This window comes from Dromiciops gliroides, chromosome 6 (genome assembly GCF_019393635.1).
Source record: "Dromiciops gliroides isolate mDroGli1 chromosome 6, mDroGli1.pri, whole genome shotgun sequence".
Taxonomy (NCBI): domain Eukaryota; kingdom Metazoa; phylum Chordata; class Mammalia; order Microbiotheria; family Microbiotheriidae; genus Dromiciops; species Dromiciops gliroides.
Genome location: NC_057866.1, coordinates 104,362,963 through 104,423,910, shown reverse-complemented (window position 1 = coordinate 104,423,910; position 60,948 = coordinate 104,362,963). Strand labels below are relative to the sequence as shown.

The window sequence follows — 60,948 nt, the reverse complement described above, 5'->3', positions numbered from 1 at the left end:
GGAACTGGACATGTTTAGCCTGAAGGAGAGAAAGCACTTGGAAGAATGATAGCTATTTTCAAGTACTTGAAAGGTTGTCATGTATAAGGGGGATTCAACTTGTTTAGTTTGGCTCCAGAAGGCAGAACCAGGTACAATGCATGGAAGCTGCAGAGGCAAATTAAGCTTGATGTCAGAAAAAGCACACAAAGTTCTAACAATTGGAATAGCCCAAAGTTATCCCAAAGGCAGTGTCAGGAATAGTAATGTCTTCCTCATTAGAAATCTTGAAGCTAAGGAAGAGTGATCATTTGTCATGTGTTTTGTCCTAGGGAATTCTTTTTTTTTTCTTTTGGTCATGGGTTTGACTTAATGGTTACTAAGCCTTTTTAACTCTGAAATCTGACTCTGATTCCTATTTAAAGTCTAAGAGTTGCCTGGGATTTATCCTTCTCCCTCAAATTCAAATTCCAATTCCCAAATTATATATTTCTTTTTTTACATATATTTTTCTTACAGTTTATTCAATTTTCTCACATTTCAGCCCTTTAAATTTCTACAACCCTAAGGGCAGCTAGGTGGTGCAGTGGATAGACCACCAGCCCTGGAGTTAGGAGTACCTGAGTTCAAATCCAGCCTCAGACACTTAACACTTACTAGCTGTGTGACCCTGGGCAAGTCACTTAACCCCAATTGCCTCACTAAAAAAAAAAAAATTCTACAACCCTAGAGAGTAATAGCTAATATCTATATAACACTTAGGGCTACTAGGTGGTGGAATGGATAGAGTGCCAGGCTTGGGATCAGGAATACTCATCTTGGTGAATTGTGTGACTTTTGGCAAGTCACTTAAACCTATTTGCCCCAGTTTCCTCATCTGTAAAATGAGCTGGAGAAGGAAATGGCAAAACACTCTCCTATCTTTTCCAAGAAAACCTCAAATGGGGTCATGGAGAGGCAGACACTACTGAAAATGATTGAACACCCATCTATAGCCCAGGGCAATAATACTTAACTACCTCATTGATTGGTTAAGAGGACTAGATGGGATAATTTATATGATGTAGAATGGTCAGATGGTTCCTTCTTTCCCATTCTCTCCAAAGGGAGAAGGAGATGTCAATAGCAATAGTCAGAGTGAATGGTAAATCCAAAAGGTGAGGCAGGAGCATTCTTATCCAGTTTGCCCAGCGAGATTGTTCTCTTCACAGGTATGGGGGATTTTAAATTTTCACCCTGTATTATAAAGTGCATATGAATAGCTCATTTATTTTTTAAGTTGGAGGACAACAGGCCACTCACAGCCATTTTTCACTTATGGGGATATTGGAATTTTGTGTACTATGGTATAGTTCAAGTATTTTGGAGTTAGGTTAGTTCTTGGAATGTGAATCATGTCTCTCTATTTTGTATATATGAGTGATTTATAAAAGTAAGTAAAACTCCATGTAACTGTAGTGTTATATAGTCCCTAGGAAACTACCACTCTCAGACTAAGTTATTCTAGGTTTGAGGCACTTCAAGGGTTAGAATTTACTGAAGGCCATAGCTATGGCCCATACCTATGTAATTTTTTTTTTTATCAGTCAGTGAGAAGATACATTAGTTCAAACAAAAGCTATTTTATTAAATAGCATAGTAAATAAAATGATAAAAGTCCTCCATGCACACAAGGTATATATTCTTCCATAGGTTTACTACATAACATGTGGAAAGGGCATATATGACTAGGGAAAACACGTGGAGGTAACCCATGTGACCAGAGACCATAATAGAAGGTACACTTTAGGGAACTCACTTTTCTCCCCCCAAATTTGGTGCTATATTTTGGCCAGTGAAATCTTGCTGTCTTCCTATGCAACATCATTATTATTACTTTTATTTTTACTCTAAGTTCTTTGTGGATAGGAACCATGACTAATTCATATCTATCCTCTAATGCCAGAACAGTGTTTCCTTGGTAGATGCTTAATAATTACCTCTTGAATTGAACTGAACTGAGATGAAAGTCACCATTTTTAGGAGGAGGAATACTAGGGTGTTCCAAGGCTAAGCTTTTGAAGATGAAGTAATAATGGAAGATTGGGAGTGTCCTGGATGCTAGCAGAACACAGCAATAAAGTTTATAGAAACAGTAGGTTTCCTTTGTTTGTTCCCCAATTATTTTTCATGTTTATTCCTCTTCTGATAATTTAGTGACATTTCTACCGCTCAGTCTAGAAGACTGAAAAATGTTTCAGAATTGGTTGTTTCTATTAAGTGAGGGAATTCAACTCCTGGGAGCAAGCGTTTCTTCATACCAGGGGGGCAGCTATACTAAATGAAGGTTGGAAATAAATCCTTTAGAAACTATTCTCCTTGATAGCAATGAAAATGTCAGTGAGACCAGCTGAATGGTGTGGAGCTGCTGGAGCATGAAATTTTACAATATTAGTCATTTCCTTGTCCTTGGTAGGCTGTTTCTTAGATAGTTTCCAATATGTGTTCAGTTATAATGATCTTAGCAAGAAGCCACTGTGCTTGGACAAATTTGGAAGAGCTAGATGTGCATGGCTGAGTCCTTTATCTATGGATTAATAAGTAACCTCCATTTTAATTGGCTGATTGCTGCTTTCTCCCACGGTTCTTTTCTGTCTACTCTCTCCTGAGCTTTCAGGGAGTTGTCTCAGTTTAAAAATGTCAGGAACAACGTGGAAATTGATTTTACTTCTGGGAATGGTCTGTTTTGGAGCAGGAAACTATGCATCTCAGTCTCTTCTGAGAGGTAGGATTGAGATGAGCCATGATAACAAGTATCTTCTTGTGGAGAGGGTCTTCCTGGAAATATGTGCAGGGTTCTGGGATGAGAGCTCATTATTTCTTTCCAGGAGCTCTCTGGGGGAATGCAAGGGGAAAATTTTAGGGCATGAGCATTGTTGACTTTAATTGTTTTATGTTTCATTTCATTAATTGACATTTGTACTAGGGGTGGAAGACTTGAGTTGAACTTTGTTAAGATTTCTTAGTAAACCTACAGTAGTTTCCATCATCTGTACATACTGCTCAGTTACAATTATTTTTTTTTTAATTTTTTAATTTTTTGTGAGGCAGTTGGGGTTAAGTGACTCGCCCAGGGTCACACAGCTAGTAAGTTTCAAGCGTCTGCTGAGGCCAGATTTGAACTCAGGTACTTCTGACTCCAGGGCCGGTGCTCTATCCACTGTGCCACCTACCTGCCCCAGTTACAATTATTTTTAATTATGTAATTAGGAAAATATTCAATATTTTAAAAAATTTGCTTACCTCAGACAAATGTTAGGTATCAACCTTCTGGAAAACATGAAATTTATATCCCCTCTAGCTTTTTCAAATGGTACTTCTCCCTTAAAAAATAAGCCAACAGAGGTCACTGACAAACTCCTTCCTGAGTGTGTTGGTGCCAGCCCCCAGAACCATTGTGTTTTCTGGCTTTGCTTCAGTGAGTTTGCTTCAGGAAACAGTGTATTTCACTTCTCAAGCATTACAAAAATTATCCTAAAAGTCACTGGAATGGTAGTGACAGAAAATTAACATACCTCATTGTTTAAGGCCCTTCTATTCTGAAGGAGTTTAAACATAGAAGAGTTATTTAAGGGCAGGGAGTAAAAGGGGAAGTCAGATTGTGGAACTCAGGCTTCATGGACATGGTTCAGGCTCTGAGGCAGGCTGTTTGTGATAAGTCTAGGGAATTGAGGCTGACTGTCAGTTTCTTCAAGTGAAATGCCATTTTCTATGTCTATACAGGGGAGATTGGGCAGCTAGGTGGTGCAGTGGATAGAGTGCTGGTCCTGGAGTCGGGAAGACTCTTCTTCCTGAATTCAAATCTGGCTTCAAACACTTACTAGGTGTTTGACCCTCGGCAATGCACTTACCCTGTTTGCCTCAGTTTCTTCAACTGGAAAATGAGCTGGAGAAGGAAATGACAAATCACACCAGTATCCTTGCCAAGAAAACCCCAAATGGGGTCACAAAGAGTTGAACATGACTGAAATGACTGAACAACAATATAGCAGAGACTCCCACAATGAAGCATGGTTCCTCAACTTGTATCAAATTTCAAAAGTGCTTCCTTCACCCATTTCATTGCTTGAAGATGACTTTTGTGTTTGATGCACTGCATAATGCATTGGAGAGCAAGAATTTATAAGAAAATGTGGTCCTTTCACTCTGGAGAAAGGTCAATCTTTAAGAAAAGAAGCTTAAGCGTGAAAGAGGTTTATGAGCATGAAAGGGGGAATGCCCCCTCTGCACTAGAAGTCCTAACTTTTTTCTTCTTTTTGAAACCCCCAGCCCTGTCTACCCTTATTTCTTTCTACTCTGCAGTGGAGAAGAGAAATCTATGGAAATGGACAAAATTATGTGGATAAATTAAGAATGTCTGATAATGTTGAATGACACAGGAGAGTATGCCTTTGCTGACAGTTGTGCTCCCAACCTAGTTCTTTGTTTTATTAACTGACAATGTGTTTATTAAGGGCTATTGGACAAGGATCATAGAATTAAGTGTTAAAATGATCAACTCATGGTGCCCAGAGGTCTGAAACTTGCCCATGCCCCTATAATTGTACAGAGCATTCTGGTTCTCTGACACAAATCTAGTACTCTTTTTATAACATCAAGGTACCTCTCAAAAGTACATAAAACACACAACAACCTATTAACTTGGTGGGGCTGGGGTGGGGAGGGAAAGATACAGAATTTTTCCTTTTCCCTCCATATTCAGTAATGATAATTTTGATAGATTTCAAATCTTTAATAGATGCCAGTTGGATGAAATATTTTAAGGAACACAACTGTCAAAGTAGACATTATTAAGATACATGAAAGTGCTTTTTAAACCTTAAAGTACTATATAAATGCTGGATATCTTTATTATTATTTATTGGCAAGAGAACTAATTAAGCTGGGAACCATCTCTGCTGGGTGTGATCCTGGGAAAGTCCCTTCTGACCCTCAGTTTCTTAATTTGCAAGATGAAGGGACTGGACTAAATAAATATTGCAGCTGATTTCAGCTTTGAGATGCCTATATTCCTATTGATTTGCTTGATCATTTTTGGATATAGTACATTTCTGGGCACTATCTGTAATATATAAAGACTATCATGATGCTCATGCCTTTTGAAAAGATATCTGTTAAATTGTGTTTTATGATGTGGAAAGAAGAACAGACTAAGGACTACAGTAAAGTAGATAATATGGATTCCTTAGGGCATGACCAAGTCTTTGACATGGTGATTTTGATTGTTTCAAGATATAAACTCTGCTCAGACTTAGTTCTGTTTGACTGATTCACTCTGGAACAAAGGTAATTACCTAAAAATAGTAATTACTATTAAGTGGGTGGAATAATTAGTGGAACCCCACTCACACTGGTCAAGTGGATTTTGTACCTTCTGGTTCAGGAGGGTTCTCTGGGAGCTCACTGCCTGTTCATATTTTCCTGGATCCTTAGGTCACATATGTGGGCGGAGTGCAATAGACAACCAGCCTTGGGATTACTTGGGCCATTTCAGTCGAATTGTTGGAGGAAGCCCAGTTGAAAAAGGAGCATATCCATGGCAGGTGAGTACTAGGCAATGACTGTCTTGGCCAGAATGAATGACCTCTCAGGAAAAAAAAAAAAAGTTTGTTGTATGGAAGGGGCTGTCAGGGAATTTGGGGCTAGTTCATTACTCTCTCTCTTTTTTTTTTTTTTTGCTGGGCAATGGGGGTTAAGTGACTTGCCCAGGGTCACACAGCTAGTAAGTGTCAAGTGTTTGAACTCAGGTCCTCCTGAATCCAGGGCCAGTTCTTTATCCACTATGCCACCTAGCAGCCCTCTCAGTTCATTACTCTTCGAGAACATGCTAAAGTATATGTTCCTTGCTGTGTATTCTAGATGGGCTTCTGAAAAGATATATGTTCAAAACAAAATGCCATCCCCTATAGATGCCTTCTGTTGTGCTTTTGTTCTTTCTGGCTCCTATAACTGGAATGCCCTCTCCAACTCTCCCACTGGCCCTTTTTCCACACATTTGCTCTGTCCATTCTTCAATAATGATCTCATATGCCTTCTCCTTTACGAAAACTTCTTCGATGTTCCTTTTCAGGAATAAGATTGTCATCTATCTTTTCCTGCTTCAGACCTCAACTAGTATTTTGTTTATACTTTTTCATTCACCTTTCATACATTATTCTGGATTTATAGGACCCTAGGATGAGAGATTTAGAGCCAAAAGGGATTGTAGAGGTTACCTAGTCCAAAATTTGATTTCACAGACGAGGAAACTGAAACCCAGAAGATTAATCACTTGCTTATGGTCACATAAGTAGCCAATGTCAGAACCAGAATTTGAACCCAGGTCCACTCACTACCAGCCTCGAACTCTTTCCCCTGTAGAATGCTATCATTTGTATCTGTGTCATATGGCTCCAACAAACTGTGAGCTCTGCTAGGGCAAGTGACTTATTTATTTATTCATCCACTCATTTATTTATCTATCCATCTACTTATTTATTTATTTTTGACTTATTTTTTTTGTATCTCCCCTAATACAGTACTTTTCACTTATTAAATGTTTGTTGACCTTGAAATATATCTGAAACTATCTCCTTGTTGGACGAAGATGGACATACCTTTCCAAAGAAGGATATTTATCCTCTAAAACACAATCAAGTCATCATCATGCAAATTTGTATGTTTAAAGTAAAATTTATAATTTTTTGATAAAATATTAGTGATACTCAGTGCAGAGACAGGATTGTAGCAAAACTTCTAAACACATATATTCTAGAAAAAGAGAAATAGCTGTATGATAGATGGTCTTATTCCTTTGATGATAATATTCATGTAGAGTAATTAAATAGTATCTCAGGAAACACAAAGCAAAAGCAAACTCCTGTGACTTAAATTCCCAAGTCTCCTGGCTGTACCTATTTAGCAGATACCATCTTGTTGGTCCATAGTTTTTTTTTTTTTTTAGTGAGGCAATTGGGGTTAAGTGACTTGCCCAGGGTCACACAGCTAGTAAGTGTTAAGTGTCTGAGGTCGGATTTGAACTCAGGTACTCCTGACTCCAGGGGTGGTGCTCTAACCACTGCGCCATCTAGCTGCCCCCGGTCCATAGTTTTAATGCATGGATCTAGTCCTTCCATTTATGCACTTTTGTGCTTCTCACCATGAATTGCTGTATTTATCCTTCTGTAAAGTTTATATTTGTACTTCTTTGTGGCATTTAATTTTTACAAAGTCAGTTTTTGCCCTTTATTTTCCTCCTCCATGAATAATCATTGGTTGATATAGAAGGCCTGTGCAGGAATGAGGTCACTTCTAGGCTAGAGAGGATTAGCTGCTCTCCCATGTAGACACATCTTATCTTTTCCACACTTTGAGTCTCTCACTGTGTCCCATTCACTTTTTCTTTCCATCTAGAAAAGAGGGACACATACCTCCACACACATCTAAATTGTTTTCTAATTTCATTTCAGAGTAAGCACAGATGTGCCTAATGGGACACCCATAAATTCATATTCTAAAACACAAATGAATGCTGGAAAGCTTAGGAATTGCTTTTCACCCAAAGGAATATTGTAGAAAGTAGGGTAATGAAAGGGATCGGATGAAAAATGGGTTTTGGGGTCATGTAACTAAGAGTTGGAGAAATAATGAATATAAAATACTTGCCTTAAAACCTGGGGTGATGTTGTAGGAGCAAGAAAAGTTTCTGTAATTTTCTCATCTATTTTTTCATAGGTCCTCCAGTATTTTCTAAATCTTTTTCTTCAAAACACAAACATGATGTTGGTAGGTGTTACAATATCGCCATCTCTAAGGGGGCTAAAATTCTTGCTAGAACGTCTAAAATCTAATGAGTGGTTGCCCCAAATTAGAAGCTTTAGCAAGAGTTTAGACTTTTAAGCATTTTATTAAGGTGCATTAGAATCTAGTGATCAGAGAGAAAGAGGCCAAGATGCCTTCATCTACCTATCTAAGGGAGCCAGCATCTCTGCTCCACTCTAAATGAGGTCAGGTGCCAGAGAGCTCTCTTCCCAGGCTTCTTCCTGGAACCTCCTGCTAAACTGGAAACAGGGCCGTCCACACACACAGCCCCAAGCTAATTGGTTGGCAGCCCTGATTGACAAGTCCCACAGGTGGTTCTACAGAAGTAACTTCTGGATGCCAGGCTGACCTTCGAAATCCCAGAAAAGGTCAGTTCCAGACGTTCATGTCACATGGCTTGTCCTTAGGTCAGAGCTCACAATGTTCCTCCCAATAGGGAGCATAATTCCAACTCTCACAGTGACTAGCATGTGTTTTTTTCCCTCAATCCAAAGTAAGCTGTATTTTGAGGACCTTAGCATTCCTTGGAAATGGTGGAAAATTCCAAACATGGCTAAAAAATTGCCTCCTGTCAGAGCCACCACAATGGTTCTTACATCCAAGAGAGTAGGTTCATAGTCACTAACTCCCTTTGAAGCCAGGAAGATATAATGTGAGATGTAGATAAGTTACAAACCAGGGGCAGGCTGAATTTCCAGAAGGTGATGAATAGGCGCAGTGGACATAATTATCTTATATGGTAATGGAAACAGCACTAAGGAAACATTAAAGTTCTGGAAACCAGCACTGATCGTTGTTATGTAAGCAGATCCCAGCTTAGGAGTGGGGTGGTGTCTGACATACTAAGGCCCATAATTCCTGGTTGTTCAATGTACTTCCTATGTGCAAGGCATTGTGCTAGCTGCTAGGAATACAAAGTATTCTTATGTTCAAGGGCCTTACATCTTACTATGAGGTTACAGACATATAATATACTTAAAATAAAAGTAAATTTTTCTTGGAGGGTAGAGAGCACTAACAGTGAAGGGAGAATCAGGAAAGGCATCATGTAAATCTTGACCCTCAAACTAAACCTTGACAGAACCTAGAGATTCCAAAAGGTAGAAGTGAAACTGAAGCTCATTTCAAGGAGACAGCCTGAACAAAATCATGAAAGCAGGAGATAGAATGTCATGTACAGTAGCAAAAGGAAGACCAATTTGGCTAGAATATAGATTACATGAGGGAGAGTAATTTGACAAAAGTCTTGGAAGGTATACATGGAGCCAGAGTGTGAAGGGCTTTAAATACCAAAGGAGTTTTATTTAAGAATGAATGGGGGGGGGCAGCTAGATGGTGCAGTGGTTAAAGCACCGGCCCTGGATTCAGGAGTACCTGAGTTCAAATCCGGCCTCAGACACCTAACACTTACTAGCTGTGTGACCCTGGGCAAGTCACTTAACCCCCATTGCCCCGCAAAAAAAAAAAAAAAAAAAAAGAATGAATGGGGGGGCAGCTAGATGGCGCAGTGGATAGAGCACCGGCCCTGGATTCAGGAGTACCTGAGTTCCAATCCGGCCTCAGACACTTAACACTTACTAGCTGTGTGACCCTGGGCAAGTCACTTAACCCCAATTGCCCCCACAAAAACAAAACAACAACAACAACAACAACAAAGAATGAATAGGGGCAGCTAGGTGGCACAGTGGATAAAGCACTGCCCCTGGATTCAGGGGGACCTGAGTTCAAATCCGGCCTCAGACATTTGATACTAGCTGTGTGACCCTGGGCAAGTCACTTAACCCTCATTGCCCTGCCAAAAAACAACAACAACAACAAAAAACAAAACAAAGAATGAATAGCTTCCTGAGCAGGGGGGTAACACGTTCAGACTCTGTTGCTACTATGAATTCTGGGTCACTATTTTGTGACCACCAGGGTGTGGTGGTGGAGAAAGTACTTAGAGACCAGGGAGACAGCATGGGAGAGTGGAAAAGAACACTTTATTGGAAATCAGAAAACCTGGCTGCCAGTCCTATGTCTGTCACTCACTACCTGTGTTATCTTGGGCAAGTCATGTAACCTCTCTAGGGCTTAGTTTTCCATGGTTTTTTTTTTTTAGTGAGGCAATTGGGGTCACACAGCTAGTAAGTGTTAAGTGTCTGAGGCTGGATTTGAACTCAGGTACTCCTGAATCCAGGGCCAGTGCTTTATCCACTGTGCCACCTAACTGCCCCTAGTTTCCTCATCTTTAAAATGGACTTGTCTGGCCTCTAAGGTCCCATGCTCTAAACTTCTGATTCTATGGTTTGAGTAATTAAAACTACTTAGGGACTGTGTGACACTGGTCAAGTCACTTTACCTTTCTGAGAATCAGGATCCTCATTTGTTTTTTTTTAGTGAGGCAATTGGGGTTAAGTGACTTGCCCAGGGTCACACAGCTAGTAAGTGTCTGAGGCTGGATTTGAACTCAGGTACTCCTGACTCCAGGGCCAGTGCTCTATTCACTGCACCACCTAGCTGCCCCCAGGATCCTCATTTGTATAATTGTGTTAGGGACCCCTCCCCTGTCCAGTTTATAGGACTATTAATCAAATGAGATTATGGAGGAAACAAAAGGATTTTGTAGCCTGCAATGTATTCTGGTGTTTTTTTTTTCTTTTTTTTCTTTTTGGGGTAATGTATGCCCAGAGTCACACAGCTAGTAAGTGTCAAGTTTCTGAGGTAAGATTTGAACCCAGGTCCTTCTGAATCCAGGGCCGGTGCTTTATTCACTTTGCCACCTAGCTGCCCCTGCAATGTATTCTAAAATGAAAAACATTGTTCTTATTTTAAGATTTTTGTTCCTTAGGTTTCTCTGAAACGAAGAGAAAAGCATTTCTGTGGAGGAACTATCATCTCTGCCCAATGGGTGATCACAGCCGCTCACTGTGTCATGCATAAGTAAGAATGGACAGTCACATCGTTGGAGGTCAACTAGTCTTTCCCCCTTTGTCATGTAATTCATGGTCAGAAACTGACTACTCACGTTCAAAGTTGTAGGCAGCTATATTGTACTAATGGGACTCTAGAATTGGTTATAGGGAATGTTATAATCTCAGCATTGGGACAGGGGAGTAGTTTCCTCTGGGACTAGTCCATATCCCTGTACACATAATTAATAATGATAACTATTCACTACCTGTGGCCTGTTGGATCTCTGGGGTTGCCTGTTTGCTTGTTTTCCTTAAACTACGTTTCTTCTCTATAGGGATATGAAAACTTTTCTGAATGTTACTGCAGGAGAACATGATATGAATTTGGTAGAACAAGGAGAGCAGACTCTTTCTGTGGATACCATCATCAGACACCCATATTTCACACTCAGAAAACCAATGAATTACGACATAGCCCTTTTGAAGATGAATGGCACATTCAAGTTTGGTAACCGAGGCTAGAGGAAATTTCGGCTGCCATGCCCTTAGCTGCCCTGGGCCTGGTCAGTTTGTGCTCTTATAGTCAGGTTCATGAGTACCATCTAAAGCTACTGCTTTTGGTCTGTGAAGCCTGGTCTAATTTTAGGTCTGTGTATGACCTGAAGGTTGGGTTAAAGCATTCTGGGCAGTGGTCATACTTGCTGATAATTCTTCTCTGTTGCAGTACCATGTTTGTAGAAAGTAAAAGAGAAGAGAGTCAAGGCTTCTTTTTTTTTTTTTTTTTTTTTTTTTTTTTAGTGAGGCAATTGGGGTTAAGTGACTTGCCCAGGGTCACACAGCTAGTTAAGTGTTAAGTGTCTGAGGCCGGATTTGAACTCAGGTACTCCTGATTCCAGGGCCGGTGCTCTATCCACTGCGCCATCTAGCTGCCCCTCAAGGCTTCTTTTGACACTATTGTTGACTTTACTGTCACTCTGATGATAATTAAAGGCTTGGGAAGGATGCTTGCCAAAGGGAGTATCAGAACACACAGAGCTTAGGGGTAAAAGCAAAGCTACTTGGTCTGGCTGAGCTGCATTTGTGTGTACTGTTGAGGAGGTTGAGGCCTGGGTGTCCTCTCCAGCCTTGGACGAGTCCCTCTTGTCATTTCCTGCAGGCCAATTTGTCGGGCCAGTATGCCTTCCCAAACAGGGGGAAACTTTTGAACCAGGATTCATCTGCACCACTGCAGGCTGGGGTCGTCTGGAAGAGAGTAAGCAACCCCCATCCCATCCCAATGGATCCACCAACAACTCAATACAAGTACTTGAACCTGAGCCTTGGGAACCTGGGTCTGGCAATCTCTATGTGAAAGAGACTATGGAACTCCATTCTATTTCCCTATCGGTTTGTTTTCCTAGGTGGTCGCCTCCCTCAGGTCTTGCATCAAGTGGACTTGCCCATTCTGACCAAAAGGAAGTGTGCAGCAATGCTGTTAACTTTAAAGAGGCCTGTCAAGGGCAATACACTTCTCTGTGCTGGCTTCCCAGATGGGGGAAAGGATGCATGCCAGGTTGGTAGGGAAAATCAGAGCCTGACTTGATAATAGCCAGGTTGAATTCTCATTCTGGTTTATTTTCCTTTGGGAGAGATGGATGCACTAATTCTTTTTGATGATCCTGGAAAGCAGAAGGGTTGGAGTTGGAGGCTGGTACAATCAGAGCTGGAAAAGATCAGTCAAAAGCATGTTTAGACTGTTGAGTTGATCTCTTTCCCTCAGGTGCTGGGAACTAAGAGGGAATACTCAGCCCTTGGCATAACATTTAATAGCTATAGGATAAGAGTTAATAGCCAGAGGATGCTTATTTCTCTTCCCATACACAAAGAATGACCAACTTTCTTATTTGATGATTGACTTATTCAGTTTGTTGATTATCCTGGCCATTCCCGGCTACTTCCCCTATCTCCTGTTGAGAAGTCAATAAACATTTATTAAGTACCTGCTCAGGCTAAGTCCAGTCCTGAACTCTGAGCCAGTAACCTAAGTGTGGTTTGTTTTTTGCTTCTTGAGCCTCAGTCATGGGATCTGGGAAGGGAGAAATAGAGAAACTTTACTTGCGATTTATTCCTTCTTGGTGGGTCTGAAGAAACAACTGGAGGGAAAAGAAAGAGGGTGAAAGTGTTGACTATAATAAGTTTCGATGATTATCTGGGTGTTTCGTGTAACTAGGCTATCCCCATTCCCCGAATTTAAGGAAGCTTCCTAGTTACTCAGATATAAGTTCCAAGGCAAGGAATGGAAGAAGTTCCTCTCAGTACTGATGCTGACATTGATGACAGCAGAATTTCTCTTCTTATAGGGTGACTCAGGGGGCTCCCTGATGTGCAGGAATAAGCATGGGGCCTGGACTCTAGCTGGTGTGACTTCCTGGGGGATGGGATGTGCTCGCAGCTGGAGGCACAACTGTCAGAAAATTGCCAGTTACAGAGGAACTCCAGGGGTCTTTACAGACCTGACCAAGGTGCTTCCCTGGATTCACAACACTATTGAAATGGGTAATAAAGCCAATGTCCTGTAGAGACTCAAGTTGTAGTGATTCTTTTGATAGGGGCAAAAAGTTTGTGGGGTTAGAAGTTGAGATGTGAAGAAATTGGAGGGAAGGGAGGCTCCAAATTATGCTTTTGTGTCTCTCAGAGCACATAGGAATTATTTATTCTCAATATATCCATCCAGAATAAAATTTATTTTATTTAGAGGTTTGGTGGAAAATAATTATGATAATTTTTTTTCTTTTTTGGTGAGGCAATTGGGGTTAAGTGACTTTCCCAAGGTCACACAGATAGTGTTAAGTGTCTGAGGCTGGATTTGAACTCAGGTTCTCTTGAATCCAGGGCCAGTGCTCTATTCACTGTGCCACCTAGCTGCCCCATAATTATGATAATTTAACAATTAATTAAAAAAATTTACAGTCCTATGGTATTAGAATACATTGATGTTATACTTTGCCTTTCTCTTTTATCAAGTTAGCGAGACCCCTTGCAATAAAATGAGATGGTTGGACTAAAAATTTCTAAGGTCTCATCTATTCTAACATTCTGTAACTATATCTTTATGCTATAACTGAAGTCTGTGAATTAGCTAAATTATCTGTTGATGACACCTTAATCTGCCTTTTCCTCTTTTGGTTCCATAGACACTACGGTTTCCTGATTTTCCTGTTACTTCTCTAGTCACTCTTGCTTGGGTTCCTTTACTGGATCCTCACCCTTTAATTTGGGTGTTTTACCCTTCTATCTTCTATCTTTATACTCTAATGATATATATTGAAGATCTCATCTACTCCTATTATTTCAAATAGTATATCTGTACAGATGACTATCAAATCTACATAAATAGTTCTGATCTTTATTCTGAATTTCATTGAGCATTGCATCTCCAACTGCCACAAGACATTTCCACCTAGATCTCACCGCCAAATAAAACTGAAAATATTTCAAACCTAGTTCACTATTTTGCTCCTTCAAACCTGATTTTCTTGATTATTTCTGCCTATGGTAGCATCTCCCATTCTTCTAACCTAGTTGTTGCCTTAACTCTTCCCTTTCCCTTGCTTACCACATTTTATTAGCTACTAGACTCTATCTATTCTATCTCTCAGAGTCATAACTAGAGTAGGGTGAGTAAATAGCAGAGAACTTTACTCCTAGGTAATTAATTTAGAGGGTGTCAAAATCACAGTCCTTCAATCATATAGAAACAATAGAACTGTGCACTTTGCAGGATTAAGTAAAATAGAATTTACTGGATGGTAGGCTGGTGTAAGATCCTCCCTTTCTATTTTCCCTGCTCACCTGGGCAGCTACTCAAGCAGCAGTACCATCATGATGTGTTGGGGTCTCTACCTTTTCCCTCATGAGACTTGTTCTTTCTTCCCTAAACATAGGACATCCTATATGTTGCTTGTCCTTGGTATGGCTTAGAGTACTCATTCTATTATGCATTCTTAGTTATGGCTTTGCCATCAATTCAATATCCCTTGTATTCATTCTCTCTTTTGATTGCCACCATCTTAGTTTTAGAATCTACAATTCCTCATTACTTCTCATTTGGAATTTGAACATAACTATCTTAAAGTTGTCCATCTCTACTTTCCTGCCTTCCTCCCCCATCCTTTACACTACTTCCAGAATAATATTTTTAAAATTCTTAGGTCTGATCATGTTTCTTGCTCAAAATGCTTCAATGACTCCCCGTTTCTTTGTGAGTAAAGTCTAGACTCCTTTGCCTGTCATTCAAGGGCATCCACAACTCAATATCACCCTATATTTCCTACCTTATTTCCTAAAACTCCTGCCAAATAATATACTCTCATTCAACTGGATTAGAGGCAACATGGCAGGGTAGATAGGGTATTGAACTTGAATTCAGGATGGAATAGGCTTATATCTCATCACACATACTAGTTGTGTGAGCCTGAGTGTGTTACTTAACCCACTCTCCTTCAGTTTCCTTATATTAAAAACAAGGGGGTTGGACTCCATGATACCTATGGTTCCTACTAACTTTAGATCTCTGATTAAGCCTTCCCCTTTCTGACACAGAATTTATCTTAATATCTTTGTGTCTTTATTCAGACTGTTCTTTGTTCCAAGAATGCTCCCACCTTTGCCCATTTAACTTTTACCTATTTTTTTAACAGCCCAACTCAAATACTGCTTCATCTAGGAAGCTTTCTGAGGGAACTAAAATAATTCTTTAGAAGAGAAACAGCAAGCAGGGTGTTAGATATGATGAATGTTTTGATCTTTCTGTGCTGGTCAAATAATAATGAAACCATTTATGTAGCTTTTCCACTTTGGAACAAAGCTTCTTAAACTGTGGGTCACGACACCCTGTGGGGTTGTATAACTGAATGTGGGGGTTGCAAAAAATTTGGCAACAGTACAAGGTTATATATATCTATTTTATATACCTACATACTCTGGTTGTATACAAATTTTTCTGGCAAAGAAGGGTTGCTAGTGGAAAAAATTGAAGAAATCCTGCTTTAGAAAGTGCCTGACATTCATTATATCATTTTAACCTCATAATGGCTTTGTGAAGTTGGCACAGAGATGTTAGGTAGCTTGTTCAAGGTCACAGAGTAAACAAGAGATCTGAAATTAGAACTTATTTCTTGAAATACATATTTAGCCTCTTCTTTATGTGCTTCTGTCAACTGGACATTTGAAAAACATATATTAAAAGGTCAATTTTTGCACCACAATTTTTGGAAAGGTATACCTTGGATACCTATGGCAAGAGGTTGGGTGGGTCAAAAGATATAACATGGTGTGGTAGAAATAGTACTGGACTTAGAATTGGCCAATGGATTAAAATCCCACTTTTGCTACCTGTGGGACCTTGGGCAAGTCACTTGCCCTTACCGAGTCTCACAAAATGGGACCCCTTCAAGCTTGAAATCTATGCTTTTATGATCCAGTGACAATTCTCTATGTGTAGTATCCATTTCACAGGGCTGTTGTGATGTTCAAATGAGATAATACACATAGATCTCTTTGTAAATATTAAAATACTTTATAAATATCATTTATGATTATAAACATGCATTATTATTATTTATAAGTTATATTAATAAATTCAAGTTATGATTCTTATTTCTGAAGTTATTGGATGGATTGGGGTAGGAGTTTCAGAAATATGGTTGTGTTAAAAGGCTTTCTCTTTTTTTACCCAGGGCAGAGGATGAAAAGCTCTGTGGGTAAGCAACAGCTCACTGATGAAGTAGAAAGAATGCTGGATTTTGAGCCTGAAGACCTGAATTCAGATCTCTGCTCAGACGCTTAATACCTGTGTAACTGTTGGCTTTTCATTCAACCTGTCTGGGTTTTGGTTTTGTCATCTATAAAATGAGCAGGGTTGTATTAGATAATCTCTGAGGTGCCTTGCAGTTCTAAATCTATGACCCCTTTGAAACAATAAGCTCATTTATATTTCTGAATATTGGAGGAGAGTCCTTTTGTAACTGAAGAGATGTCTGTTTCTAGTCCCAGTAAGTATCAGGTCTGGATGAGGGGATGACCTCCTTTATCACATCTGAAAGATGAAATGAGTTAACAGGTAGCCTGTAAGGATTTATTATGAAGGCATCCTCTATAGTCATTTTCATGTTCATCTTGGTCTCTACCAGGTGGCCCCTGCAGGACTTGGCATACCTGCATCCAGCAGGAACTAAGCTTCACTGCTCTTGTTTCTCTCACTTGGCATCAGGCCCTAGTCAGATGCACAGACTCCCCATGCAGTCTTACCTAGGACACACAATGTCACTAGCAACACAAAGCCAGAGTACATAGTCAGAGTGGTTTGTTCATTTTTGTTGTTGTTATTGTTGTTGTTGAAGTAGTGCTACTTATCACTGATCAATGCTGCTCTTCCTTGACTTCCTTTCCAAGCCCTGTGCAGTGACCAAGATGGCCAGCTCTCAGGGCCTGAGGGACAGCTCCACTTCCCAAGACATCCCCACCAGTTTTATGGAAGTGATGAGTGAGTAAACACTATTCAGTTGTTCCCCTTTCCCAAGTCCAGCTGCACCTGTTTGATCATCATCACCTGCATTTGCCATTTAGAAACCAAAAACTTTTTTTTTTTCCACTCTGTGTGTCTATAGGTTGTGTGTCTGGACGGTGCATGTCACAGGGCAGATGCACATCTGGCTCAATTTTTCCCACTTGGATGTGGAATTTGAGGAGTTTTGTCGCCAGGATTCCCTGTCTGTATATTCATTAGAAGACAGGCTCATTGGTGAGTAGGTTTCCATTGTACTACCATGAAGAAATCAGTGCCTCTAATGAGCATTTGTGGTGAAGGGAAAGGCTTGGACTCACTGGTGCTCAAAAGACTCTAATGGCTTATGGTTAACAATGGATTGGCTTATGAGCACTGCATTTATGCATATTTTCACCATACCTTTAAGTTTTTTTTCTTGCAGGCTGAAAAGTGGTGATGGGGTGGCCTGAGGAAACTGGAGAGAGTAGGAAGGCTGAAGCTTTCTGAATTTAAAAATTCAAATTTTCAGATTCCAAAATCTAGGCTTAGCAAGGATGCTACCAGAATGATTATGAAAGTAAAATGTGGGATGTTCTTTGATTTCTTAAGGACTGGTATTCATGCTGGCTGTCATATGAAGTTTCTTACAGGCCTACCAGCTGAGGGTCATTATGACTCCAGCCTGTTTTGGGAATTTTGAGCCAAGAACTCAGTTTTCTAGTTTTCTTATTGGTTGTATTGCTCTGGCTGTGGTTTCAGGGGACCTGGATTTGAATCATGATTGTATCCTTAATTGCTTTTATGACCTTTTAAGCTTGTCAGGGCCTTAGTTTCCTTATTTGCAAAATAAAGGGATAGAACTAGATGGCACTTTCCATCTCTAATTCTCTGGTCCAATAACCTGTTGTGACTGATTGATCCAGTCTTGGTGACTCACCTGCCTTATTTGAGTATGAAGAGAAATACTGACTAGCCATTATAAAGTGCCTAATTATTGAAAAGGATTGGGGTGTTAGAGGTAGGAATGAATCCAGGAAATGAGATGGAATACTAGATTGTTGAGGTACTGCAATATAAATAATTCTTCTTCAGATCGTCAATGAACTGAAGAAGTACCTTTGTTTTTTCTCACTAAGAATCTTTGATGATATGTTGCAGGGAAGTTTTGTGGTGTGGTTGTCCCTTCACCAATCTTCATTAGCTCCAGCTCAGTAAGGCTGAAGTTTGTCTCCGATGCTACAGAGTATGGCACTGGATTTGCACTCACCTACAAAGCTCTTAAACCAAATCATTCTCCTGGTAAAGTAATTTACTTCACTTTACTATTTTGTAGGTCAGGTAAAAAATTGGTGCCACAAGATCCTGGGTGTAGAGCTATCCTAAACATTGAGCTCTGCAGCTAGGTGGTATAGTGGATAGAGTGTTGGGTATGGAGTCAGGAAGACATGAGTTCAAATCCAGCCTCAGCCACTTACTAGCTGTGTGACCCTGGGCAAGTCACTTAAGCCTGTTTGTCTCAGTTTTCTCATTGGTAAAATGAGCTGGAGAAAGAAATGGCAAACCACTCCAGTATCTTTGCCAAGAAAACTCCAAAATTGGGTCATGAAGAGTTGGGCATGACTGAAATGGCTGAACAATAGTGAGCACAGTGGTGAAGGCAAATAGGATATCTTTATCTTCCCAGTCTTGATTGTTAAACAGAACATGGAAATTTAATTTAATTTTATGGAGGATAGAGGGTTACATTGGACAGTGAATACATCTCTGTTTCTTTGTCCTGGTGACCATTCTGATAAGAAATTATGCATACTGAAATGCTGGCAGCCCTTGCAAATAGTGATAGGATGTTAAACATTTAATGTGATCTCATTTGCTCTGAAATGGAACTTCATATGTGATTAGATGGAAATAAAACTTTTACTTATGGTTTTTACTTTAGATTCTGGTTGTGTTGCCTTAACTGTCCTTTTTGAAGAAGGGAAAATACAAAGTTTGCACTATCCAGATGTCTATACGAATCTGGTCAGTTGTCGCTGGATCATTCATGCTCCAGAAGACCACATTATTAAGGTAATGCCTTATTTTTATTTTTTGTTTTGTTTTTTGTTTTTTTGCAGGGCAATTAGGGTTAAGTGACTTGCCCAGGGTCACACAGCTAGTAAGTGTGTCAAGTGTCTGAGGCCTGATTTGAACTCAGGTCCTCCTGAATCCAGGGCCGGTGCTTTATCCACTGCGCCACCTAGCTGCCCTAGGTAATGCCTTATTAATGGGCTCATAAGTATTGCCTAGAACAGTTAATGTTAAAAGTTACCAATTTCCTACACAAGATGGTAAAAATGTTGCTATTTCTTTCAAGGTAAGGATCATTATTCCATCTACTAACTGGTACAACAGGATTACTGGGCACATGTTCAGCAGTTTAGTCCCTTCTTCTATGGGAGTCACTGAAAAACTCAGTGACTCAACCACAAATGCATGTCTTGACCCATCAGTATATAAGATGGCCATAGGTTTTACTAAAGTTCTAGTTTCCATGAAGCCTGAAACACACCATTTTACACTTGTTTGGCATGGCCAGTTAGCATGGATACCATGAAGTCAGTTCACTCTGAGTGGGACCACCATACCCTTATCTCAGCCACTTCAGCAATTTTATTTTTTATTTTTTAATTTTAATTTTTTTCTACTTCAGCAATTTTAGAGTAAAGGAAAAGTTTCATGGCTAAATGAAGTATAAAGTAGTGTTAGGATTTGACCCTTTTGAGTGTGTGTATGGAAGGCAGGGCTGCAATAACTGTGTTTGCTATTTAAAAAGTGGCTTCTGCCTCCCATACAGAGTCTTCAATTTGCACTGGGTTCTTCACTGCAGAGCTACTCTGACTGCCTCAGCTCGTATTGGTCTCAGTTCTTTTCCCCCTGTAGCTTGAGCTCCCTGAGCGGTAGCAGGGCATAGTGGATAGAGAGCTGGCTCAGAGACAGGAAGAGCTCTGATCAAGTCCTACTTCTGACATCTACTGGCTTTGTTACTCTGGGAAAATCATTGAACCTCTTGGGACTCTAGGCCACTCTCTATAGTTTAACACTATAAATTGAAGAAAATGTGCTAGTAGAAGAGATTCCCTTATTCAGGAGTTCCCTATATAAAAGAAAGCATGGGTTTAATCCTGAGCACTTGGTACCCACGGTTTTAGGGAGTCAATCAGTCAGTCTACAAGTGCCAGAAGATTCCCAAGAATTTGGTTCATCTTAGTTTTTGACTAGATCTGGTAATTAGCCCTCCATCTGATTTGGGATGCCACACAAGATAAAGACCCTTTATTGAGCTATCCCACTGACTGTTACCACATCCAGAATTTAATGGGTGGATTTCTAGTTAATCCTTGACATTCTGAGCACCTTTGGGAGGATCTTCCTATTCCTATTTTTGGAGTTTCCTTCTTGGTTCACCCAGACTTACCTTGACAAGGTAGAGATTGTGATCGGAGAGGGGCCATGGTGAGTAGTTTGTGTCTGAAAATCTAATTTCATCTATTTGACTCATTGACCAGGAAGTGCAGGGGCTCAACAGGGATAATCTCCTTTTTCACATTTTTGTGTGTGTGTGTGTGTGTGTGTGAAAATATTCTACCAATCAATTGGGCTAGTGAGTTCCTTTTCTAAAATGAAGACAGTGCCATGGAAGGTTAAGACTTATTCACATTTGATAGGATCTTAAATTTGGAAGGGCCTTAGGGATTACCCAATATAGTTCCTTTGCTTTCCAGATAAAGGAATTGAAACTAAGAGAGATTAAATGGTTTTTTCCCAAAGATCACACAGATAGTAAGTATCAAAGTAGAGATTGGAACTTAAGGTTTTTTACTTCAAAACCTCTGCTCATTACACTATGACATGCTCCCAAGTGGTTTAAGTATATTCCAAACTTCTTCCATCAAATCTGGCTTTTAGAAAACTTACATATTTTTATTTTTCAAAGAGAATTTTTTATGAGTGTCTATTTAAGACTAATACCTTATTTCATTCTGAAAATTTTACACCCAAATGAGTTCTCATCCATTTTGACCTATATTCCAAATGAGCTTGCTTACTTAGAAGGACTAGGTATACCGGGACGGACGCTGGATTTAGAGATAGTGGACTCAGTTCAAATTCTGTTTCAATTCCTTCCCACCAGTGTAACTTTGGTCAAGTCATTTAGCTTCTTCAGGGCCCATTTTTGTCATCTGAAAAATGAGAGGTTTGGAACTCTTTGAGGGCCTTACCAACTCTAAATTTATAGTCCTATAATGGGATGTTCCGTGATGGAAGAGAGCATGCGTTATTTATCTGTCTATCTTCCACCACCTAGTACAGTGCTTTTCACATGGTAGACTAAAAAATGTTTAGTATTGTTGAAAGAGGGAGGGAAGGAGAGATTTTTTTTTTAAGTGAGGCAATGGGGGTTAAGTGACTTGTCCAGGGTCACACAGCTAGTAAGTGTTAAGTGTCTGAGGTCGGATTTGAACTCAGGTACTCCTGAATCCAAGGCCGGTCCTCTATCCACTGCACCACCTAGCTGCCCCCAGGAGAGATATTTTTACTTCAGAATTGACTGGGGCTACAAAGTGAAAGATTGAACAGGACAGCCATAATATGACTGGGAGATAATATAAACGGACATTTATATTGAGTTTTAAGACTATTTATAACAACTACTCATCCCCATTTTATAGTTAAGAACACTGGATGTCTAATGTTAACTTACTTTTCTGACATCCTACGATTTTAATACAGTTCTCTTCTGCTTTTAACTTGAATATTCTTTTCACCATATCCCCTTGCTTTCTAAGAGGGATGAGAAGAGACGGCATGAGAAGATGAAAGAGAATCAAAAAGGAAGGTGACGAAGACAAACTTAGATGGCATTTTGCCTGTCAACTGTTTCCCTCTTTTCTCCCAGATATAAAGTACTTGAATGTAGTTTAAGCCCCTTATTTTATACAAAATGAAACTGAGTCTTGGTATGACTGTGGTAAAGGCAATACCGAATAGTTATTTTAATGCATTTACTGTTTTGCCTAATTACCATGAACCCTGTTAATAGCTATGCACATCATTATATACAAGTCAGATTGGCTTCCTTGTAAACTGTTTTGATTGACAGAAAAACTCTTTTCATGTACTTTCTGCTTTGTGGTTTTATTGCTATTTTCTCTCCTTGTATTTGGGGGCTGCCATCCCAAAAGAATCAGAAAGAACACTGGTTTCACCATCCCATTACCCTGTTCCCTTTCTGGACATGATCTAACACATCAACATTTCTTCTGAAATGTAATACCTGAACTGAAGACAATAAGTCATATTTGATTTGACTACTGAAGCCCATCTAGTGGAGGCTATGGAATTAGGGTTAAGGAAAACATTTTGAGCACTGCAATGACATTACCAGACCTTTGAATTAGGAGAGTTATTTTGTCACATGTAAGAGATGTTTTGGAGAGGGAATGAGACCAGAGGCAGAGAAAAAAACCAGGAGGCTATTAGGCTATTACTGTGTAACAGTTCAGGCAAGAGTTGATGAAGACCTGAACCAGATAGGTTGCTGTGGGAATGGAGAGATGGGGATGTATAATAAGTTATTGTGGCGCTAAGTTAGACACAGCTCCAAACCTTATTGGACATGGTGGGGACGACTGAGGGAGATTGAAAGGCCAAAGATAACTCAAGTTTGGAGCTCTAGAGACCAGTGGGATGATGGTACCATGAACAGAATTAGAGAACTTGGTTCAAGTGACAAGCTTTGTAGAAAAGAGAGTGACTTTGGTTTTGGTCATGATGAATTTGAAATGAGGGTTGAAAGTGTGGGAACTTGGAACTTATTGACATAGAGCAGATTATCAAAGCTATGAGAATAGATGGAAGCTCTCTCCTGTTAGGCTTCAATTCCATATTAATGAGATTCTGAACTTTGTAGCCGAGGACAAAAAAGTCCTGAACTGAAATAATTTAGAAAGAAGTTTATTAAGTCATTCAGCAGAGGGGAAAGCCAAAAAAGGGTGGCGCACTCCCTCTCCACCCCCAGTATCTGTAATTTATATGTCATATAGGATTCAACAAAAGAACAAAGAAACAGTAGCTGATTGGCTGACATGGAGGCAATTTTCAGATAAGACATGACTTTCTTAAGATATGTAGTGGGAGAAAGTACCTCACATTCCTTGCATCAATCTTTAGATCTGACTGGGTTTCTGGTCAGATTAATTTAGGTCCCAAGTTAAGCATTAAATCAATCTGGTCTCTAAACAACAGGTCTATTTTTCCAGCCACTCAGGGATAGGTTCAATGCCATAAAGTTTTCCCACAGTGCCAAATTCCTTCCAACTGGTACGTGGAGGAAAAGAATGCCAACGACTGACATGAGATCATAGTGGTGGCAGTGAAGAAAGGCCTTAAATACAAGATGGCTCCTTCACTGTGCTTTGAAGGAAGGTGTGGATTCTATGAGGCAGAGGTGGCACATTTGAGACAAGGAGTACCACTTGTGTAAAGGCACAGAGAAAAGAGATGGAGTTGTTTGTATTGGAGACAACCACTAAGGTACTTGGGGAGAATGTATGAAAGGGAGTAAAACAAAGTACTATGATGATAGCTTTAAATGCTAGATAATGAAGTGGGTAGGACACCTCAAATTATCTCCATTTCACAAGTGAGGGAACTGAATCTTAAAATAGTTGGGTAGCACCTGAATCAGGAACAGAGTTATGATTAGAATCTGTATAAGAAGACCTAACCACAGTAGAATCTAATATTTGTCCATGAATCCTCACTTGGTTTTTGTAACATTGCTCTTTCTTTGTTTTCCTATCTGTCTGATCCTACCTGTCTGGTATACTTTGCTGAATAGTCATTCATCATTCTACCCTAAAGCATGTATATTTTCAGAGTCTGTCTTGTTCCCTCTTCTCTCTTCTCCATACATACTTTCTTTCATTTGGTGATTTGATCTGCATCCATAGGTACAATTATTATCTTTATACAGATGCTTTCCATATCTCTGAAGAAGCTAGGTAGCACAGTGGATAGAGTTCTAGGACTAAATTCAGGAAGACTGATCCATCTTCATGATTTCAAATCTGGCCTCAGACACTTGTTAGCTGTGTGTCTCTGGGCAAGTCACTTTCATCCTGTTTGCCTCAGTTTCCTCATCTGTAAACATGAGTTGGAGAAGGAAATGACAAGATACTCCAGTATTTTTGCCAAGAAAACCTCAAAAGTGTTCGCAGAGTTGGACAGAATTGAAATGAACAACAATGCATATCTCTATATTTGTCCAGTAAACTCCAGTTGTATTTCTTTATTTGGCTGAATGTTTTTTTGAAATCCCAAACTCAATGTAGTCAGAATTGACCAAAATGCTTTCCCTTACAAACCCACTCCTTTTCCAAACTTTTCTATTTCTTTTGAGGGCATCACTAACTTATCAATCACTCAGGTTCAAAACTTCAGTCATTGTTGATTTTTTTTCTCCCTTACTTCGCATAGCAAATCACTTGCTAAAGTCTGTCAATTTTACATCCTTGGTATCTCTTGCATGTCCTTTCCTTTTTACATTCATATGCGCATCGATCTATTTCAAATCCTCATCTGCTTTCTCCTGGACTATTGTAGTAGCCTGTTTAATGGTCTCCTTCCTTCCAGTTTTTTCCTTCTTCAATATTTCTTCAGAGCTACTAAAACAATCTTCTAAAGAAACAAATCTAAATATGTTACTTTACTGCTCAAAAACATGCAGTGGCTCATTCTTGCTTCTAGGATAAAATGACAACTCCCTGGTCTAGCACTTAAAGCCCTCTATTATATGACCCTTGTTTATCTTCCCAGTTGTATTTCATATAATTTCTTTTTGTGCACTGTACATTCCAGCTAAACTTGACCACTAGCTGTTCCCTGAATGAGACATTTTTTTTTTAATTTTTATTTTTTGGCGAGGCAATGAGGGTTAAGTGACTTGCCCAGGGTCACACAGCTAGTAAGTGTCAAGTGTCCGAGGCTGGATTTGAACTCAGGTCCTCCTGAATCCAAGGCCAGTGCTTTATCCATTGTGCCACCTAGCTGACCCCATGAATGAGACATTCTATTTCCTGCCACTGTGCATTTATACAAGATGTCTGAAATGCCTAGAATGAACTTTCTTCTCATCTCTATTTTGTAGAGTTCTCATCTTTAAGCTCAGATTGCATGCCACATTCTCTATACAATCTTCTTTAATCTTCCCATTTGTTAATCTCCTCTCTGTTTTCAGAAATCCATTGCATTATGCTTATCTTTGTACATGTTGTACTATACCCTTTTGGTTTTTGTCCCCAGGGTCAATGACAGTGCTTTAAAAAAATAAATTCTTACTAAATGTTTTTTTTTTAATTGAATTGAATTGTGCAAAAGATTTAATGAAGTTCATTTGCATTTCAAAGGAACCTTTATATGATATGTAGCATCTTCTTGTTTCACATAGAAAAGTTATTCTCAGTTCATTCCCTCTGATTACCTCGGGGAAAAATTCTTTTGGTAATCCATTCTGCTCCCTCCTGAGTAACAACCTTACTTGATCCTGACAGTGATAATTGGGAAATATGCTATTTCTTTGAATGTGTGTTAAAGACCAGGCTAAAGAGTTTGTAGGCCTTAGCAGTTTCACCCACTGCCACCCCCTTCTGCTGGCTCAATGTGGAAAGAAACAAGAAAAAATGCAGGGAACATTTTGTGTGACTGCAAATTCCTGTGTAGGAAGTTTAAATATTTCTGGGCATAGGTGATGTTTTCATCTTTTTTCCAGTTGAAGATCTTAGCATCAGAAGAAAATAACTGACCACATAGATGATTTTGATGAAGATTTGTCTGATCTGCTAAAGAAAAAAGAGTATCTTACAAATGCCAGGAACAAGGTGGCTTGGAGAACCAATGAATCAATTAAAAAGGATTTTGAGTGGGCAGGGGAGAAAATGTTCAGATAAAACTGTAAGGCAAGATACTATGGAGGATAGAAGGCATAACATAGAGGATCTGCAATGGAGGAGCAGCTTAGTATCTTAGGAGGAAATAAGATTGAAGGATTCTTTTTTTTTTTTTTTTGTGTAGGGCAATGGGGGTTAAGTGACTTGCCCAGGGTCACACAGCTAGTAAATGTAAAGTGTCTGAGGCTGGATTTGAACTCAGGTCCTCCTGAATCCAGGGCTGGTGCTTTATCCACTACACCACCTAGCCACCCCGAAGTATTCTTACAATGAGTAGAGGGGCTGGAATTCTAAAGTCCCTTCCAGCCTGACGAGTTTATGATTCTATGATTATTAAACCAGGTAGGTTGGTATAGCTACCTACAATTTTATATTGGTTAACACTCTTCAAAGTATTACCATGGATTTAAATGAAAGAAGCAGAGATGAGGCATTGAGTGTGTACTGCAGCTGTCACTGCCACTACAACTGCACAACCATTGGCCTTTTTGCTTCCAGCTTCAGTGCCAAAGAAACTCATGAAGATTGTGAAATTTTCACTGAGAATAGGGATGATTTGAACCATAACCTATAATTTGATCCATAGCTTTTTTTCGTAAGTAGGAAATTGAGATCCTTAGAGAAAATGAAGAGAAACTCTTTAAGATGAAAATTGATTCCAAATGAAAATTTTCAGTTGAGAATGACCTTCCAGAATGGATAGAACAAGGAATTAGGTGAAGATAATGAAACACAAGAGAAAAATAACAAGGCTCATAAGAAGGGGTGAAACTCTTAAGATTGGTGCAAATAACAATATTAATACCATTGATGAAGCTGAAGACAAAGGCAGGAAGTAGTAGGGCTTGAGTAGGGCACACACACACACACACACACACACACACACAAACACTCACACACACACTCACACACTGACTTTGCTGATGAAAGTTTTGAGCCTGAACACTGCTGACAATTTGATTCCTAAATGCAGAAACTACACAAAATTTTAAAGAAAAATTTTAAGAATGTAGGAATGAGAGAAAAGAGTGGATCAGGTAAAGAGGGTAGTGCTGATAAAGTTATCCCCAAAGTAGAAGAGATGATAACAAAGAACTTGAAAGCAAAACATCAGAAGAGAAAGAGACCAAGGACAACCCAAGAGAAGCAATGTATCTTGAGTATTGAATTCTTTCCTTACTCTTTTCTTTTCATTTTTTTACTTCAACTTTTTACAAGGTACTTTATTTAAAATATTTTTATTTAATTAAATATTTCTTAATTATATTAACATTTTTAACATTAATTTTGAAAACTTTTGAGTTCTGAATTCTCTTCCTCCCTCCCGCACCTACCCCAGCTCTCGAGAAGGGAAACAATATGATGCTGATCATACATTTGAAGTCATATAAAACATATTTCCATATTAACCATGTTGCAAAAGAAAATATACACACAAAACCTAAGGGAAAAAAAGGGAAAAAAAAGGTATGTTTCAATCTGCTCTCAGAGTTCACCAGTTCTCTCTCTGGAGGTGGATTGAATTTTTAATCAGAGGTTCTTTGGAATTGTCTTAGATTGTTGTCTTGATCTGAGTAGCTAAGTTTTTTATAAGTGATCATCATTACAACATTTGCTGTCACTGTTTACAATGTTCTAATTCTGCTTCACTTTGAATCAGTTCATATAGGTCTGCCCAGGTTTTACTGAAACTATCCTGCTCATCATTTCTTATATAGCATGATAGTATTCCATCACAATCATGTACCACAGCTTCTTCAGCTATTCCTCAGGTGATGGTTATTCCCCTCAAATTCCAGTTCTTTGCCACAACAAAAGAACTTATAAATATATATATATATGTTTAACAAATAGGTCCTTTTCCCTTTTCTTTGATCCCTTTGGGCTACAGACCAGGTAGTGGTATTTCTGGGTCAAAAAGTATATACAATTTTATAGTCATTTGGGCATAGTTCCAAATTGTTCACCAGAATGGTTGGACTAGTTCACAACTCCAGTAACAGTGTGCTAACATCCCAATTTTTCCACATCCACTTCAGCATTTGTCATTTTCCTTTTCTGTTATGTCATACAATCTGATTGGTAGGAGGTGGTTTAGAATAATTTTAATTTGCATTTTTCTGGCTAATGGTGACTTAGAGCATTTTTACAAAGTAATTTTTAAAAAATAAAGAACTGAATTCCATCATTCAGGTTGTTTTTCTAAGCTTTTACCCCTTTCTTGATGTCTTCAGGAATCCACTTCCCATTCATGAAAATGTACTGTAATAACTTTCTTTTCTGTAGTGCAAACATATTTCTAGTACATTGAGAAGAGTGAATAAAACATTTGAAAACTGCAAAAAAGAAAGACTGAAGGAAGAGAATGGAGCAGGAAATAAACAGGATTGAAAGAAAATGTTTTTAGCCTGCAAGCAGAGATGGTGATCCAAATAAAAGTTCCAGTTCTACTACTTATTATCTGTGTGACACTGGACAAATCATTTCTTCTTTCTAGGTCTCAGTTTTAGCCTCTCTTAAAAGAGGGGGTTGGACTAGATTATTCCAGAAGTTTCTAACTGCTTGAATACATTATGAATTTATTCCAGGGCTCTTTCCCCAATCATTTAGGAAAACCTGATCAAGAGATAGTTATGTTGGGGGCAGCTAGGTGGCACAGTGGATAAAGCACTGTCCCTGGATTCAGGAGGACCTGAGTTCAAATCCAGCCTCAGACACTTGACACTTACTAGCTGTGTGACCTTGGGCAAGTCACTTAACCCTCATTGCCCCAAAGGAAAAAAAAAGAGAGAGTTATGTCAGTGTGGCTTAGTTAATAGAACACTGATTGGAATTTAGAAGATCTTAGTATGAATCCCACATCTGCTACATGCTAGCCCTGAGACCTTAGGCAAGTCACTTCATGTCTATGGGTCTGTGTCCTTATATGTAAAAAAATTGGGTGTGCAAGATCTTTTATCTAGTTGTACTATTTTGAGTTTCTTTCTAGTCATCTTTCTCACATTTAGAGTAAGGTGTTTTTGATGACTCTTGGCATGCACTTAAGAATTATATTTCTCTTTGGTTTTAAAGTTAGCCATATGGGAGATTCATATAAAAGTGAAGTGATGGTATAGTATAGAAAGAAGACTGTCTTTGGAGCTAGAAGCCCTGGTTCCAAATCTTAATTTTACTGTTTAGGAGTTGTTTTGGACTAGGTGATCTCTAAGTTTTCTTCCAACTCTAAGCACAAGAGGTATACACTCTTCTAGATTTTCCCAGAGATTAACTCTAAAATGCTTCCTTTTTGGAAACCAGGTGTCAATGGGAGTGGAGTTTATTAAGCTATTATTTCTGTGAACTCAATATTGACATTAGCGAGCGGGAGAGTACTAGCTGTGTGACCCTTGGCACATCATTTAACCCTGTTTTCTTCAGTTTCTTTATCTGTAAAAGGAGCTGGAGAAGGAAATGACAAACCATGCTAGTATCTTTGCTAAGAAAATCCCAAATGAAATCATGAAGAGTTGGACATGACTGAAATGACTCAACAACAACAACAAAGGGGAAAATTCTCAGTGGAACATCTTATGAAACACCACTGGTGGACACTTGGAGATTTATTTACTCTTCACAAAGGATGACTATAGCATGGGAGTAGAATTTAATCTCTTTGAAGTTAGAACTGTTTTTGGTTTTGTTTTAGCATATCCTGGGAAGCTATGGTATTCAGTGGATAGAGTGCCTGTCCTGGAGTCAGGAATACTTATCTTCCAGCCTCAGACATTTGCTAGCAGTGTGACTTTGGGCAAGTCATTTAACTCTACCTCTGTTCCTCAACTATAAAATGAACAGGAGAAGGAAATGGCAAACTACTCCACTATCCTTGCCAAGAAAACCCCAACTTGGAAGACTGAACAACAACAACAAATTGCATACCCTGCACCAGCTCGTATTGATTATGGGAGTTTCCTTATCATTGTAGACAGTTAGGATAGAGTGTTGGAGTTGGAATCAGGAAGTCTAATTTCAATTTTACCTCAGACTCTTTTTTTTTTTTTTTGGTGAGGCAATCCGGGTTAAGTGACTTGCCCAGGGTCACACAGCTAGTAAGTGTCAAGGGCCTGAGGCCAGATTTGAACTCAGGTCCTCCTGAATCCAGGGCCAGTGTTCTATCCATTGTGCCACCTAGCAGCTCCCTTACCTCAGACTCTTAATTAGCTGTGTGACTCTGGGCAAATCACCTAACCTTTTTATGCCTCACCTCAGTTTCATCACTGGTAAAATGGGGATAATAATAGCACCTATCTCCCATCATTGTAAGGATAAAATGAAACAATATTTATAAAGTGCTTTACAAACCTTAAATTGCTCTACAAAGGCTAGCTATCATCATCATCATTAACCCTTATCATTATTATCTAAGTAATTCCCTAAACTATTTTTTTGGGGGGGGGCAGGGCAATGAGGGTTAAGTGACTTGCCCAGGGTCACACAGCTAGTAAGTGTCAAGTGTCTGAAGCCGTATTTGAACTCAGGTCCTTCTGAATACAGGCCTGGTGCTTTATCCACTGCACCGCCTAGCTGTCCCTGGTTCCCTATACTATTGAAATCACAGCTCCTGTCCCTATCTTTTTGTTTTCCCCTTCATTTAGCACAGTACCTTGTACATAGTAGGTGCTTAATGAATGCTTTTTGTATTGGATTTGATCCAACTATTAGTAAATCTCATTCCTGAGAAAAGTGATGAAATTCCATCTTCTATGCTAACTTGCAAATTAACTAACTATTCATAATATTGGCTTTAGGGCAGCTAGATGGAGCAGTGGATAAAGCACCGGCCCTGGATTCAGGAGTACCTGAGTTCAAATCCGGCCTCAAGACACTTAACACTTACTAGCTGTGTGACCCTGGGCAAGTCACTTAACCCCAATTGCCTCACAAAAACAAAAAACAAAAAACAAAACAACAACATAATATTGGCTTTATATATAATTTTACATTTGTTTTTCAGCTTGAATTTCAGAACTTTGAGGTAGAAGAAAGTGATGGCTGCCTCTCAGACTCAGTTACAGTATATGATGACGTGGAAGGGAAGGAGGAAACAGGTTAGTGTCTCATCTTATCTTTGATATCCTCTGTTTCCATTTTTTAGGATGACCAAGGTTTGGAATGGGGAGAAAACAGTGCCCAAAATTGGAATAAGTCTTTTTCATCACACATCTCATGTATATTCCCTGTTTTGGAGGAAAGGTAGATGAGAAAAGGGCAGAGGGAAGAAAGTACTTAGGAACTGTTCACATTCATGAAGAAGTTAGAGTAGGACTCCAGTTTTCCTGTTTATGAAACAAGCATATTGGACTACTGTATGAGATCGGGTTCACCCCACTGTTCTGTTTTTATTACTGTCAGTGGTGCCCAAAACAAAGAGAATACTCTTCCTTGTTTTACCTTGGTTCCTGCCCCATCAGAACTTAAGCATGCAGAAAGACATGCACAGCATAGTGGAAAGTTTCCTAGACTTAGATCTAGGAGGACCTAGGTTCAAATCCTATCTCTGACACCTACCAGCTTTGTGACAATGATCAAGCTACTTAACATCTCGTCCTCAGTTTTCTCATTTGTAGATCAGTCAATCAATAAATACTTATTAAGTGTCTAATGTATGTTAGGCACTGTGCTAAGTGCTGTGAACAAAAAGAAGGCAAAAAACAATCCCTGATCTTAAGTAGCTCACAGTCTAATGGGGGAGACAACATGTGAACACTTATTTACAAACAAGCTATGGGTAGGATAAATTGGAGATAATCATGAGAGGTAAGGCTCTGGAATGATGAGATAAAGTATGTAGAACAGTACAGTGCTTTCTAATGTGAGTGATGGTGAGGTTGAATGCTTTTAGATGGTATTTGTTTTGGGGAAATATAGAAAATCACAACTAGGTCCTTGAAATGGACTAATTATATACTTTGTGGCGGAAAGAGCGCTGGATTTGACGTCTGAAGTTCTGGGGGTAGGTTCTGACTTTGACACTGTGTGACTTAATGGAGCATTGATTTCTTGAGGTCTCAGTTGTAAAATGAAGGATTTGAGCAGATGATTGCTATAAGGTCTTTAAAATTTTATTTTTATTTTTTTATAAGGTCTTTAAATTTTTTTTTTCCTTTTTGGTGAGGCAATTGGGGTTAAGTGACTTGCCCAGGGTCACACAGCTAGTAAGTGTTAAGTGTCTGAGGCCAGATTTGAACTCAGGTCCTCCTGACTCCATGGCCGGTGCTCTAGCCACTGTGCCACCTAACTGTCCCATAAGGTCTTTTTTTTTTTTAAAATCTCAGTCTATGAGACTAAATTATAGTTGACATGTTGGGGGGCAGGGAGAAGGTTAAAATCTATTTAAAAGAACTGATACTAATTATACATAACTTAACCTTTGCCCATTTACTTGCTGAAAATATCTCTGGGAATTGCTTTTGAGAAAAGTCTCCCCTTTTTTTTCTTGCTATTCTTGTCTGATGCCCCCCTCATTGGTGAGGGGCCTGTGGACAATGCTGCTGGCTTTCCTGGGCTGGGATTGGGTTAGCTCGGTACTGTGGCTTTGCTGTGCCCTCACCCGTGATGAGCTCCTCTAGTGTCATGCTAATCAGCTTCCAGGCAGATGAAAGTCGGGTCTTCCGGGGATTTCAGGCTGCCTTTTCCTTCATCTCAGAAACAGGTAAATAATAGCAAAACCGAGATTGGTGAGCCCATTGTCCTCCAATGCTTCATCTTCCAGTCTTCTTCAACTAATTCCCATGTTCTTCCAATCCTTTTCCAAACCCTACTTGCCTTTTTAATTGCTCTGGTCCTTGAGCTTCTCCCAAGAGTTCCCAGAAAACCCATATAATTAATTAAAATTAATTAATTAAAATTAAAAAAATAATTAAAATTTAAAAATAAATTAATTAAAACACTCAAAAGCATGAAATAGCTTTGGTTCACTAATCTTAGCAGAGGACACAATCTCATTAGTGGTGTTTTCCTGTTGATTCCTAAAACCCTGTTTTATAAGTGCAGGAAAGAAGACCTTCCATTTTTTTTTCTGCACTATTTTTATTGTTGTGTTTCTGCCCAGATATAAATATCTCAGGCACAGACGATGAATCGGAACTTCCTTCAGCTGGCCATGGCACAGTTACAGACGTGGGGTCTGTAGGTGAGTTATTTGGAAGCCTATTGAGACCTCCAATGAAGACACACAAAGACCACCAGGGATAAATCTCAACTGGAATTATGGGTTCTGAATAGCTTGCTTTGTCAAACCATAAATCTGAATTTCAAATTGTCCCAAATTGTGGGGCAGCTAGGTGGCGCAGTGGATAGAGCACCGGCCCTGGAGTCAGGAGTACCTGGGTTCAAATCCGGCCTCAGACACTTAACACTTACTAGCTGTGTGACCCTGGACAAGTCACTTAACCCCAATTGTCTCACTAAAAACAAAACAAATTGTCCCAAATTCTTGGGATGTGGTGAGTTTCCCATCACTGGAAGTCTTAAAGTGGAGGGACCAGATAAGCACTTGTTTGAAAATTATAGAAAATTCCTATTTAGGTGAAGATTGAACTAGCTAACTCATGAGAATCCGGACAACCCTGAGAGACTGTGATCTCAGACTTATGTACTTAATATAGCATGTACTGGCCTGGGAACCAGGATGTCTCATTCTAGTGAGTTAGGGCCACTTCTTCAGTATGTGATCTTGGACAACCATTTCTCCTCCCTTCTTTCAGCTTCCTCCTTTGTAAAACAAATAGGCTAGTCTAGATCAGGGGTTCTTTTTTTTCTGATAAAAGTATTTTATCTTTTTCCAGTTACATGTAAAGGTAGTTCTCAACATTTGTTTATACAAGCTTTTCGATTTCAGATTTTTCTCCCTCCCTCCCTCCCCTCCCTCCCCCCTCCCCTAGACAGCAGATAATCTGGTATAGGTTATATATATATATATATATATATATATATATATATATATATATATGTGTGCGTGTATGTATATATGTATATATATTTGTATATATATATATAACATTAAATATATTTCTACATTAGTCATGTTATAAGAGAAGAATCAGAGCAATGAGGAAAAAGCTCAAAATAGAAAAACAATAGCACCAAAAACAAAAGAAATAGTATGGTTCAATCAGCATCTGTATTCCACAGTTTTTTTTTCTGGATTTGGAGATTCCCCTTCTATCATGAGTCCCCTGGAACTCTCCTGTACCATTGCATTGGTGAGAAGAATCTAGTCTATCATGGTTGTAGATCAGGGGTTCTTAACCTGCAGTTTATGAATGTAAAATTTTTTTTGATGAAAATTCCAATATAATTGGTTTCCTTTGGTATAATATGTATTTTATTTTATTCATTTAGAAAAATGAGTCTCAGAAGGGAGCCATGATACAAAAATGTGAAGAACCCCTAATTCAGATGATCCTCAGGGTCCTTCTTGCTCACACATTCTGCAATTGTCTGACTTATCTGTTTAGCAGTGAGATTGGGTTGGAGGGGGAGAGAGAAGAGAGGAAGATACTAGTTAGAATGCTATAGTCCAGGCAAAAGGGGATAAAAGTCAGGACTGTGGCGGTGGCATTGTGAATGACAAGAGATAAGAGGAATGTGTGAAAGGAATAATACACAGTAGGCAGTTACATTTTTTTTGGTGTCATGGCCCCCTTTGATAGTCTGGTGAAGGCTCCTTCTCAGAATATTTTTAAAAAATTCATAACTGAAGGAAATGTTAAATTTCAATTAGAGATTGGTAAAAATGAAGATGTAATTTTTCTCCTCTTTAAGTTCCTGGATCCTAGACTAAGAACCCCAATTTAGAGGATTTGGAACATGATAGGATGAACATGGTGAAAGTGAGGGAAGAGAGATGCTTTTGAGGTGTGCTGCCCTGGGGTCACAAATTACTGTCTTATATTGTATTTTCTTGAATATCATATTTTTTTGGGGGGGGAGGGGAGGCAATCTGGGTTAAGTGAGTTGCCCAGGGTCACAAAGCTAGTAAGTATCTGAGGCCAGATTTGAACTCAGGTCTTCCTGACTTCAGGGCCACTGCTCTATCCATTGCATCACCTAGCTGCCCCTTGAATGTCAATTTTATCTATTCCATTTTACTCCAATTTGGAGTACAGGGGCTACCTTATTCTTCTTTGTCTTTGTGTTTTGAGAAAGGGCCTCATATACCCCAGTTCCTCACCATTTGATGCTGATGGACAATCTTGATATAATCCTATTCCCCTCTTTCTAGATGGGCACTGTGGATTGGCTTCCAAGCCTCCCAGGTTTCTCTTCAGCCGGATTGTGGGAGGACAACCAGCAGCAGCCAGGTCTTGGCCCTGGCAGGTCAGCCTGCAGATTGCTGCAGAACATCTCTGTGGGGGAACAGTGATTGGGAAGAACTGGGTAGTCACAGCTGCCCACTGTTTTAATGATAAGTAAGTTCAATGGGAAGGTCTGGTAGATTTATGGCATTCTCTAGCCCTCAGCCCCCCAAGGATCCTTCATTATTCCAAAGGATGATAGTACTCAGACCCACTTGGGCCGACAGCTTCATTCTATAATGTCTTCTTTTGTTCTTTTTTTGTGGATCTCCATATTTATGGGATCATCAAAACAGTCCTAGCAACTTCCTTCTCTGTCTACAAACTCCCCTTTATTTTCACCTACTGCTCTTGTCCCAGGGAAGACACAACTCTTCAACATGAAAGAATTAGAGAATAGTACATGGCATTATAGAAGCAAGGAAGTCACCCAAGTGATTTTAGACACAAATGGAGTTCTAAATGAAGAACAGACAGATGTATGGAGAAATAGGTTGGAGATAAATTTAGAAATTAGAGTTTCTTACTGATATGGGCAGCTTTTGATGTCTTCACAGGAACCTGGAGGTCATGTTCTAACAAGTTCTTAAAGTAGTACCTACTGATAAAAAATTAGGACCTAATATCTCCTCTGTGGCACTACCTATCACCATTACAGGCACAACCTGTCAGAAAGCAAAATCTCTGGGAAGATGGAAACATCGCCCACTGCTGAATTCCAAATATCCTATCCTAGAGTGCCATTTTGATATTAATTTTTTCCCATCTCTTTTTAGCACCTTTTATCAAGTAATCCTATGGGGAGGGGACTTTGGCTCAGAGGCAAGAACAGTTCTTGGGATGTTGCCTTTCACACACTATGTTGGGATCTTACAGGTACATTATAAGTGATGTAGCTTATATACAATGCATCCTTCACATTATCAGGAAAGGAGAGGTTCAGGTACAGGACTTTTCCTCTGACTCTGTACAATCTGCATTCTTGCCTATGTGTGGTGTACTTATTCAGTAATTTATTTACATGTTCCTCACCAGCCATGGTCTCTATATGATAATCAGCACATGTATCCAGTATGGTTTCTCTGAGCACCTGCATTAAAGTCCATACAATCCTCTCTCTTATATTACTCCTATCATTGACATTCTGCTTAACTGATTAAACTGGTTATAATAGCAGGCACTCAGGAAATACACGATTATTTGAACCTGTGTACTCTAATATTTCATGCCTATTGGGTATAGTGGAAAAAACACTGAACTTCAAGTTAGGAGATTTATGCTTGAATACCAGCCTTGCACCAAGCCCAACACTTTTGAACCTTATTTTCCTCATCTTTAAATTGAAAATAGAAAGACTATCAAACTTAAAAGAATATCATGAGGATCAAGTGAAATAATGTACATAGTACCCTTTGTAAATGTTAAAGTGCTATATAAATGCCAGATCAATACAATTATTATCTTTGGCCAATATCCTCTGGGATTTCACATAGGCTTAAACTGTTTTATAGGATTGTTGGCATGATGAGATTTGGCTTTGGGATAGTATCAGGAAAATGCACACACATACATGCATGTGATGTTAGTTATTTTGTTTTTCTTTTCATTTTAAATATATCAGTGGTCTCATCAAGGTTAGGATTCCTTTCACCTACACAGATACAAACCTAATCACACCAAAGCATTCATTAGACATCTTCTGTGGGCCAGGCACTGTCCTAGGTGCTGGGGATACAAAAACAAAAGCCTGGAAAGTAGGGGAAGCCTGATGATAGTGGGCTTTATATGCCCAAAGAGGAGTTTGTATTTAAAACTAAAGGCAATAGGATGACTGACAGCCATGGGGTGGATAGATTGAAAAAGTGGGAGACTCCAAGTGGGAAATTATTTGAAGTCCGGGTGAGAGGGGATGTGGGCTTGAAGTAAGGTGTCTCCATGGAGAGAAGTACAGGTAGAATGGACATAACTCAGCAACTCATTAGATTTGAGTGGTGAGAGGGATGAAAGATTAGAAGATAATTCTAAGATTGAAAATCTGGAGGAGTAGAAGGATAGTTGTGCCATTTATAGAAATAAAGTAGTTAGGAAGAGGAGTGGAGTTTTGGGAAAAGATAATGAAATCTGTTTCAGTAAAATGTTGAATTTGAGTTGCCTATGGGAAATCCAGTTGGAAATGTCCAATAGACAATAAGAGATGTAGGACTGGAGCTCATCTTATGAAAATCATGCCTGTGTCTTCCCATAAATCCTCTTTTTTTTTCTTTATGAGGCAGTTGGGGTTAAATGACTTGCTCAGGGTCACACAACTAGTAAGTGTTAAGTGTCTGAGGCTGGATTTGAACTCAAGTACTCCTGATTCCATGGCTGGTGCTCTATCCACTGTGCCATCTAGCTGCCCCCATAAATCCTCTTTAATGGATGGATACATCGACTACATTGGTAACCTTCTTCTGGTTCTTTTAATATTTTCTGGCTATTAGTGCTACATTTAGGTTATTCCTCACTCTTATCACATGAATGCCCAGCTTTCTTTCCTGGCTATTCATCTTATTGATGCCTTTTATGTCCCCTCTCATATTTAGATCGTCACTGGTTATAAGCAGTGGCGGATTTATAACTCCCATTTGACTTCCTATTGTGTTTTGAGGCACCTGTAAATCTGATATTCTGAGATCATTATATTCTGTGATTTATAGCTATATCACATCACCAAAAGAATATCGATATTAATTTTTTTTTAAAGTAGTAAACAGCCTGGGATCATTGGAGGTACTAAATGACTTTCCTAATTGGTATCTTGCCTGATCTCTTCCTATTCTATTCTGGGCTCATCTCATTGTCTATCTATAGTGCCTATCTGAGAAATATGTACTGATGGAATTGTCTAATGTGCTGATAATCAAATTCATCCGGTAACCTCAGCAACATATATTTTTCATCCACTTTAGTTTTCCTATGTGGATAGTTAGTGCAAACTTTTCCACACAGTGGTAGTTATTCTCCTTGAGGAAACTATGTAGTGTTTTAGCCCTTGATACAATCAGTGTGAATTCACTTGGAGAACCTCACCATCTATAGAAAATGCATTTTTCATTTGGTTGCTGTCTAGTTCCCCCATAACATTAGAGGAGATCTTTGGTGGATATCTCTTTCCCTTTTTGATGCTTTGTTTGATTTTACTACTTAGCAGATAATTGAAATAGGATTATCTCCATAGTCATATTTGTAATGGACATGATCTTAACATATGCATAAGACAGACACTTTGTTGCTGTAAAGAATTAATTGTTATTTGAGGTTTTTATGCCTTGGCACGCACTGGCCTGGGGCTCCGCAAACTGCACGGTGCTCCACCCACTGGTTGTAGCCGTTGCCATGGCACTGGTACCTCAGGTCATCACCACTCCGCCTGGCAAAATTATAATGATTGGAAGCCTAGTGAGGGCAGTCATGTGACTGTCAGAGCAGCCAGACAATTGGTTGGGGGCTGTGTGGGGTTTCAGGAGAACGGGGAGAAGTTGCCATTCTAGCTGGAAGCTGGAAGGCGACAGGAGCGGGGTTGTGTATTCTCAGATGATTACTGGTCTGTGGTGTTTTTTCAGGTTGTATAATTTCCCTTTCCCCATTTTATTTCCTTTCCCTTGATCCTACTGATCCTGTTTGTGTTTTTTTTTTTTTTAAGTTCGTTCTTGTTAAAATAAATCCTGTTCTGTTTTGAGGGACGCTGCCGGTCTCCTTCCTTGCCCCAATATTGCAGTGAGCTGCTTAGCTAACACTCCCCAATTAAAAATTGGTCCCTAAATTGCAGAATAATCATGAGTACTTCTTGCTCTACTGAGTTAATGCTTAAAAAATAGCAATAGAGGATAGTGGGTTGTCATCCATTTGTGACCATCAGTCTTGTGCTATATTCACTCAGGGAACATTTATTAAGTATTTTTTATGTGCCAGACATTGTGTTAAGTGCTGAGGATACAGTAGAAAGGAAAAAATACATACATGATATATATGTATATATACACACACAGAAAAACATGCATACTGCAATTATTCACTATGCCTCAGACCTTCATTTATCAAGTGGAAAGGCTATTACCTACCTATTGTTGAAATGAATAATGAATAAAAAATTTCTTGGAAATAAAAGCTATAAAATACCAGCTATCTACCATATTACAAGTAGGAAAGTCTGAAGAGTTATTTCTTCTCAGTTTCTCCTTTCTTTTTGATTTGAGAGTTACTCATTCAAGAAACATTCACTGAACATCATTCCCACAGTAGAGTGAATATTGGGCTGGGTGACAGGAGATATCTGAGTTCTAGTTTAAATATGACATGTTGTAACTGTGGGAACTTGAGTAAATCATTTAAACACCCTGAACTTCAGTTTCCTTATATGTAAAATGGGGATAATGGTACTCTCATTAGCTATCTAACAAAATTATTAGGAGCTAAGTACTTCACAAACTTTAAGGTGCTACAAAAATTCAAGTTATGATTGTGTACTGGGCACTCCTCTGGTCTAGGTTATGCATGAGCCTGGCCATTATCTCATGGGATCTCACATGGGAATCATGTGACTTTTATTTCTGACATCATATTCTGTTTCAGAATATATGGGGGTTATAAGTGAAATTATAATTTTCCCTTCCCTTTTTTCTAGGAAACAGCATGTGCCTGTGTGGATGGTAATTGCTGGAGTTCATGATCTGACTGAGAGAAACAACCAACAGGTAGGGGAAAATCTTGTCTTTAAAAAAAAAAAAAAATTCAGTTTTTTTTTTTTTTTAGTGAGGCAATTGGGGTTAAGTGACTTGCCCAGGGTCACACAGCTAGTAAGTGTTAAGTGTCTGAGGCCAGATTTGAACTCAGGTACTCCTGACTCCAGGGTCGGTGCTCTATCCACTGCACCACCTAGCTGCCCCCAAAATAATTCAGTTTTGAAATTTTTATTTTAATATAAAATGTCCTCACTCTTCTCACTTCACTTTGCATCAGTTCGTACCAGTCTTTCTGTTTCTCTGCAACTTTCTCTTTGTTTCTCATAGCACAATAACATTCTATTACTTTCAAATACCATAATTTCTTCAGCCATTCTCTAATTGATGGGAACATCCTTAATTTCTAGTTCTTTATTACCACAAAAAAGAATGTATATAAATATTTCTGTACATATGGGACCTTTTGTTCTTTCTCTGGTCTCTCAGGGATTTAGGCTTAATAGTAGTTTTTCTGGGTCAAAGGGTATGACAGTATAGTGGATTTTCTGGGTATTGTTAAAAATTGCTTTCCAGAACAGCTGTAATAGTCCACAGATCCACCAATAAAGAATCAATGTGCTTATTTTCCTGAAGTCTCTCCTAACACTACTCAATGGCAGACTGGTGGGTATAATAAGAAGCCAGTTCCTTGAACATCAACTTTGACTCTTCCTCCATCTTGCCTCATGGATTGATTGAGCCAGATTGTCCTGGATGAAACCTCTTTCCTGACCTCTGAATGTGGAAAAATCAGTGATAGCACCATGGACCCTATGTAGCTCTTCTCAGGTCCTGACCTTGTTCCCACCTAGAAGAAAGGATGAATGGAATAATACACAGAAATTGTTCACAATGGTGATCATGGTTTGTGGCCTGGTAGGATCAACTCCTGGACATATGTAACATAGGTTACATTTGTTAAAATATTTCTGGCTATAGCCACATACTTACCACTTGAGACCACCATCATATTTCCAGAAATGTTTGAGGGGTGTTAGAATAAAAAACATTTCCTTAGCCCAGAAGAGCAAGTTGACATTTCAAAACTAGCCTTGAACAATTGTATAAAACTAGGCTGGGTGAGGGAGAGGACCTGTTACTGAAAAATTAGGAGAGGTTTTGATATACTGACTAGGCTGAATAAATGGAAGAAAGGAGCCCCCTGGTAGAGAACTATCAATCATTTAAGACTGAATTTAGAAGTTGTGACCTAAACATGATAATTCTTTCTATTGTACAGGGATTTTTTTTGAAGTGGGGGAGGCTGTTCTTTGTATTGACAATGGATATCAGGAGTGTGGGCTGAGAAGATGCCATATTGATGGAGATATTTGAAAGAAGGTTAAGCGAGAATTTGAAAGATTGGCTTTGAGGGCCACTCTTTTAATTCATTTCAATCCAGCAATAATTTCTAGTATCCACTGACCTGGGTGATGTTCCATATCCAAAATTGACCCCTTTCTTACTTTGAAGAATTCTTAGGGTCATCCAAAGTACAGAGATGAATGATTTTCTAGATAAAGATTTTCCTGATTCTCCTCAGTTATTTTTTCCACTTGAAACTACTTTGTGTTTATGTCTCAGCATATATATTGCATCTCTCTAATATAGTGAAGTTTCTTGAGGGCAGAGACTGTTTTGTTTTTAACTTTCTCAGGGCCTGCAAAGTGTCTTCTATACTGTAGGCATTTGATACATATTTGACCCATTTAAAAATTTCTAAACACGTTCAATAATATGTTGTTAATGATCACCTGGAAGAGTGGGATGGATTGGGCTGAGGGTTGTGAAGAGTATACACAATTCCTAGGGTTCCAGGACAGTACAGATCTCATGTATCCAATAGATTATAGGGAGGCCCTAATTTCACAAGGACTGGTAGTCCTGGACTCACTATAACCAGTGTCTCCAACCACCCAGTCCAACATTACAGAGAATAACCAAGTCGGGGGAAAAGCCTTCCAGAAGAAGCCTGGAAAAAAGAGATGCAGTACAAAGCAAAGGCCATGGATAAAGCATTAGACAGTTGCATGAGTTCAATATATTTAGCTGGGAGAAGCAATACAGTTATTGCTGATTTATGTGAGACTTATCCCTTATAATTTTGCTCATTCAGAGTACTGAAGCATTAAAAGAGAGTGATAAGATCTGAGAAATGAACAGGTTATTGGTGTCTGAGATTGGGGTATGGTTTTCTGGACCATAAATTAAAATATAAAGGTATGACAGGTTCTTGTTCAGAGATGCAGTATACCTAAGGAGCACTGGTAAAAATGTATTTGTAGAGTCTTACAAATTTAATCAAAGGGCCTTAAATTGAAAAGGAAGGAAGAGAGGGAAAAATGTTTATATACATACACAGTAACTAGATACCATAGAACAGGAATTTTACATTTTGGGTCCATGAACTTGTTTTTAATATTTTGATAACTATTTCAATATAATTAATTTCATTTGTCATCCTAGTTGTATTTTATTTAATGTTTTTAAAAACATTCTGAGATGGGATCTATAGGCTTCACTAAACTTCCAGTCTATGATGAACAAAAGTTAGAACCTCTGATTTTAAGAATAACTGCAATGTAGAAAGAATAGTAGAGATGCTCAGAAATTCCCAAGAGACAAAATTAAATAAATGAATCATGGACTCAGATGCCTTTAGAGAGATTCACAAACAGAAAATATGGGGAAAACCCCAAATGAACTGGGGGTCCTAATGAAAGCAGGCAAACAGGGCATTTTTGGCATTGCTGAGCTCTAGTAGATGTGAAACATATAATGACAACATGACTCTGGAAGAGAATGCTCTATTTTAAAGGAACAGAATTGGTAAATATGGCTGGGTGGATAGAGAGTAGCCTTGTATATTAAGAAGATATTTTCATGTGAAGATATCAAGGGATCAGAAAGGAGATGCATGATGGAGAACATTTGAATGAAGATCAATTTAAGCAGAAGCACAAGTGATATTGGCCTTGAATTAGGGTAGTGGCTGTCTTCAAAGAGAGAAGTGGATATGAGTGAGAGATATTATGAAGAACAGTGTACTAAAATTACCAAGAAACTGTAATGATTGGAGTGACTCCACCTGGGGAGAGTTACAGTAGGAAAGCTCCGCCATGAGGAGAAGGCATCTGAGGGCAAGCCATGCGATCAGGTCCTTGGTGTCAGGAAATGATGTTTGCTCATGGGTACTATCTATCAAAGCTACCAGCCAATTAGCTTTGAGCTGTGTGTGCATGTGGACAGGATGTTCCCAGTTTCACAGGAGAAAGAAGGGGTGAGGCTGGTTCTCTTGCTCTCTTTTGTCAGGGCTCTCATGGAGAGTGGAGCAGAAATGTGGGCTTCCTGAAATAGATAGCTGAATCTAGGCCTCTTTCTCTCTCTCTTCACAAAATTCTTATTCTCCTTAATAAATGCTTAAAAGTCTAACTCTTTCTAAAGCTTATAATTTATTGGCAACCACTCATTAGATATTTTAGACAGACTAGCTATAATTTTAGCCCCTTACAAAACAAAGAGGAAAGGCAGAAGCAAGAATAGTGGAGAAAAGTCAGAGTCTCCTTTGAGCTCTCCTAAATTCCCCTCTCAGTGACTTTGAAATAATATCTCAAAACATTTCTGGAATGGCAAACCAAAAAAAGAATGTGGTGAAACAATTTTCCATCCCAAGACAACTTAGGAGGCCAGCAGGAAAGGTCTGTTACATCTGGGTGAGAGTGGAGCACAGTCCAGTGCAGACAATGCCCTGGCAAGCCAACAGGAGGCCTTGGGGGCAACTGGATCAGCAGGAGAGGCTTCCAAAGCTCTCAGCCCACAGACAGTAAGGGGGTCAGACAACTAGTCAGAAGGAGATTACAGGGGTCTCTTTACTGGCACTAAGCATAAGATTTTATTGCATTGTCCATATGCAGATCGGGGTCACAATCCTGGGTCACAGTGCCAGCATGAGGAAGAGCATTAGCACCAGAGCTTGTAGCTGCAGGAAAGCAGGGACTCTAGCCACACTTCTAGGGTAGTCAGTAATTGACCAGAACATAGGTCAAGAGATTATTAAAAACACCTCTCCTTGGTAGGTGACAACACCTTGGAGAAACTGGAAACTTACAGACCCCCAAAGAGCTGCACAAAACTCTGAAAGTTGAGAACAGTGCCCCATTCATCCTGGGAGCAGAGCCAAACTTTAAGATAAAGTTAAACATCAAGAAATAGGCTGTAAAAATAAGCAAATAACAACAAAAGAATCTGACTATAGAAAGTTACTATAGTCATAGGGAAAATCACACAAACTCAGAAAAAGACAACAAAGTCAAAACCTTTGCATCCAAGGTACTGCCCCCCCCAATGTGAATTGGTGTAAAACCTAAAAAGAATTCCTGGAAGAACTCAAAAAGGTTTTAAAAAATAAAATAAAGGAGAGGAAAAATTGGGAAAAGAAATGAGAGTGATACAAGAAAATAATGAAAAAAGAGACAACAACTTGGTAAAGGAAGCACAAAAATACTGAAGAAAATAGCACCTTAAAAATAGAATAAGGGGCAGCTAGGTGGTGCAGTAGATAGAGCACCGGCCCTGGAGTCAGGAGGACCTGAGTTCAAATCCGGCATCAGACACTTAACACTTACTAGCTGTGTGACCCTGGGCAAGTCACTTAACCCCAATTGCTTTGCCAAAAAAAAAAAAAAAGAATAAGCAAATGGTAACAGAGGCACAAAAATCCACTGAAAAGACCTCCATAAAAAGCAGAACTGGGCAAATGGAAATAGAGGCACAACAATTCACTGAAGAGAAGTCCATAAAAACTAGAATTGTACAAGTGGAAGCTAATGACTCCATGAAATACTAAGAAACAATAAAAGAAAATTTAAAAATGAAGAAAATAGAAGAAAATGTTAAATATCTCATTGGAAAAATAACTGACCTGGAAAAGATCCAGGGGAGATAATTTAAGAATTATTGGACTACCCAAAAGCCATGATCAAAAAAAGAGCCTAGACATCATCTTTCAAGAAATTATCAAGGGAAACTGTCATGATATTCTAGAACCAAAGGGTAAAATAGAAGTTGTAAGAACCCACCTATCACCTCCAGAAAGAGATCCCAAAATGAAAACTCTTGGGAGTATTATAGCAAAGTTTCAGAGCTCCCAAGTCAAGAAGAAAATATTATAAGCAGCCAGAAGTAAACAATTTATATATCAAGGGCTACAGTCAAGATAATAAAAGCTCTACAATCGTCTAAATTAATGTATCAGAGAATATAATGTTCTAGTAGGCAACCTACTCAGCAAAATCCTTCAGGGGAAAAGGTGTATGCTCAATGAATAAAGGAATTTCAAGGATTCCTGATGAAAAGACCAGAACTGAACAGAAAATCTGACTTTCAAATATAAGATTCAAGAGAATCATAACAAGGTAAACAGGAAAGAGAAATCATAAAGGATTCAATAAGGTTAAACTGTTTACATTCTTAACATGGTAAGATGATACTTGTAACTTCCAAGAACATTCTCATTATTAGGGCAGTTAGAAGGAGTATACATAGACGGAGGGCACAGGTGTGAGTTGAATACGATGGGATGATTATCTAAGAAAACAAAAGTGTGAGGAAGAGGAATGCATTGGGAGAAGGGGGAAGGGAGAGGTAGAATAGGATAAATTATCTCATATCAAAGAGGCATGAAAGAGCTTTCACAATGAAGGGGAAGATGGGGAGGGGAGGAATGCTTAAACCTTACTCTCATTAGAATTGGCTCAAAGAGAGAATAATATACACATTCAGTTGAGTATGTAAAACTATCCTATCCTATAGCAAGGTACAAAGGGAGGGGAATGAGAGAAGGGGGCTGCTAGAAGGGAGGGTGGATTGGGTAGAAGGAGAGAGAGAGAAGTATAAAGAGGAGAGAAATAGGATGGAGGTAAATACACAGTAATTGTAAATGTGAAATTTTTTTTTCAGCAAGTTTCTCTGATAAAGGCCGCATTTCTCAAATATATAGAGAGCTGAGTCAAATTTATCAGAATACAAGTCATTTCACAATTGATAAAAAGTCAAAGGAGATGAATAGGCAGTTTTCAGATGAAGTAATTAAAGCTATCTATAAGCACATGAAAAAAATTCTCGAAATCACTGCTGATTAGAGAAATGTAAATGAAAACAATTCTGGGGTACCACCCCATATCTATCAGATTTGTTAATATGATAGGAAAGAAAAATGACAAATATTGGAGGGGATGTGGGAAAATTGAGATACTAATTCATTGTTGGTAGATTTGTAAACTGCTTCAACCATTCTGGAGAGAAATTTGGAACTTTGCCCAAAGGGCTATAAAACTATGATCATGATGTTGTGTTATAAGAAATGATAAGCAGCACAGTGGATAAATCACTGGCCCTGGATTCAGGAGGACCTGAGTCCAAATCCATCCTCAGATACTTGACACTTAGTACACTTACTAGCTGTGTGACCGTGGGCAAGTCACTTAACCCTCATTGCCCTGCCTGCCCCCCCAGAAAAAAAAGAAATGATAAGCAGGATGTTTTCAGAAAAACCTGGAAAGATTTAAATGAATTGATGCAAAGTGAAATGAGCACAACCAGGAGAATATTGTATTATGGTGATAGCAATATTTTATGATGATTAACTGTGAATGACAGCTATTCTTAGCAACAAAATGTTCTAAAACAATTCTGAAGGACTTATAGTGAAAAATGCGATTCACTTTCAAAGTAAGAACTGATGGAGTCTGAATTCAGATTTAAAACTTTATGTTTCTTTTCTTTTTTTTGGTCTTTTTTTTACAACATGAATAATACAAAAATATGTTCTTTATGACTGCACATATATAACCTATATCAATTTGCTTACCTTTTCAATGACAGGGAAGGGGAAGGAGGGAGAAAATTTTAAATGCAATTTTTTTTTTTTGGTGAGGCAATTGGAGTTACGTGACTTGCCCAGAGTCACACAGCTAGTAATTGTCAAGGGTCTGAGGCCAGATTTGAACTCAGGTCCTCCTGAATCCAGGGCCGGTGCTCTATCCACTGCACCACCTAGCTGCCCTGCAAAAACTTTTTAAATGAACATTAAAATGGTTTTTACATGTAATTAGGGAAAACATAATTAAACAAAGAAAAAAAAGAGAATGAGAAACAGATCACAAGCCTGGATCAGAGGCATGATATAAAAGTGATAGGAGACTTCAGTTGTCATGGCGGGTCATTGCATTGCTCAGAATGGTAAAGGAGATTGCCACTGAGCTTTCAAATGGAAAAGAGACAAAGGAGAAGTTCATTATATTTTAAGAAACCTCATTTTCCAGTAGAGCAGTTGTATGCAGTCTGACTCACAACAGGTGCCATTCAGAGATTTGGGAGTACTGGAGGAGCTTTTGCTGATTTTATTGTTCAGAGTTACATGGATAAACAGGTCATGCTCACTGGCTCCAGAATACTTTGGCTCCCATTTTCCAGAAACTTGGCTTCACAGGGGTCTGATTCCTGTGTCTCTGTCCCAAAAATCTTAGCCTTGAAAAGGAACATTTCTCAAATACCCCACAGGTTAATAACACCTGGGTGCCACCCAACTTCTATGAATTTAATGCTGATGTGTGGCAAGAGATAGAAGTGGCCATATTTTAGACCCAGTTGCCATTTTCTTTTATTCCATATTCTTTTTGAACTCTGAGAAGTGGTAATAATTTTATGCAAGAGGTTTTAGGCATTTAATTCTCACGTTATTGATGATATGACAAATAGTGTGGCATAATGGATAGAGAGGTATAGTTGGAACAAGGAAGATTAGTTCAAATTCTGTCTCTGACATATCCTGACAGTTTGATTCTAACCAAGTCACTTGCAGAGAAAGTGCCAATTTTCATGGATTGAGGGAATTTCCTTGAGTTGGAGTTTCCTACAGCTGTGAAATGAAAATTTCATTCCAAATCTTATTAATGATGATAGAGGCAGTGATGAGAGACAGTACAGTGTGACCATCTATTTTCAATGACATGGAAACAGCATTCTCTCTCTCTCTCTCTCTTTTTCTCTCTCTGAGAGGCAATGAGGGCTAAGTGAATTGTCCAGGGTTACACAGCTAGTAAGTGTCAAGTGTCTGAGGCCAGATTTGAACTCAGGTCCTCTTGAATCCAGGGCCAGTGCTTTATCCACTGCACCACCTAGCTGCCTCTGGAAACAACATTTTCTCACGTGGGAGTTTCCTACATCAGTAGAGTGAACAGAGTACTCGCTTTGTTGTCAGAGAACCTGCGTTTGAATGCTGCCTCTTCCACAAACTCACCACCTTGGGATCTTGTAAAAGACAGTTAATCTCTGTGCCTCAGCTGCTTCTCCTGTAAAATGAGGGCTTGGACTAAATGATCTCTAAGTTTTCTTCCAACTTTAAGTCTACAGTGATGAGTTGCTGATTTATACTGTTAGGGGATTCTCAACAGTTCTTCCCATTGATGCAATCACAGTTGTTGACCAAAAAAAATCACACTCACACTTAATCCTATCAGACAATTTTGCAATAATCAGGATGGCTACATTGGTTCAAAATTTGTGTGTGTGAGCCTCAGTTAGGTACTGAGTCAGCAACAGTTTGTTGTTGGGTCCAGTCTTTTGGAGGCTTTCTCATTTTGCTTCTTTCTTCTTCCTAGAAAAGATCAATAAAGCACATTTTGATTCATCCAGCCTTTGACAGAACCACAATGGACTATGACATTGCTCTGTTGCAAGTAGCTGAACCATTTCAGTTCAATCACTATGTTCGTCCAGTATGTCTTCCTGAGAAAGGTCAAGAGATACCATCTTCTAGCATGTGTGTGGTAACAGGATGGGGAATTGATAATCCAGGTCTGTACTGAACGTTTTATTCTACTTTTGTCCACATTTATATCAGCTTTATAGGTAGGCGAGCTACTGTCCACCCACTTTCACCTCTATGAAAAATGTTCATGCTACTCTTTACTGCTTATGCTGCTATGAACCACATACAGCCACAAATTCACCTTCCTGATCTGCATCTGCCTGTGGCACAACAATGTGAGAATAGCCACACCAAGACAGATCACATTGTTTCTGTTTGGTCCAGCATTTTGTTTCCAACAGAGGTAATTTATGGGCAAAGACAACCACTTTTCCTTTAAAACATTGCTCTTTGGGCAGCTAGGTGGCGCAGTGAATAAAGCACTGGCCCTGGATTCAGGAGGACCTGAGTTCAAATCCAGCCTCAGACACTTGACACTTACTGGCTGTGTGACCTTGGGCAAGTCACTTAACCCTCATTGCCCCTCCAAAAACAAACAATCCCAAAAAACTACAACAACAAAAAAATGAAAAACAAAAAACATTGCCCTTAAAACCCAGAGCTGTGTTTCTAATTTTCCTAAAATAACTTGGTATGGAGTTGTGCTTCAACCTGATGGCATGGAACCCCAATTTTTTCTGGCCCTTAACATATTTTCTAAAAGTAAAACTGTCCCTTCCCAGAATGCTCACTTAGATGTGAGAGGTAAGTTTTGATAGTCTTGTAACATGGAGAACTGGAAGCAGAAATACTTGGAACTGAGAGTGATCACAGTCTTAATGAGTGCTGAACTGAGGAAATGGGAAAGATTTAGGGTGACTAGGCAGAAGAACCTTGCAAGAGCACACTGGAAAAAGGGATAAGAAGGAGTAAGAGGTAGAGATTATGGTGCGAGAAGGTAAATTTTGGTCCCTTGGGAGGGGATTGGGACTGTTCTATAAAGGCCATGGGGATGAAGGGAACTGAAATGAGCTCAATCTGGGCCATTGGGTAGATTAGGTCAGTACCAAATTACAGAGGCCAAGGAGGTAGGGGAAGCATTTTTGGTCTTTAACCCAAAATGTATTTTGCCTTTCAGATGGAGAAAAATCCAACAAACTGCAGCAACTTGAAGTTCCCGTCCTTGATTCTGATGTGTGTCAGGAGTATTATCGAAATCTTTCTGCGGGGGTATCTCAAAGGATGTTCTGTGCTGGGTTCCCTTCTAAAGGAGATAAGGATTCTTGTTCAGTAAGCCCATGTCACATTCAGTTCTCAAGTCACACACCCAATCTATCTGTTTATTAATTTCCAAAGCTGAGCCTTTCAAAATAATTTTCCCTCTGAAGGTACAGAGAACTCTTAGACAATGTCCATTTCAGAATTTAGTGTTGGGGGGAAGAGTGGGAAGGAAGGAGATGGTCTTCCTGTACTTTTTTTTTCTTGCTGGGAATTCTGAAGGAACAAGGAATTGGACTGTAAGGATCTCTCTCAATGTGTGCCTTTTGACTCAATAAGATATATAGGCTGGGCAGCTAGGTGGGTGCAGTGGATAAAGCACCAGCCCTGGATTCAGGAGTACCTGAGTTCAAATCCGGCCTCAGACACTTGTCACTTACTAGCTGTGTGACCCTGGGCAAGTCACTTAACCCCCATTGACCCCCACACACAAAAAAGTACATGGGCAGCTAGGTGGTGCAGTGGATAGAGCACTGGCCCTGGATTCAGGAGTACCTGAGTTCAAATCCGGCCTCAGACACTTGACACTTACTAGCTGTGTGACCCTGGGCAAGTCACTTAACCCCAATTGCCCCTCAAAAAAAAAAGATATATAGGCATAAGATGACCTATGGCATTCTAATTCCATAAACTACCCACCCCTGTTATTTAAGAATTTTTTTCTTTCATATACCTAGGGCGACTCAGGTGGTCCCTTAGTTTGCTCCCTTGAAGATTCAAGTTTTTATGTCCTTTTTGGGATAACCAGTTGGGGCTTTGGCTGTGGAAGGATTAACTATCCAGGTGTCTACACCAGCGTCACTGTCTTCACTGACTGGATCAAACAGCATCTTAATGGTACTGGTATGTATGAAGAGGAAACCTCTCCTATTCCCTAGATTGGCACCATCCATATTTCCAATCAAAGAATAAAGTATTAATTCCAACCCCCAGCTAGCTCCTAAACAGGGGCTTGAAAGCTTGCCCAAACATCCTATCTCTGAACAGCATGATACATATTGGCCCCCAGGCACAGAAAACATCTCGTTGCAGGCAAAATATACAGTTGTGGTGTTCTTTCATTCCTTACTTTTGTTAGCAATACATAGGGTCGTTGAGGAGCACAGCAGGAGTCACATAACAGTGGTGAGTTTTGGAAGCTCCAAATGCACCTGGGCTTGGGAAGAGTCATGTATTTAAGCTGGGTTTGTTTTCTCTTCGGTACTGGTGTATAGTTTAATACTGGTTAACTTTTGTGAAATTCACAGCTTGATGTACAGGAAAGTGCAGAAGCAAAAAGTCAAATAACTTCTAGGAAGCTTGAATGAGATTCAGTTGTAGGATTCTGGGGCTTCATCCTATTTCCTGCTGTGTCCATTTTGTGTGACCTCTGCCACTGACTGTCAGGAAAAAGCAATCAGGAAGTTGTGCAACATATCTGCTCCCTGAGGTGTGTTGCACCAGACAATCAAGTCTTGTGCCCCACAAGATATGGGATAAAGAACACATCAAAAGAATCTTGAGTGATGGTGATATTTCTTCCAGATTTGTCCTGAAGTTGCATGTCTGAGCATCTATAGATCAGCTCAGCACCTCCCAGAACCAATTTCCAGTTGTGAATAGCATAGTTACAAGTTTACAAACTCTAATGATGCCATCTTCCCTTGTCCAGTTGCTACATGTGGATTATTTAGAAGTGGTAAATATGGTGAGAGATCATCTATGAGAGTTTCAAGTAGGAGCCACCACATATGTAGTAATGTGGTAGTGAAGCAGAAATGGCTTTTATAGGAGACTATTTTTGGGGGAGCAGGGCAATGAGGGTTAAGTGACTTGCTCAGGGTCACTCAGCTAGTAGGTGTTAAGTGTCTGAGGCTGGGTTTGAATTCAGGTCCTCCCGAATCCAGGGCTGGTGCTTTATCCACTGCAACACCTAGCTGCCCCTGTAGGACACTATTTCTTACTGGATCTTCTCTCCTATAAATACCAGTGACTTTTCTCCCAACAGATCTTGCTGTAGTTTCCTTCTTCTTCTGTTTGTTCCTTCCTTCCTTCCTTTCTTCCTTCCTTCCTTTCTGTCACTTTTTTTTTTTTGGTGAGGCTATTGGGGTTAAGTGACTTGCCTAAGGTCACACAGCTATTAAGTGTCAAGTGTCTGAGGCTGGATTTGAACTCAGGTACTCCTGACTCCAGAGCCGGTGCTCTATCCACTGTGCCACCTAGCTGCCCCCTCTCTGTCACATTTTACATTCCAAATTTTCTCCCTCCCTCCCTCCCCACCCTACACTAGAGAAGGCCACCATTTGATGCAGAATCAGAAATATATGTAAAACCATATTATGTGTACTTTTCTTTATCAATTCTATCTCTGGAGGTGGATAACATCTTCCTTCATAGGTCCTTTATATAAATTTTATAATCAATTGGAGTATTTATAGTACTCAGAGTAACTTGGTTGTTTACAATTATTCTTTGCACAATATTACTATATATAACATTCTCTTGGTTCTGCTTACTTTACTTTTCATTATTTCGAACAAGTCTTTCCAAGTTTTTCTAAAATCAACCAGCTCATTATTTCTTACAGTATAATAGTATTCCATCACAACCATATATCATAACTTGTTATCCATTGCCCAATTGATGAGTATCCACTCAATTTCCAGGGTTTTTTTTTTGCCACCACAAAGAGAGCTGCTATAAATATTTTTGCACATATAGGTCCTTTTCATTTTTCTTAGATCTCTTTAGGAAACATAGCTAATAGTGGTATTGCTGGGTCAAAGGACATAAATAGTTTTATAACTCTTTTGGAATAATTCCAGATTGCTCTCCAAAATGGTTGAATCAGTTCATAGTTCCACCAATGTTGTATTAATGTCCCATTTTTTTCACATCCCTTCCAACATTTGTCATTTTTCCCTTTAACATTTTAGCCAATCTGATAGGTGTGAGATGATATCTCTGCTATAATTTCTTCCCCCATTTTTTTGGAGGTGGATGGAAAAATTTGCTTTTTATGGCCAGAATGAATTGGTTTTTAAGAAACAGCCATTCAGGTTTGCCACTAATCTAATACAAATAGCCTTTGTCAGTGTGTGTGTGTGTGTGTGTGTATGTGTGCATGTGGTTGGAAAGAGTGTCCATGATTGAGACTGAGTTTTAATGGTAATAGATAAAGTAAAGTTTCTTGTTATGGAATGACCAGTCTGTGTTTCTTATAATCTTTGGGTACATCCAGAGAAAGATAGATGAGGTAGGTTTAAAGGCCATTAATTGAAAACACAGACACGTGTTTTCACTTGTCAGCTGCAAGCTGTTTTTGGCTGGGAGGACTCAGTGCTGATTATGATTTAGGAGCTGTTCAAGTGAAGATCTCAAGGATTGATTAGCAGAGGATATGAGGCCCACAGCATTTAGCAAGGCTAATTGATATGACAATACAACTCAGTGACAGATTAGAGAAATAGATGGATGATGTAGTTTTGACAAAGAGATCAGAAATCTGAACAAATATGACAGGGAATAGATGCCAGCAAAGAATGAGGTAGGAATTCCCAGTTCAGAGCTTGGGGAGATAAACTTTGGAGGGCAGAAGAAATTCCCTTCTGTGCTCATCCTCATAGTAGAGATGCTTTAGGGCACTGGGGATGGGAAAACTAGAAAACGGAAGGTTTTTGAGACTCTGGGACATCAGTGAATCATATTTCTAGGAAAATGGCAGGCAAATGGGAAGTGCCTTTCGCTCAAAAGACCTGTGTATGTGATGACTGGAAGGTAGGACCTTTTGGGAGTGGTATGAAACAATTTCCCTCCATTGTCAGGCAATTACAAGAGGGCAGTGGGGAATACAGAAGAATGTATTGGGGGTACCCAATGTGACAGGTTGGACAAAGTGATGTTTGACTCGGCAGGACAACTGTCTTCACATTGAATGGGGCATGCACTTTCTCAAGCAGGGACCCTCTAAGTCTAATTTAAATCTAATTTAAACTCTTTGAGACTTTCCCAGTACTAATAGAAACATTGGAGGATCAAGGATCCCAAAGATCATCAAGGGATCAGGATTTACATGATGTTTTGAGGCTCCACTGTCCTGGGATTAGGGAAAGATGAGACTTTTCCTGCCCCATCAGTGGAATGGCATACAAAATCATCAAGACCAGTGAAACTTGTGTTTATTAATTCAGGAAAGTGTGAAGAAAGCATTTATCTGATCATCTCCATCTCAGGAAGGAACAATCTTGTTCTTTGTCTCTAAGAAATGTGGTGAGACCCAGGTGCGAGGAATGAGAGATCTGGGATAACCAGCCAAATTTTGGGGGACATATTTGGAAACTGGATTAACTGGGGTAATATGACTTGTGAGAATTAGGGTGACAGAAGCATGTGAGATAATCTTTCACACTAGATTTGGATACTACAGATACTACTTTAAGCTTTCTAGGTTGGCCAATGCCCTGGCAACATTTACAAATTTTATTAATGATGTTCCCACTGAATTTGAGTCAATTTGTTTTGCCTTCATTGGTGTTTTTTTAAATTTTCATACCATAAGGAGAAAAAGGGTTACTATATTAGGTGATTTGTCATCTGTGACCTGTCACTTTGTCTTTATATTTACTGTAACTTGGAAAGGTGTACCTTCTATTAGTTTCTAGTAACATTATTTGGATTTCTTTTAAGGCTAGATAGATTAAAATGGATTGAGAATATATCCTGACTGTAAGGATTAGTTGGTATGGCCCATAATAAATACCTAGTGGGACTCCTTTGGACTGCAAATATCAACTAGTGCCATATACTCAGAACCCTTGACTTGAGTTTTTTCAAATCTAATTAAATTTCACTGGGGACTAGAACCAGAACAGGTTTCAGGCAACCTGTATGTGGAGGTGGTTGCATGATTATAGTAAACACTGGGATAGTTGTTCTTGTTGTTTGTCCTTTGTTCTTGAAGAGGACCATGACATCAGGGTGATGTCATGACTTGCACTGAATTGTATTTAAATGAGGGAGGGCTGTGCAAGAGTGGCAAGATATCTATATCTATGTCCATGTCCCTGGACATATCTGTATATTTCAAGATGACTGGAGATGGCCCAAGACGTTTTAAGGCAATTGGGGTTAAGTGACTTGCCCAGGGTCATATAACTAGTAAGTGTCTGAGGTGAGATTTGAACTTGGGTCCTCTTGACTCCAGGGCCAGCATCACCTAGCTGCCCATTGGAACAGTATGTATTAAAAGAATTATAAAGGAAGAGGAGGATCTGAACTCAGAAACCAACTGTATTCTTAGCATTTAGATCATGGTCTTGGTTATGAATAGGGCTAGATTTTGTAACAGATCTGCAATTATCCTTAAGTTATGTAAAAATGTCTTCTGTGGACTATTTCTATAGATCTATAGGTATGGATATAGGTGCATATCTATGTCTGTTTGGACATCCATCTATCCATTCTTCTATCCAGTCAAATTAATACACCTTTGACTAAGATAGTGTTAGAGGAACTGAGTCTATGAGGAAATTTTGAAGGACATTCCATAGAAGATTTGGAACTCAACTGATCATTACAATAGTATGCTATATTCACAGGCTAATAATTAATTAGAAAGACTTTAAACAAGAAACTAAAGTCTTTGATACTATATCATATTTGTGCAGTGGAATCAGGTGCTGTACCTGTCCTTGGTCAAATTGGCCCATGATAATATGATGCATTCAGCATTGTAGTGATTCCCATTTCAGGTCACATAGCGGTATTTATCAAACCTGTGATATATTTCAGGGATGTATCAATTATATGGCTTGATAGCATAAGAATGACATTCACTGGTAGAACTCTGTGTAGCACAACAAGCTTTTTTTCTTTTTTTTTTTTTTTTGGTGAGGCAATTGGGGTTAAGTGACTTGCCCAGGGTCACACAGCTAGTAAGTGTGTTAAGTGTCTGAGGCTGGATTTGAACTCAGGTACTCCTGACTCCAGGGCCGGTGCTCTATCCATTGCGCCACCTAGCTGCCCCCACAACAAGCTTTTACCTCATCACATGAGCATACCTGAAAAGAGGAAAACAAACAGCATGGTTTAATGGCTAGTGTGTTGTCCTTGAAGCCAGGAGGATCTGGGTTCAACTCTTGTCTCTAAAACTTACTAGCTGGTTCCAAGCTGTGTTAAATACATTTAGTCGGGGGTAGCTAGGTGGCACAGTGGATAGAGCGCCGGCCCTGGAGTCAGGAGGACCTGAGTTCAAATCTGGCCTCAGACACTTAACACTTACTAGCTGTGTGACCCTGGGCAAGTCACTTAACCCCAATTGCCTCACCAAAAGAAAAAGAAAAAAAACATTTAGTGGTACAACGCGGGAGTAAACAGCTAGTGAAAACTCCAAGAAGTTTATGATTGGGGTTCCTTCACATTTCCTTCTGAAAGTATTATTGGCTACTGAACCTCTGGGGACTACAGTTAAGAACCTGTGTTTTCTGAATGTAGGTTGAAACAGGTCATATGCTTTGGAAGTAGGGCACAAAAAGGGAAACTGAGCAATAAGAGATTTGGCCTCAGAGCCCAGTATCTGGTTCTCTGTGATTGAGCTAAATACTCCATGATCTACAGTGATGGGCACCACATGTGACAACATGGCTTTGTTGAGCCTTTTTTTTTGTAGGAGGGAAGGGCAAAGAGAATTGTTTATTGGCTTTGTGAGTTAATCATGAAAAGGAGCCTGCTGAAATTCACATCAGTTTATTTTGTCTGTGCAAGAAATAAACGCATGACATGTGAATGTACATTATTAGATGCATTTGTATGTACTAATGAAAACTTGTAGAGAAAAAAGTTCTTCAAAAGTACCTTGTGGGGGGCAGCTAGGTGGTGCAGTGGATAGAGCACGGGTCCTGGAGTCAGGAGGACCTGAATTCAAATCCAGCCTCAGACACTTAACACTTACTAGCTGTGTGACCCTAGGCAAGTCACTTAACCCCAATTGCCTCACCAAAAACAAAACAAATAAAAAACAAAAAGGTACCTTGTGGAGTATAAGAATTGGTGGTGAATGTCCCCTATGAGAATTTAAAAGCAGAACAGTAATAGATAGGAGTCTGACCTCTTCAATGTGATACACATTTAACATTGTACAACATTTCTCATTGCAATTTTTTTTATGATTTTATGCCTGAATATACAAGGATTTAAGATATTGATACTTGCTCATATAAGTATCTGGTGTTCTCTTTGTCATGTGCATTTTAGCAAGGCACATAGTGTACAGTGAAAGGGCAATAAACTGGGTATCAAGAAGCCTAGGTTCTGGTCAGGATTCTGCCTCTAACTCTTTGTGTGGCCTTGGGCAAGTCCCTTAACCTCTATAGACTTTCTCCTCTTCCTCTTCTTCCTCCCCACACTCCTTTCCTCCCCTTTTCTGCTAGATGGCACTGGCCTCTCCTCTTCTAAAGTAAATTGGGCCAAGTTTTATTAGGAGGCCATAAAAATGACTTCCCAGTTTCATTTAATTCCTGGAAAGAGATCATCTTACCTTTCTAGCTTTAACTCCTCTGTCCTCTAACATATGGATACTCTCTGATCTCCATACTCATGCTGAATATAGAAAGCTTTTCCCGTCAGTCATTAGTCAGTCATTCAATAAACATTTATTAAGCACCTACTTTATGCCAGGCACTGTGTGAAGCCCTGAGGATAAAAAAAAAAAAAAGGCAAAAGGCATCTCTGCCCTAAGGGAGTGAACGGTCTAATGGGGGAGACAATAAGCAAACAAATATATTCAAATAAGCTATCTATAAGATAAATAGGAAATAAGAGAGGAAAAGCACCAAAATTAATAGAGGTTGGGAAAGGCTTCCTGTAGAAGACAAGATTTTAGTTGGAACTTGAAGCAAGGAGGAAGAGATGCTTCTCTTCACCTGTCAAATTCCTTTAAAAATTAAACAAAATGGTGCTTCCTCCAGGAAGCCTTCCCTGATCATCCCTGGTTGGTAACGATTTTCCACTTGGCACCTCACATGGCCATCTATTTTACTGATTTCTCACGCACTTATTATGAAGTATTAGTAATTAAGTTACTAATTTGTATGATTCTCAACATTCTACTGGGCTGGAGAGTTCCATGGAGTCAGAGGCTGATCTCTATTGTGTATCTGTGCTTTTCACACTCTGGGGCTTAATCAATGTTTTTTGAATGGATGAAGGGTTAATAGATTTTAGGCATGTAAGGGACCTCATTAAACAGACTCAGAGAAGTTGAAAAGTGATCATTTTCACACAATCACTAAGTATCAGATATGGGATTTGAATCCAGATTTTACTGATTCCAACTCCAATACTCTATTCAGTATGTGATGCAGCCTCTCTGAGTATTTATTTGTTCTTGCTTCTTTCTTTTCTTTTTTTTAGGAAGTAAATTAGCCAACTGACGAAAATGCTTATGGAAGTGATTCTGCCTACTACACCCTATGAAAAAATGGCCAAGGCAGGTCTCTGAAAAACATAAGACCTTGGGATGACTCACTTAGAATCAGGAACATTTCCTTCTTATTTCTCTTCCCTTGGAGGGTTTCTCAGTGTCCATATTCATGAGAGGCTGATCATGTTTGTCTATCTGCTCAGAGGCTGAGTAGCCTTGCAATTGTACTTCATGTGTGCATGATTTCATTAAAGATTGTCCTTACAGATTTGTATTCTTTTTACTTCAAACTTCCAATGCATTTGTTTTTGCTTCTGTTATCTCCAAACTGTATAAACACTGCATTCAGGAGCCTTCAAATCAGACAACTTGCTTATAGTAGATGTCCTTGATGAAAAACTGGGGAAACTTCTTCATATGGGGGTGGTGAATTTCACTGGGGAGACTATTGGAGCTGGGCTGACTTACCAGGCTTCAAACAAGGATTCATTAGCAAGTTAAAGACTCCAGAGAATTAATATTCTGTGTCTGGAATTGAGAACAAGTCTATGATTCACTGATCAGGAAAAATTGAATTAGTTTCTTACTATGCTATGCCAATCAATGCTAGGTAATTTCAGATGATAAAAATTAATAATAAGAGATAGAGCATCACACAGTGCAGAGCTTTTCCACCATTTTTTTTTTATTAGGTATCAGGGATCTCTTTGCTAATCTAGTGAAGTCTATGGACTCTTTCTTGGGGGAAACACATAAAATATGATTCATATAATTACAAAAGAAACTAATCATATGGAAATACAATTATTAAGATGTAATTCCTGCCCCCAAATCCATAGACCCCATGTTAAGAACCTCTGGCATAGTGGCAAGGCAGTCTCAAAGCAAGGAACACCTGGGTTTAAGTTCTATCTCTGACATATACAGGCTGTGTGAAAAAGAACACCTCCCTTAACTTCTCAGTACTCCAGAGAATTTTCTAAGAATATAAGTTGCAGAGCAGCTACTGATCTTCATGGGTAGATGAATTTTTCTACTGGGAAGCTTTTTTTTTTTTTAAAGTTAAATGATTAAAAAAAATCAGCCTAATCCTTCCCTTCCCCCAATAGAGAAAGAGAAACAAAATCAGTTATAAAAATGTAGTCAAGCAAAACACATTTCTAGATTAGCAACATTAAAAAGTGTTAATCTTCCCTATGAGTCTTTTTTTTCTCTATCAGGAGGTGGGTAGCCTGTTTCATCATGACTCCTTTAGAATCATGGTTGGTTATTATGCTGATCAGAGTTCTTGGATCTTTCAAATTGTTTGTCTTTACAATAATGCTATTATTGAACAAATTATTATCCTGGTCCGGCTCACTTCGTTCCGCATTAGTTCATGCAAGTCTCCCCAGATTTCTTTGAAACCATGCCCTTCAGCATTTCTTATAGCATAATGGTCTTGTATAACAATACTTGTTCAGCCATTCCCCAAATGATGAGTACCCTTTAAGCTTCTAGTTCTTTGTCACCACAAGAAAGCTTTAAATAGTTTTGTATATCCTTACTTAGAGTTTGTTTTGTTTAGGACTAATACCTAAAGTATGCTCATTATTGTTCCTTCTTTTTCCTTCTTCCCTTTCCCTCCTGTTTCCCTGTTTGGTGAAATATATTCTGTACCCAACTAGTGTGTGTGTGTGTGTGTGTGTGTGTGTGTGTGTGTGTGTGTGTGTGTGTATTTTTCCCTCTTTTTCCCAGTTCATATGAAACTGAGATTTAAGTGTCAGCCACTTTCTCATTCCTTCTTTGAATAGTGAAGACTGTTCCACACATATATCATGGGGTATTATGTGTGGCTCACAGGGAAGCCATAATACATTTATTTCTAGCAGGTCTTCTCCTTATCTTCCTATTATTCTCCAATGGAGACTTCAATTTCTGCCAGAAGTGGAAGCATGAGATTGGGTCCAGAAGCTTGGCCATTCTGATTTCCTCAAAGAGAAAGGATCCTGGGCTAGAATTAGATATATTTGTACTCTTAAATATTGTTAGTCTAGGGGATATGGTTTTTCAGGTTCAAGATAAATTGACCACTGTTTCTTAATGGAGAAAAAAGGATGTCAGCTTCATATACAAGGCTTGACTTCCTTGACAGATAATGAAAAGTAAAAAAAATCTATTTATCCAAGTCAGTAGTAAAACAAAAATCAGAGAAAGT

At 39.2% G+C, this 60,948-nt stretch overlaps 1 protein-coding gene across 1 annotated transcript; it reads left to right on the top strand.

Moving 5' to 3' along the window:
* The first annotated feature begins 5,149 nt into the window (after positions 1-5,149).
* Positions 5,150-51,231, top strand: OVCH2 (ovochymase 2). Its single transcript, XM_043972241.1, has 19 exons — positions 5,150-5,180; positions 5,452-5,561; positions 10,649-10,740; positions 11,048-11,220; positions 11,869-11,964; positions 12,113-12,264; positions 13,052-13,247; positions 16,430-16,453; positions 17,145-17,235; positions 17,360-17,493; positions 18,397-18,537; positions 19,178-19,308; positions 31,222-31,315; positions 32,788-32,919; positions 33,319-33,399; positions 35,494-35,648; positions 48,987-49,182; positions 50,214-50,365; positions 51,031-51,231. Exons 1-19 carry the CDS (start codon positions 5,150-5,152, stop codon positions 51,229-51,231), a joined length of 2,382 nt encoding a protein of 793 aa, XP_043828176.1.
* Positions 51,232-60,948: the final 9,717 nt, after the last annotated feature.

Bases quoted from the DNA above. Each gene is read 5' to 3' on its own strand.
- OVCH2 (XM_043972241.1), top strand. From the start codon at position 5,150: ATGTGGAAAGAAGAACAGACTAAGGACTACA. The intron at 5,562-10,648 runs GTGAGTACTAGG...TTTGTTCCTTAG, and splicing joins AAGGAGCATATCCATGGCAG to GTTTCTCTGAAACGAAGAGA. The intron at 31,316-32,787 runs GTTAGTGTCTCA...GGATTGGGTTAG, and splicing joins GGAAGGGAAGGAGGAAACAG to CTCGGTACTGTGGCTTTGCT.